The 72,089-nt window shown below is 36.5% G+C and overlaps 1 protein-coding gene and 1 pseudogene across 1 annotated transcript; both read right to left on the bottom strand.

Annotated features, from left to right (window-relative positions):
- Window positions 1–15,690: 15,690 nt before the first annotated feature.
- LOC125777557 (uncharacterized) lies at window positions 15,691–28,365 on the bottom strand. The gene is made up of 3 exons (XM_049452654.1): window positions 27,378–28,365; window positions 27,006–27,300; window positions 15,691–15,728 (listed from the first exon to the last, which is right to left on the bottom strand). The coding sequence occupies exons 1-3, from the start codon at window positions 28,056–28,058 to the stop codon at window positions 15,691–15,693; spliced, it is 1,014 nt and encodes a 337-aa protein (XP_049308611.1). The 5' UTR covers window positions 28,059–28,365.
- A 22,337-nt stretch (window positions 28,366–50,702) lies between these two features.
- On the bottom strand, window positions 50,703–60,865 carry LOC125775305 (uncharacterized; annotated as a pseudogene).
- Window positions 60,866–72,089: the final 11,224 nt, after the last annotated feature.

Raw genomic sequence — 72,089 nt, 5'->3', positions numbered from 1 at the left:
GCGGTTCTCAAAAGTATCGAGCTTTGGACGCAGTTGCTTTTAGTCTCATATATAGTGTGTGTTTACTTAGGCTTGTCGACATCGCATCGAAAATGACACGACTTTCGTGAAGACATCTTGTCCACTAACATTTGCATACAGGAACTTGATTCCGATTGTTAAGCTTGTGTGGCCGCTACATGCTCTAGTGGTGCAATGTCGGCGATTCCGATAAATGAGCAGCTTCTTGATAAGAAATTTATGTGTACAAAATCCTCTCTATATCTCAAAACTACTAGACTAGTTTACGTATATACTCGGATAGGTAGGCGGACTGAGGAGCGGACTGAGGAGTGGCACACAAAATACCTTTCAAAAGGGAAATAAAGGATCAATAATAGACCTAATGTTTGCTAACGACGCGCTTAGCAGGCATACTAAGTGGAAGGTGTCAAACATGTATACAAATAGCGACCATATGGCGATAATTGCTGAAGTTTCGTTCTCCCAGGAAACTGAACGCTGTCCGAGAAATACCTCTCGAAAACGAAGTTGGCGTCAAAAGGAATTTGAAACCGACGTTTTCCAGAGCGTCTGGAGTACGGCAAATGCATCAGGCGAAAACGCAGCCCACTTAGTATCCGCTGTGCGGAAAGAACTAGTTGCAGCTTGCGATGCAACTATGCGCAGGACGAGATACTATAACAATCGAAAGCCGGTATACTGGTGGAACGACGAAATTGCCAAGCTGAGGAAGCTCTGTCACTCAGCTAGACGCCGCCTACAGCGTAACCTGGGAAGTGATAACGAATTCAGCCTTAGAGAAGCATTTAAATGCCAAAAAAAAAGCTCCTGAAGTCAGCCATTATCCGTAGTAAGAGATCCTGTTTCGAAAAGATCTGCGAAGAAGCCAACATAGACCCCTGGGGAACGGCATACAAAATTTGTATGTCAAAGTTCAAAAATAAGTCGAAGCAACCCAAGAATGCATTATTTATGAAAAACGTTGTCGAAGCGTTATTCCCGACACATGCCCCCATTTCTTATATTAGACGAAACGAAGCTACGGAGCCACCCCTACTAGTCACAGAAGACGAACTATTGGCTATTGCGAAAAAGATCAAAAACTCCAAAGCGCCAGGAATAGATGGTATACCAAATAGAGCCCTTAAAGAAGCCATAACCCTAAGGCCCAGTTTATTTGTTAACATGTACAATGCGTGTATATTAGAAGAGGTATTCCCCGATCCGTGGAAGATACAGCGTCTGGTTCTACTGCCAAAGCCAAAAAAGCCACCAGAAGAACCGTCATCTTATCGACCTCTTTGCATGCTCGACACAATTGGAAAAGTGTACGAAAGCATTGTAAGAAACCGCTTGGAGTTAGCAATCCAAAAAGCCGGCGGATTATCAGAGAGACAATACGGCTTTATTAAAAAGAGGTCCACTATTGACGCACTAAGAGAAGTAGTTGATACTGCGAAATGTGCAATAAGTGGAAAAAGATGGAAAGGTGGCACAAAAAAATACTGCGCGCTAATAACCCTGGATGTGAAGAATGCGTTCAACTCCGCAAAATGGGCAAATATAATAACAGCTCTGCACGATATACAAGCTCCTCCTTATCTGATAAATATTATAATGAGTTACTTTCAAAATAGGAGATTGCTATTCGAGACGGACGAGGGCACTCAGAGCTACACTATCTCCAGTGGAGTACCGCAAGGCTCGGTTTTAGGCCCGCTGCTATGGAACCTGATGTACGACGGGGTGTTAAGAATACCGCAACCAAAAAATGTGAAAACAATCGCATATGCGGATGACCTCATAGTGGTAGCTGTAGCCAAACATCTGGATGACCTCCGGGTCAAATGCAATGATAGCATAAATGGCTTGCGCCGATGGTTTACTACTATGAGTCTAGAACTGGCTGAGCAGAAAACAGAAGTATTGCTGATAAGCTCTAGGAAAATTGAAGAGAACATATCGTTAACCATAGGAGAATGTGAGATTACTTCACAGCCGCAGCTGAAGTATCTTGGGGTAATAGTGGACTCAAGGCTCAAGTTCAAAGAACACTTGGAGAATGCGACACGTAAAGTGAATAAAATATATAATGCGTTATCTAGAATGATGGCTAATAAAGGCTGTGTTCGTTCCAGCCGACGATGTTTAATAGCTAAGGCAATAAGTTCAGTGATCCTGTATGCGGCTCCAATATGGATACAGGCGCTAGAAACAAAATCATATAGTAGACCAATTAACACAGTGCATAGGCTTTCAGCAATACGAGTCATAAGTGCTTTCCGAACTATTTCAAATGACGCCGCCGAGGTATTAGCCAGTATGGCGCCGATTGACATCCAGGGAGACGAATTCGCGCGAATATATAATTTATCAGAGACGTCTACCATAGCAAAAAGAGAAGAGAGAAATAAAAGCATTGCAATGTGGCAGCAACGGTGGCAAACTTCATGCAAAGGACGGTGGACCTATCGACTGATTTCGGACATACACTCGTGGATAGGTAGACAACATGGGGATCTGGATTTCCATCTTACCCAAATACTCAGTGGGCATGGTTGCTTCAGAAGCTACCTTTTCAAATATAGTCATGACTTTAGTCCATACTGTCCGACGTGTTCAGAGTGTAGAGAAGACTCTGAACACGTGTTCTTTTATTGCCCTCGGTTTTCAAGCATAAGGGAAAAGCTGAAAACCACCCTTGGAGGTAGTATCACGGTGGAAAATTTGACAGCACTTATGTGCGAGTCCTCTGTAAAGTGGAAAGCAGTCAGTGAAGCGGCAAATCAAATTATGACAAAATTGAGACAATTAGAACAGATTAGGCGTCAGTCAGTCCGAGCAAAAGAGGAGACTTAAACCTCTTCTTCTCTCCCATGAAGTAATACTTTGTCCAGTGGTCCCGTGGGAGAGACATAAGGTGGGAGTAGGTTAGGTTTAGCGGATTAAAGTCCCGCACTCCGGCTTTCGATGCTTCCCCCTACTACAAAAAAAAAAAAAAAAAAAAAAAGGTAGGCGGACATGACTAAATCGACTCAGCTCGTCTTGCTGATTAGCGTCATAAATTTTCCGACCTTACGACTGGGTGCCACAAATTTCTTAATAAGCTACATACTTGTACATATATCCTAGTTAGTGTATACATATTTCTAATACACTTAACGCTTCTCGAAGGAAGCTTCTGAGGTAATCCCAGTTTAAGATTGTCTCCATGAAAAATTTCAATCTCTCCGAAATTAGTTACATGTAATGGCAACTCGGTTCTTATTTCAACATCTCCATTTTTCTGTCTCGCTTTCCCCATTTCTCTCTTTCATTCTCTTAAATCACATCACTACCGCTTTATCTGTCGCCATGTCTCCCTCCTTGCCTCACCGTGCTTCATCACCTTGCGTGCTTATAACTGTTTATATTTTATAGTTTTTTACTATTACTTATATATTTAGTTCGCACTACGAAATATATCAACCTTAACTTACCACACATCTCCGCGTCGATGCCTCCATCTTGCACCGTTTCAATTTGCTTTATCGATTGGAGTGAGTGAGTGCACTTCGTTGCTTTCTCTAACTATGCTAGTTAGACTATACTAGTTTGCACTACTTTTGGGGTGTAGTATTTGATTATTGTTGCAGCTGTATTTGCCTGTACAGCAGCTTGTTTAAAGGTGTTGCCCTCAAATAGCTCTTAACATTGCTTCGTATTGAATTTTTAACGCTTTACAACACATGAACATGACTCAGCAAAACTTGCGGTGGCAGCGACCGAGGCAATCTCTCAGCTCGGCGAGGCAACAGCGTAACCGTGTGTAGTTAGAATCTTGCAAGCAGAAAGGGTAATAACAATTATGTATGTAGTATTAGTCTTTTATGATATACTTTGCCGAAGTAGTTGCTGGGAAAACAATGACTGCTTCAATGTTATCTTCTTTTGTTGGCTTTTTTATATTTTTTCTGTAATGTATTGGCAATTAATTGTATCATCAGTTGACATCAACGTACTTGAAGACACGCTCCGCTTCTCAAAAAATTCAGCTGTAAAATTTGATAAATAAGGATTTATATGGCAGATGGAAGAGTTAGGGTATGTATTTGAATAATTCGACTTTTGCGCCAAATTTACTTTCTTTACCCAACCTGGGGTTAAAGTCGCCAAGCACGATTTTCTCAACGTTGCAGGGGCAGCTCTCATAGGTGCGTTCCAAGCGCTCATAGAAAACATCTTTGGTCACATCGTTTTTCTATTCCTTTGGAGCGTGGGCGCTCCGATGTAGATTGTGGCTAAAGGGTCTCTACCGGGGTGGATGACTCGCATTCAAAGGGGTGTTCTTTGGCTACTCAGAGGATACCTGGTCTAGAACCGGAAGTGGTGAGCATTCTTGGGCGATATGAAAAATAATCAGTTCAGGCTACTCTCAAGTGAATAGCAATCTGAAAACTTTGTTTGTGTCCAAAAAAACGACAACTTTTCTTGAATATTAAAGTTAAAACACAAAAGGTCTTTGCTTTTATAATCACATATCATATATGCAAATAAAATTATATTCAGTTTGTAAAAAAAATTAGTAGAAGATTTCTTACATTTTAAGTTTTCAAAATAGTATCTTAATATTTTTCATAAGAAATTTGAAATTTCGACGACTTTCTTTACTACTAAAAATAGTACTACTTTTCCTAGAGTGCTTCCAAAACAATTCGAAATTAAAATGCGAAATGTTAGAAACAAAGTAATCATAGAGTGATAAAGATGAGTAAAATTGGAGTGATATTTTAAAAAGGTAGTAGATAACAGAATTTTGCTATACGTCTCCAAAATCAATGGTAACCTTATCCTTACTATTGTCCATACTATTTATACTCGTATCTTTCGAAAGTATTACTACTTTCTCGACTACCAAAAATACTAAAACTTTTTTTTCTAGTTTTATAGCTGATTCGATTTGGCCATGTTCATCGGTCTATTTGTCTGTCTGACTATATATATACGCAAACTATTCTCTCTGTTTTTAGGGATAACGATCTGAAAATTTGCACACGTCCTTTTCTACCTAAAATGCTGGACAATTGTCGAAACCTTTGATATCGGACGACTATAGTTTATAACTGCCATACAAACTGATCGATCGAAATCAAGTGCTTGCATGAATAATGTTTTCATTTGATGAGATATCTTTTCGATATTTTTAATGAATTGTTATCTAAGACAATGGTCATCTGAAAAAATTGTTTAGATCGGATTGCTATAGCATATAACTGCCATACAAACTGAAAAATTGAAAACACGTGTATAAATGGAAAATTTTTCAATATCAGGAGTTAACTTCAAGAAATTTGCTCAGATCGAACCACTATAACATGTAAGTGTTACCAACTGAAAGATCGAACTAAAGTGCTTATATGGAAAACTTTCTTCTTTGATGAAATATATAGGCTGAAGCAGTGGCGCAATCTCGGAAGAAGTTGTAGATCGGATGACTATAGCATATAGCTACCATACAAACTGAAAAATCTGATTCAAGTTCTTGTAAGAAATTTTTTATATTGGGACAACGATGCAAACGAAGTTAACATTGTCTCATATTTTACTTCCATAAATAAGGCAATTTTTTTAATTATTATAATCTATTTTAAAATTGAATCCCATTGGCACGTTTTATATTTCCAGTACTTTTTCTAATATCAATATTTTACTACCATTTAATTTAAATTATTAGAAATGAATTTTAGATTAAAATCCCTAATTCTCTTAGGAAAAGGTAGTACACATAAATATAGTGTATGACCAAATCCGTTTTACATTAAATGGCTTCGGACGTCAGACAAAGTAACCAAATTACATATATGGCACCAAATAAATACTGAAATTTTTAATGACTCCACCAATTCAATTCACTTGCAAGTTACTCAAAGAGATGAGTGCGAAATGTGCTCGCCATATACCATATAAATGTATGTACTATATGTGTGGAAGAAGTAAATATGTATATACAATTTTTACAAGTATGTGTGAGACTGTGTGCATTCTCCAATGTTTAATTTTTTTAATGTTTCATATTAAATAATGTTTCAAAAATGCCGAAATTGAGTATGACAATCACACAATAAAAACGGATGGAACCGAACATCTTATATTTTTATTCCTCCGCTCGAACAAACCTAAAACTCGCGCGTTTAAGCATACAAATGAAAATGCACGGGTAATTTTGTGGAAAATTAACTTTAATTATACTCTCGCAACAAAGTTGCTAAAGAGAGTATTATAGTTTTGTTCACATAACGGTTGTTTGTAAGTCCTAAAACTAAAAGAGTCAGATATAGGGTTATATATACCAAAGTGATCAGGGTGACGAGTAGAGTTGAAATCCGGATGTCTGTCTGTCCGTCCGTCCGTCCGTCTGTCCGTCCGTCCGTGCAAGCTGTAACTTGAGTAAAAATTGAGATATCATAATGAAACTTGGTACACGCATTTCTTGGCTCCATAAGAAGGTTAAGTTCGAAGATGGGCAAAATCGGTCCACTGCCACGCCCACAAAATGGCGGAAACCGAAAACCTATAAAATGTCATAACTAAGCCATAAATAAAGATATTAAAGTGAAATTAGGCACAAAGGATCACATTAGGGAGGAGCATATTTGGAAGTAATTTTTTTGGAAAAGTGGGCGTGGCCCCGCCCCCTATTAAGTTTTTTGTACATATCTCGGAAATTACTATAGCTATGTCAACCAAACTCTACATAATCGTTTCTTTCAGACATTTCCATATACAGTTTAAAAATGGAAGAAATCGGATAATAACCACGCCCACCTCCCATGCAAAGGTTATGTTGAAAATCACTAAAAGTGCGTCAACCGACTAACAAAAAACGTCAGAAACACAAAATTTTACGGAAGAAATGACAGAAGGAAGCTGCACCCAGACTTTTTGTAAAAATTGAAAATGGGCGTGGCGTCGCCCACTTATGGACCAAAAAGCATATCTCAGGAACTCCTCGACCGATTTCAATGAAATTCGGTATATAATATTTCCTTAACACCCTGATGACATGTACGAAATATGGGTGAAATCGGTTCACAACCACGCCTTCTTCCAATATAATAAAACTTTACACAAATACGGTATTTGAGCTGAGATATCCCTTGTGGAAAAATTGTCGTGATCGGACTATAACTTTTCAAGGTCCCTGATATCGAACACGAAGAACTCAGTGCCTAACCTAACCTAACCTAATTTTTCACCGAAAATATCGGTAAATCTCCCAGAATTTATTTGTAATTAATTTTACAGCAAAATAAAAAAATATGTAAATGACGGATAATGAAATCTCGATTATCACTTTATCATGCGAGAGTATAAAATGTTCGGTGACACCCGAACTTAGCCCTTCCTTACTTGTTTTCGATATATTTAAAATACAATATAAGTTAAATATTTCTAATTAGAATTGTAACTTTGGTGTTGTTGTTTTTGAATCACGTTGAGTTCTGGCGAATTTGGTACATACAAAACCGAAAGTAATGTTTACGCGGCGCAGTGGTAAATATAATGTAGAGGTGCAAACTGGATGTGACGAATGTTTAGAACGGATTGTTTTTAACGGGGTTGGTGTAAAAATGTGTTTAGTTGCGTTGTAATCATCAGCTGTGGTGAATTACACAGGCGCATTAGGATGCGCCAATTTAACCGGGTAGAGGGGTGAATGCTTAACTCATTTAAACAATATTCTTGTAACTTGCAAGAATCAATGCCAAGGAAACAAATGTAAAACCAATCATATATATAGAATGAAGTGATTTGTATACTAGAAACTGAACGAATCAAGTTGAATTCTAATTCTGCTTTAATGGAAATAGGTGTGGTTGTTGTCCGATTTTGTTCATTTTCACAATGTGATATAAGAATATTAGAAGAATGCCGAGCACTAAATTATGTCGAAATCAGTAGGTCGGGTCCTTAGATATGGGACTTTCGCAAAAAATGGGCGGTATCACGCCCATGGTCAAATTTTCACGCCGGTTCCCATAAACCTCTCTTATACCATCTCAGTGGTAAAATTTAATGCCTCTGGCGTATTTAGTTATTAGTTTATCGAGCTTTTAGTAGTATTTAAAAGTACCGTTATATGGGGAGTGAATGGGGTTTTCAGTCGATTTTATCTATTTTCAAACTATAGGTAAGAGTTATTATAGGAATTGTTTTCAGCTAATTTGGTTGTTGTAGTTGTTTAGGAGAAATGTGCATTAAACTTGTTAGAGGGCGGCGCCATGCCCACTTTTTTATAATTTTTTTGACCACAAGTGCACCTTGCTCTTGCAATCCTCTATATCAAAAAGCAGTTTTATATCTTAATTTAATGCTTAGTTATGGTGACTTATAGGTTTTAAGTTAATGGTGTTTTGTGGGCGTGGCAGTGGTCCGTTTGCACCCATCAATGAATTTGATTTTTTTTTTGTACTCAGGAGTTTGAATACCAAGTTTCGTCGAGATATCTCAATTTTTACTCATGTTACAGCTTGCCCGGACGGACAGACAAACACTAAATTTTCTCATCATCTTGATCATTTATATACTTTATTTAACCATATATCTATCTCGATTAGTTTTATGTGACACGTACAACCGCTAAGTGAACAAAACTATAATACTCTGTAGAAACTGGTTGCAAGAGTATGACAATGAAAATATGAATAACAACAAAAAACCGACACCGGAAATACTGAAAAACCTAATATAATCGCAACAAATGCTTTGCTGCGTGGCTAGGGTGAAGGAAAATGGTGTCACGTGCCTGTAATGCAAAGGCAAAGAGAGTTTGGATGCCACGTCTTCATGCACACGCTTCAATTTCAGTTAGATTCAAAACGCAAAGCCAAATCCCTAACGTATGAAGCAGAAAACGATACGCACACGCTTACATACTCATATTTATATGTAGTTATATATACATATACAAATACACAAACGTGCATACAGGGCGTAACATTTACACAGAATGCATATTATGCACATATTACTATAATGGCATACATATGACGGCGTATGTAGGTATATACAAAAAAAGGTCCTTGTGCGTGCATGTGTATGTGCGCGCTTTGAATATGCGCATGAAAATTGTAAAACTTTTCCACTTTCGGACAATCAAAGTGCACGCCACAACCCAAACATACACTCATACGCAAGGGTATTTTATATATGTATACACGTATCTATGTATGTGTGCCTCTGTGCGTGGATAACTGAAACCCGAAATGAGTGTCGAGTGTTGCAGTTGCCACCGGCCAGTTGTGTATAGCCAGCCAACAAAGTGCAGAAAATTTTGCAAAATAAATGCAAGACAGACAAATTTTTATTTTTTTACTACTTTTTATGTTTTTTTTTCATGATTGTATGCAAATTATAAAATATATTTTGGTAATTTTGGGGTGTGTTCAAATTACAACGTTATAAATAATTATTATCAAATATATTTAAAACAAGAAAAAACGCGAAGTTTGACAGCACCCAAGCTTTAACCCTAGAACACACACCCAGAAAATACCACGTAAACACACACCCGGGATACGTTTGTACACGCGACCTTATTTTGCGGTTTTTTTTAATGCTTATTCAACCGATTTCTATGATTTTTTTTTTTTAATGTATATTTTAATATATAACAAGTATTTTGTCTTTTGTTTCATTCGAATATTCCTACTGGTTCCAGCGATATGGGCAAATAAAATCAGGACATGCAACAGTGGATTTTTGTTTTTGTTGTTGTCCTGATAAATGCAAAACAAAATAATATAATTTATAATAATATACTTCTAAAGTAACAACGAATACATATTTTGGTTTGTATTTCATTGAAATATTCTACCTGGTTCAAAAGATATGTGCAAAAAGGTCGCGCAAGGTATGGGTACGTAGGTAGCAAATACACTGGTATAACTGGTTTTTATATTTTATATGCAGCTGCAAGGGTTGTTTTCACACGTGGTGTTGTTATAAATGCTGCCTGTTGATATCTTCATTATTGTTTTGGTGCTCAAAAGTGTAAGAAGTGAAAATATAACTCAAAATAAATATAACTAAAACTATAAATAACTGGATACGAAATGACTTCAAGAAGAAACGAATATTTATCAAGTGCAGCATATAGAAGGTAAAAAATGTAAAATAAGCAACAATGTAAACATATACTAACTTTTTTTATTATGCAGGGTAACTGAGAAACAGCGAGAATCATATATACAATATTTATTTGATGAAATTTGTGACGATGACGCTCCCTATGACTTTGACTCAGAAGATGAAGAAGAAATTCAAATCAATGACATTGAAATTGCTGATGACGATGCTGAAGTTTCGCAAAGTGCCATAGAAGTATTACCTGATTATGCGGACTATGAGGATGATGAAGAAGACGATGAAGAAAAAGAAGCGGAAGAAAATAATGAATTACCTGCTAGTGCCGAAAAATTTGTTGCACGTGATGGTACTGAGTGGATGAAAGAACCAAATGTAAGTCGTCAGGTACTCAGACAAAATATTATAAGAGAACGTTCTGGACCAGCTAGATGCACTGAAATGTTGTCAATAGAGCAAACATTTAAATGTTTCATGAACGTTGAAATTGCTGATATAATTATGCGCCCCACAAATAAGTTAGCAAAAGAAACTTATAATGCTTACAACAATGCGCATCCAAACACAACTCCTAAGTCATGGACGCCTGTGTCAATAACAGAGCTGTATGCATTTTTTGGCATACTTATTATGACTGGTGCGAATCATAGCAATGGCGAACATGTTCGAGATTTATGGAGCGTCAAAAACTATCCTTTATATCGCGCCACAATGGGAGTCAACCGTTTCTGTTCGATATTGCGGTTCCTAAGATTCGACGATAAAAACACTCGTGCAACACGCTTACTAACTGATAAAGCAGCACCGATCAGTGAGTTGTGGACGATGATGAACAATAATCTTGCTGCACATTACAAGCCCAGCTCATGCTTGACGATTGATGAACAATTATTTCCTTATCGTGGACGCACACGATTTACGCAGTACATACCGCTATGGTGTCAAAGTTTGGTGGATTTGCGATGCCACAAATGCATATCCACTGCATGGACAAATATATACTGGCCAAGCAGAAACTGGTAGGGAAACGAACCAAGGCGAACGAGTAGTCCGATCTGCTTCAAATTTTGAATTTAAACTCAAAAATAATAATAATCTTCCTAGATCCGAAGTTAGCGGTATAGAGGCATAGCGGTTCAAAAGTTACAACACTTCAAAGTTGAGAATGGATACATTTGTACCCGGGTGTGTGTTCTAGGGTTAATATTCTTCATAAGCATTCCTCATAGCATAAAACGGTATACAAATCTATCTTGATTTTAAGCGGTAAATTTAAATGCTATAATGATCCGATCTACAAAATTTCTTCGGAAATAGCCAAAAAAAAGTTTTTCATTCGAGAGTTTGAGTTTGGTCGGCCAGTTTGTATGGCAGTTACATGATATAGTTGTCTGATATCGGCGGTTCCGACAAATGAGCAGCTTCTTGGTGAGGAAATGCAATTTTTTAAGACTATAAATAAAAAATAAAAATGTACTTTTTTCTTAAGTTTTTTAAATTATACGTTAGTATGAGTAAAAATACCCACTAAATTTGGTAAAAGTTTGTGATCTCCGTCAAGCATTGTACACAATAAAAGTCAATATTACTTTATTACTACTTCTAATACTTTCAAATTATTTGGTACTTATTATTAATATTTTTTTGCTATTTCTACTACTTTTCGTATTTTATCTTTCATAATGATTAGAAATTTTCGAAACTATGACACGTAGCAGACAGTGAAATCCGGAAAACCCGTCGGTTTGTCCTTAAAGCACGATTGTAATCGACAAGTGTAATTTTCTGCCAGGAAATGTATTCTTTCATATAAATTTGTGCTCTGTATACGTTTTATAACAACTTTTAGTTTTTTTTAATAGTTTCAAAGTTCATTTCGTGTTCGTGCTTCGTTAATGCTTAAATATGTCTTCTTCTTCTTAATTGGCGTAGACACCGCTTACGCGATTATAGCCGAGTTAACAACCGCGCGCCAGTCGTTTCTTCTTTTCGCTACGTGGCGCCAATTGGATATTCCAAGCGAAGCCAGGTCCTTCTCCACTTGGTCCTTCCAACGGAGTGTGGGTCTTCCTCTTCCTCTGCTTCCCCCGGCGGGTACTGCGTCGAATACTTTCAGAGCTGGAGTGTTTTCATCCATCCGGACAACATGACCTAGCCAGCGTTGCCGCTGTCTTTTAATTCGCTGAACTATGTCAATGTCGTCGTATATCTCGTACAGCTCATCGTTCCATCGAATGCGATATTTGCCGTGGCTAACGCGCAACGGACCATAAATCTTTCGCAGAATTTTTCTTTCGAAAACTCGCAACGTCGACTCATCCGCTGTTGACATCGTCCAAGCCTCTGCACCATATAGCAGGACGGGATTAAGAGTGACTTATAGAGTTTGGTTTTTGTCTGTTGAGAGAGGACTTTGCTTCTCAATTGCCTACTCAGTCCGAAGTAGCACCTGTTGGCAAGAGTTATCCTGCGTTGGATTTCTAGGCTGACATTGTTGGTGGTGTTTACGCTGGTTCCAAGATAGACGAAATTATCTACAACTTCAAAGTTATGACTGTCAACAGTGACGTGAGTGCCAAGTCGCGAGTGCGACGACTGTTTGTTTGATGACAGGAGATATTTCGTCTTGCCCTCGTTCACTGCCAGACCCATTCGTTTTGCTTCCTTGTCCAGCCTGGAGAAAGCAGAACTAACGGCGCAGGTGTTGAGGCCGATGATATCAATATCATCGGCATACGCCAGCAGCTGTACACTTTTATAGAAGATTGTACCTTCTCGATTAAGTTCTGCAGCTCGAACTATTTTCTCCAGCAGCAGATTGAAAAAGTCGCACGATAGGGAGTCGCCTTGTCTGAAACCTCGTTTGGTATCGAACGGCTCGGAGAGGTTCTTCCCGATCCTGACGGAGCTTTTGGTGCCGCTCAACGCCAGCTTACACAGCCGTATCAGTTTTGCGGGGATACCAAATTCAGACATCGCTGCATAAAGGCAGCTCCTTTTCGTGCTGTCGAAAGCAGCTTTGAAATCGACGAAGAGGTGGTGTGTGTCGATTCTCCTTTCACGGGTCTTTTCCAAGATTTGGCGCATGGTGAATATCTGGTGGGTTGTTGATTTGCCAGGTCTAAAGCCACACTGATAAGGTCCAATCAGTTCGTTGACGGTGGGCTTTAATCTTTCACACAATACGCTCGATAGAACCTTATATGCGATGTTGAGGAGACTAATCCCAAGGTAGTTGGCGCAGATTGTGGGGTCTCCTTTTTTATGGATTGGGCACAGCACACTTAAATTGAAGTCGTTGGGCATGCTTTCGTCCGACCATATTTTACAAAGAAGCTGATGCATGCTCCTAATCAGTTCTTCGCCGCCGTGTTTGAATAGCTCGGCCGGCAATCCATCGTCACCTGCCGCTTTGTTGTTCTTCAGGCGGGTAATTGCTATTCGAACTTCTTCATGGTCGGGTAATGGAACGTCTGCTCCATCGTCATCGATTGGGGAATCGGGTTCGCCTTCTCCCGGTGTTGTGCTTTCACTGCCATTCAGCAGGCTGGAGAAGTGTCCCCTCCATAATTTAAGTATGCTCTGGGCATCGGTAACTAGATCACCTTTGGGGGTTCTACAAGAGTATGCTCCGGTCTTGAAACCTTCTGTAAGCTGCCGCATTTTTTCGTAGAATTTTCGAGCATTACCCCTGTCGGCCAGCTTATCAAGCTCTTCGTACTCACGCATTTCGGCCTCTTTCTTTTTCTGTCTGCAAATGCGTCTCGCTTCCCTCTTCAACTCTCGGTATCTATCCCATCCCGCACGTTTTGTGGTCGATCGTAACGTTGCGTGGTAGGCAGCCTGTTTTCTCTCCGCTGCGACACGGCACTCCTCATCGTACCAGCTGTTCTTTTGCACTTTCCGAAAACCAATGGTTTCGGTTGCAGCTGTACGTAAGGAGTTTGAAATGCCGTCCCACAGTTCCCTTATACCGAGTTGTTGATGAGTGCTCTCAGAGAGCAGGAGTGCAAGCCGAGTAGAAAAACGTTCGGCTGTCTGTTGTGATTGCAGCTTTTCGACGTCGAACCTTCCTTGAGTTTGTTGGCGTGCGTTTTTTGCTGCACAAAGGCGGGTACGAATCTTCGCTGCAACAAGATTGTGGTCCGAGTCGATGTTAGGACCTCAGAGCGCACGCACATCTAAAACACTGGAGACGTGTCTTCCGTCTATCACAACATGATCGATCTGGTTGGTGGTTTTTCGATCCGGAGACAGCCAGGTAGCTTGATGTATCTTCTTATGCTGGAATCTAGTACTACAGATAACCATATTTCGGGCCCAGGCGAAGTCGATCAGCCTCAACCCATTTGGGGATGTTTCGTCGTGGAGGCTGAATTTACCGACCGTAGTGCCAAAGATACCTTCTTTGCCCACCCTGGCGTTAAAGTCGCCAAGCACGATTTTGACATCGTGGCGGGGGCATCTCTCATAAGTGCGCTCCAAGCACTCATAAAAGGCATCTTTGGTCACATCGTCCTTCTCTTCCGTCGGGGCGTGGGCGCAAATCAGCGATATGTTGAAGAACCTCGCTTTGATGCGGATTGTGGCTAGACGTTCATTCACCGCAGTGAATGATAGTACTCGGCGACGGAGTCTCTCTTTCACCACGAATCCAACACCAAACTTACGCTCCTTTATATGGCCACTGTAGTAAATATCACAAGGACCTACTTGTCTCTGTCCTTGTCCCGTCCATCGCATTTCTTGGACGGCGGTGATGTCAGCCTTTATTTTCACGAGGACATCAACCAGCTGGGCAGCGGCACCTTCCCAATTAAGGGACCGGACATTCCAGGTGCATGCCTCAATTCGTAGTCCTTATTTCGTTTGCCATGGTCGTCATCAAAAGGGGGGTCACTCATCCGAGGCTGGTTGTTCCGTTTCATTGGGAGTGTTTTTTTACGTGGCGGGTCCCAAACCCAACGCACAACCCTATGCAGGGGATGTTTTGCCTTCTCACTTTAGCTCGCCTTCAAACGGATGTTCTTAGGCTACCCAGAGGATACTTGGTCAAAGACCGGAAGTCGTGAGCTGCTTGAGTCATATGCAAAAGAATCGTTTCTGGCCACTCCCAAGTGAATGGCGATCAGAGAACTTTCCTCACTTGCGTGAACTTCTACACATGACTCCATCCTCCGCTTAAATATGTCACATTTAAAAAAATGTCCGAATTGCAAAAATGTTATATTTTGATTCTGCGAAAAGAAAATCTGACTATTACTAAAAAATTTCAATGCTCTGGAGCAAAGAAGAGGACAAGTTCAAGAGAAGATCTGGTTATAGAACGTATCAGCTCGAGGGATCGCTTTGAAACTGCTAAGGACATTAAAGTGGATTTATTTGAAGATGTCGGTACGGAAGTTAGCGCAAGAACTGTTCGTCGAAGGCAAAAGAACATCAAAATTGAACTCAACTTGATTGGCGAAATGTAATCTTCTCAAATGCCACTAAAGATGTTCCACCATACCACCATGTACTAAAACTATTACTTCCGTGCGGTATCTTTCTTAAAAAATGATACTATTTATTCTTGACTACGACTGGGCTCAATATCAGACCTTGAAAAAACACAAATTTTATAAATATTTAAATATTGTCAAATTAATCGCTCTGTATTACTAAATTAACGAAATAGCACTTATTTTACTAAAAAATTCTACTACGAAAAATATTACTATTTCATATTTAGGGGCAGAAGATGATTTTATTAAATTAACTGTATTACTGTATTATTAAAATATCACTTATTTTAACAAAAAAAATATCTTTTACTAAAACTACTTATTTTTATAAAAATGGTATTTTCTACATTTATTATTTATTTTCCAAGACTGAAATTGATAAATACTACCATTTCTATTACTATTTTTCATGACACTTTCTGAAAGCTAACTTGTTCGTCGAAATTTTTTTTATTTAAATATAAACCTATCCCTAATATAACGCTAGTAAATATATTACTATTTTCAAAACACTTATTCAAGGTTCAAGGTAGCCTTCATTTTTGTAAGGTTTTCTAAATTACTAAATGTTAACATTTATACCAATAATTTTAAAAAATAGTGACTACAGATGTAGTTTTCAATATTTTAAGCTTTTTCCGAAAATTACTAAATGTTAACATCTTTTCTACTATTTTTTTTAATTAATATCTTAATAAAATAGCGTCTTTCTACCATTTTTCATTGGTTTAAATTTTTTCAAAAAACTATTATCATTTCTACTATTTTATTTACTACTATTTTCAAAATAATTTTTAAATGCAAACTTGCCTATCGAAAAGCTTTCGTTAGCGTTTACATTATGACTCGTCATGCACGTACACACATACATACATAAGTATTGTTAAATGTGCAGTTAGTGCTTTTACTCTCGCCTACCGATGCCGGCGATCATCAAACCATTTCCTCTTTACGATATTGATCTTTGATTTTTGATGCGCTCATCAATTTTTAGCTCAGCAACAGCAGTAAGACAACATTATTATTGCTACATGTTGGTGTAGTATTGCTATTGTTGTTGCAGCTTGCATATGTGCTTCAACTGTCTAAAAGTAATTGCATTTGGCTTGACAGCTCCGGTATTTTAGTGCCCTTAACGCAGCGAACAAGAGAGGGGGCTAAAGCCATGTATATGGCTATTGCACATATGTACATAGCCATATTGTACATACATAGCCATATACATGGCTTTAGACAGTGCATATTTAACGGGGTCATTAGCAGCACATTCGTGTAATCACGTTAGCTGCTTGCGCGGGTGTTGCAAAAATCGCTGCATATTCGCGGGAATGCATTTTGCTTTCTTTGCGCTTCTCCGCACTGAATCTACGCTCCATGCACCTGCCACTTCCGATTGCTCTATTGCACCACTGTAGTCCCCGGCGCATACGAATGCATTTATCGCTCAGCCAGCAGCAATTTGTTTGCATTCGGTTAAATAATTTAGATTCCTCGTTAATTTTTACCGGGTCACTGGGTTGATGTAGATTTTTTCTGTGCTCTCAATGACAGTTGTTGTGAATTTCAGTACTGTGGCTGCGCTGTCACTTAATTTTTCGGTTGTCCTTTTTTTATTTTACATTCATGCTTAATTGTTTAGTTGGAGGCTGGTTCTTATGTACTACTAGCTGACCCCACATACGTTGTCCTGCGTGAAATTATGTGCTTTAAATTGAAAAGAAAGTTGAATTTACGTTGCATTAAAAATCTTTTATTTTCGATTTTTCTAAATTTTTTCAATGTAACGCAGTTTTATACACAACATTTTTTGGTTTCTATTCCGGAGCGTAAATGTACAGAGAAGATGGTTTTCCAACTCGGGAACACGCCACATATAACTGGCACGCACTTATGCAATCGTAGTTACGATAATTTGGCAAATTTGGCATTAACATTCGTGATGAGTTCATATTTCGTTGAAGTGAATTGACAAAAGGCAGGTGGAATTGATATCAAACTACTGAAACCGAAATTTGCCTATTTCCAATTCTTATTGAATACGATGTAAAATGTCTTCGGCAATGTAATTTTGTTCGTATTCTAAAATTGACGCGGATTTGAAGGCTCATATGTCGAAGTGATCATCGCGAAAAGTGTGCGAACTTCAGTGGCATGCGAATAGCTATCGAATCATCCATCGTTTGATTACATTTATTATCATGTTCTAGCAATTGTAATTGCTTGAGTAACTATTTCTTCGACGATGCATTCCATGTATAATATCAAGGTATTTCCGAATAGGGCAATGTTCTCGCAAGCGAATCACTGACGCAAGTTGAGAAAGAATTCGTCAATGTCAATGTTGTTGAAAGTGTTTCCGCTGGCTGTACTGTATTCTCTGGGTTGAAAAACACTCTTAAGCCATTCTCCAAATAAACTGCGAAACGCACAATAGTCGGAAAACGTTCACGAATTGTAAAAGTAAATATCCTACAAAGCGCTTTAGTGCAGTTCACGTATCGTTCAAGACCAATAACCGCCATATTGGTTCCTTTGGTGACGTACTTACAAACGTATTTTATAGATTACACCAAACTGCAATACTAAACATTTATATGAGTTTTGAATGTGAATTAGACAACAGTAGAGAATATAGTACGATCCATTTGTTGTCAACTTCGATATTCACTACTCTAAGTTGTATGGTCGTCTGATGAGCTACGACGATAGAGTGGATATCCATCATTTCCAGTGGATACTGTTTCATGCATTTATTGTTAGACATACAAACCGAAGTGGGATTGTGGTGTCCGCAAGGTCCATGAACCATATTGGTTTTCTTCACATCGTCTAATACTGGATCTTTCTATGCATCAGGAATTTCCGCAGAAATGATTTCATCAATTTGATCTGGTGGAACCACTATCCACCATCCAAAGAAGAACATCGTAATTGTTTTTTGAAAAGTCGTGCTGTGACAACATGACGATCGCTTGCTGATTGACCCCGATCCATAATTCCACACGTATGTCATCGCATCCTGGGAGTACTCGTTCATGCGCCTTAGCGTTGATGGCAAAAAGAACACCGATATTAGCGGGACCTCTTCGTGGCTTCGTAACAAATTTCAATCTGTAATTGATAACTTCGTTTGAAACACACATAAAGTTTTCACTGAATAATTTTCAAACATTTCTTTTAAATAGCCGGAATGAAAGAGCAAGCGACCGAAATTGAACGATTCAAATAATTTACAAATCAAAATATTGAAAAACAAAAGAAAAAAGAATTGTATGAAAGAAGTCAATTCTTGGAAATTTCCAATTTTTCGACTTTTTCTTATGAAAAGTTATTTTTTATTTCTGAACCTTTCCAGATCCGCAGCGAACAACTTCTGAATATTTCATGAAGATTGGTTTCACCGTTCTTGAGCCTTTTTAGGCAACTTTCGTAAGTCATTTTCGCAAAAATTAATATTTACTTCACTAATCAAAAAAAAAAAGCATTGAAGGCGTCACGGAAGGCATTCTCCGGAATAGCCTTGAGAGCCGTGTATGCTGCTTAAATCCCCTTTTATCGGCCTTTTCGGCAAGGAAACAAAAATAGAGCCACATCTGGGCTGCAGAGCGGCTGCGGAAGCGATGCCTCGGTTAGGTAGCTGTTCACAAGAAAGGTGGTGTGAGCCGAGGCCGTGGTGCAACTTCCAATCGGCTGCTATGTCTTGTCGGACATGATTGACCCTTCGTTTGAGTCTCTTGAGGACTTCCACGTAAAACTTAGTGAAGACGGTTTGTCTAGGAGGAACAAACTCATGATGGACGACGTCTTTGATGTCGCAGAGTAACCCTGTTTCTCAGAATTTAATCACATAGCTCTGCTTAACGAATGCTTCAATTTCGACTTGCACTACTCACAGGTGCTCGGAGACAACTGACCTCGTTCTTTAGCTAGGAACGCCCTATACCGAATCCAGTCGGTGCGCGCACGCTCTGAAGTACAATCCCTGTATATTCTATTTACTATAACGGTACATTTATCAGTGCGCAAGGTGACTTTCTAGATATTTAATAAATGCTGAAAATTTCTTCGGGATAATGTCAGAGGAATTACTCCCTTCTATACATATATTTGAGCTGAACTTTTGGCTCTAAAGACCTTGGGGATCTCTGGAGTGCCCCGAATAGTAGAGAAGTTTTTTTGAAGAAGTCTGGCTAGTATAGCCGATTCATATTTTCCGTTTTTCTCTCATTCTGTAACATATCCTTCTACTATCTAATACATATACAAATATATTTACTTGTATAGGACGCACTTAATTTCTTCACCTTACGAGATTGCGTATGGCCGTTTTGCAAATCTTACCAACCCAAATTTCATGGCAGCCTCAAATATGTAATGTTCTGGGTTCAGTGCAAAAAACTCACGAAGATTTAATGAAGCATGCGAGGGTGCATTATCGTGGTTGCAAAAACCAAAAGTTGTCGGCCCATAAAATCGCGTTTTACGAATAGCTTCACACCAAGGTCATCGAAAAGCAAACTGCCAACATTACAATGATGGTCATCGAAAAGAAAACTGCCAACATTACAATGATTTTTGACGTCGGCCTGTTTCCAGGTCATAAGCATGGATCGAAAACTGATCGTCAGTAATAATACTTTTTAGAACATCCTGGTAGACGGAAAGCGTTGTTTCGCAGACGTTAGTGCGATACTGTTATTCAAAAAAGTTTAGTGATTTTCGAACCAATGCACAGTGGTCGGTCTTGTATGGAATCAGCGGCCAAAAATACTTCCACGGCCTATATTAAAATGAAACTTTTGCCAAAGCTTTTTAAAATTTCCCTATCCCGTTTCCCACTCCGCCACCCCCCGATGGCAACAAATTTTAATTAATTATATTAAATTAAAAAAGTTGATGAACGAAGAAAGGAATTTTTTGAATATTATTCAGCTAAATCAAAAATTGATTCTAATAAAATTGATTTACTTTTGCATGATAGTTTCTTTGACTGGTAATGAAAGGATCTAAGCTCAAAAGCAATCGGCTTAGCAAGTCCTAATTTGTTCTTTCGGGTATGATGGAGTCGATACATCTCCACGTCCTTATTGCTTGACTCAGCAGATTCTTATGAGAGTTCTCCAACTGAAACTGGTGCATATTGAATAACATCGGGAGCGATGTTATGACTGACGAAGGAAGATAATATCAGGACTATTTTGCAGTTAATCTATCACAAATCAAGTGTATTTAGGGTTTGATTCCTTTTGAAATTGAGTTCGAATAGGATGGCGATAGCGGGTGGACGAACGTCTGCAGTTTTTCTAAATTTGTTTGTAATCTTCATCATTTTGCGATTTTATTATCAATTGTACTGGGACATATGTCGTGACAAATTATTATTTTCAAATTTCTGCTTATATTTGCTCTGACCAGAATTGCCATCAAAGCCACATATTCCTATTGATAATAGGTAATTAGAGGTCTCATTCCGTTCATTAATTACATTTGCGAGGCAATGTGGTGCAATAATTTTTTTTAGCTCAACTTCAACATCAAATTCTGAGACCTTTATTTGCTCAGAAAACTGTTTTTCCTTTAAAATGTTATCATAGCAGGGTAAAAAGTTAATATCAAGTTTTTTGTTATCGAAACTTCTAATAAGTAGATACTGAAGCTTTATTAAATTTGCTTCGGTGATAAGTGATATTTCTTCACTCATTTTCTAAACACCAAATATATGATATGATATGAAGTGTCTAAATAAAAGTACGTATAAAACAAATATTTGATAAAAGTGAGAAAATGATCAAATTAAAACCAAAGCTCAATATGTATATACATACATATATGTATGATGAAAAAAAACATAAAAAACAATAAAATATGCACACGTAAATACAAGAAATTATAAAAAAACATACAAAAAATCGCATGCCTGGTGGAATAACATGAATAACAGAGAAAGTTGCAAAAATTTGCAGCTGAAATCAATAGCATAGACTTAGAAAACATTAACTAATATACTCGTAAATAAACTTGATTCATTTGAGGGTGAGACTGGGATCACAACTTTTTGTATATCTGAAATCGATGTATAAAGAAAAACATAGCACTAAAAAGGGCTCATATAAAACAATTGTTTTAAAATAATAAAACAATATATTATTATATAAAAACTACTTTGTTATATAACATATACCTTTATTCTCAATACACATTTCGATTTATGGGGATTAAGCACGATTTTGTATTGCAAATTTAATTTATTATAGGAGATAATTTTAAAGCTATTTTCACTGCATAGTCCGCGTGTTTCTATTGTCTCACTTCTCGCGCTATTCGTAGCCCATACGAATGGGATAGAGCAAAAATGTATTTACCGTTAATTTTATTCGTATTTTAAGAAATAGCTTTGATAAAAACTGTGGTAAGTTTCAAACTTTAATTTTTTTTATTTTTGGCTTATGAAATCAACCAGTGTGCAATGGTGCTTTCACTTTTCTTAGGACGAAATGATCTTTTAAATTGATTTTCATTGATCCTTCCGATATTCCAACAGTGCCACTTAGATCTGTAACTTTTAAATGTCGAGTGACATGCAAATTCTTTTATTTTATACACATGTTGATCATCAGTTGATGGCCGTGCTAGACGTGGTTCACCGTCAAAGCGTTCGCGACCCTCTTTGAATAATCAAAACAAATATGTAGAAAATCCATCAGTCGTCATCACTCTTTTAGGAGGAATCATCTCAAGTTTGGCTTTATCTTTCGGAAACCTATCTTAGTTTACAGCGATCTCTTAAATCGGACAAGAGACCTGAATTTATTTTTAAGCGGATGACTTTATAGTTTCGATCTAATCATATGGTTATCGAACTATTGCAACAATTCTTCATAAAATCCTAAGGTTCGTTTCACTTGCGAGGACAATGAAATCTAAGATAGCAAATCCAGTCTGAAGTAAGAGGGTTTTTTTCTGTAGAGATATATTCTTTTAAACAGTTTAAAAATACAAACTCTTTACCATTCCAATCTTCAAAGTCATGTTTTGTAAAGAAGCGCGAAGCCCGAGCTTAAGCGGTAGTGACTATCATGACTCCAGCAAATTTGTCTTAGTAGGATGTTTTATTGAATAGGAGAAGAATATATATTGAATTGAGGAGAGACATTATACCAACAATTTCAGAATTATTTACCAAACTAGCTATAAAAACTTCCCTGCATCTTGCTTATCAGTTCTCACTCCAACCGTATCGAGTCGGTATCATCTCTGAGACGATGAGAGGTCCAAGTGCATTCTGTGTTTCTAGCGATTACCGGCTAGACTTAGGCTCCATTCAATCAATGCCAAATAGTATTCAACAATAAATTTCGCATTATTGGCTTGAAACTAGTTAAATGTCATTCCGTGTTTTTATTAAAAATATAACATGGTAAACGATATAAAAAAAGACAAGGCAATAAAACCGACAACTCAAATCAAAAGCTAAACAAAAAGCAATCAAAACATAACCCGGAAATTCGCCATTCTCTGCGAGGAAACGACGTGACAGCGGACTTCGGAGGAGAGAAAAACTCTCTAAGCGGAAGCTCTGCTGGACAGAAATAGGAGGCAATGCGGGGCGGCACAGCGATTATTTAGTTTAAGCAATTCATATCTAAATATATTACGTATACGCCGCGCCCCAGAAAACCGATGTCAAAACATTTACTCAGTAAATTGCAAGGACAGAAACAAAAAACCGCTGCCTGAGAAAACGGGAAAAAGGCGTTTCCGCATAAGCGATGGGCGTCTATATGCTTGTTGCCGGTTATAAAAGCAATGAATCGGAATGAGTTTATTCGCTGGGAATCTGTTTGTCGATGTGGACGTGCAGCGACACTTGCGTCAAGTGAAGCAAAGCAAACGGTGAAGGTCGAACTTGGAGAAGCGCCAAGTCAGCGGCGTGTTGTGATTGCATTAAGAAGAGTGACGCACAGCGATTTATATCATTAGGAGGCAGAAGAAAATCAATGCGCAAGAACGTGTATATTTTAGTAAACCATTGGAAAGTTAGAGAGGAAGAAAGAACATATTATTTTGGGAGAAGTTTTTGTCAATATGGCAACCATGTTTTATTATAGTTACTATAATTATGTAATTTTTCAATATTACAAAGATTGTTAAACCCTAAAAAAAGCGTCGTCTTATAAATATATATACATATAAATTATCAACAAGAAGTGCTAACACGATTAAGTCAACGATTAAATCGAAACGAAACGCACTGAAAAGACAACGGTCATCAGTTATTTGTTGCTCACACATAGACAGGCAAGCATGCACTTGCTCGTATGTTTGTATGTGTGCTCAGTTAGTGCCAAATCAAATGTCAGTCCCTCGCACTGTCACATTTGAGACCTTTTGTGTTTCGAAAAATAATTTTTGTGTGCTTCAATTGACTCACACCCAGACAACGTGCTCTATGTAGATATGTACAAGTATATAGTATATGTACATACAAGTATGTAGAAAATATGCATATAAGCATACTATAAATGTAATGCCTTCAAGCTTCGTCTTCTTAGTTTTTTGTATATTTCCGAATTTCAGTTCATACATTTATCGCAACTGCAACCTGCGGAAAATCAAAAAGACATTTGAGCTACTTACTTCCTCTTTGGTCCTTTCTGATTTGTGTGCACGCGGTTGTTCGTATGTGTTTGATTTCATGCATTTTTCATTTCTCATCTTTCGTTTTTTGTTTTTGCTTTTCCTTCACACATGGAAGTAAATGGTTTATGCATGACTCGCCACCACTCATTCGTTATTCCATCGAGAGATGCGTCTGTGGCTGCTTTGCATTGTGTTGTGGTCCCTTCCGCTACTTTTTCAATTCTTACTACCTCGTTTAACTTCACCAACCTCATCATGTGTGCCTCATCGGCTACACTTTATCCTCCAAATGTTCGCAGGATATGTGAAGCTTGAAATTGATAGTTTTATTGTAATAAAAAGCGATGCAAGCGTATGCAAGCGACGGAAGGATATACAATTTTTTATTACGCTAATAGAGTAATAAGAGTCTCTTGGCAAAAGAAAATCACTTGCTGGGTAGTTGTGCGCCATCAAATTCATGAAAGTAATTGTAATCTTGCTGGGTAGATGTGAGCCATCAATTTTATGAAAGTATTTGTAATCAGTGGTTTAAAAGAGACTTAAATGTAAAGAAAATGGAGTTCAGAAGGATTTTGCCATCAGTTTTACTCATTGAGACAGGCTAGAAGCAAGCGCGTCTGGAAGCAGAATTACACTTTTTAAATGTCTAGAAGACCCACAACAAAACTTCGGAATATATATTTCTAGAGAACGATTACATCGCAGAAATATTTATGCACTTGTTTGTAGCTGTTCCATAAGTTCACAAAACAAACTTCTCTAAGATATGTTAGGTTATACTAAAATATACAGACCTTCGTAAAGCCAAAAAAATAGAACTCCTGTAATTCGATCTTATAACTCAGCAAAACTCCTTGTGACCAATAAAAATTTTCCTCCGCGGTTAATTTCTATTCCCACTTGTTCAGTGTTCTAGAAAATGCAGTATAAGCAAGAAGGAAGTGTTGAGATGTTTCCACCTCATCTTATACCATTTGCAGTCTGGTAAGATTCTCAACCTTGCAGCATGAAGGCCAATGGGGCCATGGAACTGGATAGTCTTACTGCCAAATTATGGATCAACTACCAGTAATGTTATTATTGTTTCATACAATATTATCGTTTGTCATAAAAATTAGCATTTTTAGCAGAGCTCGAAGTATGCACTGTAGGTTGGAACTCGATTTTTGAGACAACACTTCTATCTTATAGCCAAACCATATAAATACATCTTCCATCCAGCTGTGGACAGACTCGTTCGGAAGCCATAACAATTTATTTGAATTGAAATTCTTTTTTCTACAGCAATATTTGTGCAGTAGTTGCCTTAGAAATCTTACTATTATTTTATATCGAAATTACCGGGACGATAGTATAATAAGTATCTTACAAACTACAGTTTTGATTAATTCTCACTGAGAAATTTTCAAGAGACCTAAGACATATCATATGAATGTCGATGAAAGTGTGAAGAGGGCAACCAAATTATCTTAAAAAATAGGTTCTATAATATTCGACTCTTCATAATGCGCTACTTTTTTTTGTGTTTCATGTACTTAAATTTGAAGTTGACCGAATCTGACCTTATAGTCAAGCTTTGTCAATAAAGTATTCATACGGCCGTTAACAGACTGGTCGGGAACAAAATACACGATTGTCATCTTCTACAGATCTTTTTCAGCAACTTTTGAAGAGATTTTAGTATTATTTTATTTTTTGTCAAGAAACCCAGGACTATATCTTGTTTTAGTATAGTCAAGATGAAAAGTATGTCATATGGTTTGATTATATGTATATTAGGGCGGGTCGATTTAAAAATCGCTCATTGCTCTGTGAAACTCGTATTCTAGGGATCAAAATAAGGATCAAAGGAACCATACCTCTAAAACGAATTTAGAGTGCTCCAATCGAGTCCAAATGTATGACCGACATACGGATCGGACGGCCGATCCGCCCATGTCAGTGGCACACACCCAGGAACTCCCATGGGGGGTTCCCCATACAATCATTTCAAAAAATCACCATTTTTGGCCTTTACATGAAAAAATCAGCTAAATGGCTATGTTTTTTCTTTATTTTTATTTACTTATTTATAATTATATCTATTTTTTTTCTTAAGAAATTTATTTAATCAGAACATATGTAAATGAAAAAATTAATTTAAGTGAGTTATAGAAAAGAAACAAAAAAAAATTATTGTTTAAAGTCTTTTTTACTTTCAAGTCTGGGCAATTTCGCACGGCTCTCTAATGTCGTCGCCATAACAGCCTCTACATTTTCCAGTATAACCCGTTTGGAAACGCTAGCTAGCAATTGAACATGTCGTTCCGTTCCTTGTATGTGTGATGGAATTTTTGGATCATTAAACGGTGGATCATCTTGATTTAAATATTCTTTCAATGTATCGTACGGAATGCTTCGCGTGAATGGTGGTTCAAATACGATATTTATATCATTCAAATTGATCATTTCCGTATAACTTGTCCAATTAAAGTTTATATCTGGTTTTTTATAAAGTCTAAGTTCCATTGGCTCGTCAACATTGGTTCGATAGCGTAGAATTTTCTTGATGGCACCGTCGCGCTTTTCTTTCCTATCATCAAACAACATTGATAACAAGATATTTTCCGAATGCGCATAATATGAATTATCTTTAATTACTTGATTGACAATTTTGCGTAAACGAGGTTCTAGAAACCGTGACCAACCAATGAACTTGAAAAATAATGCCGTACACGACAGAGCTGTAATACTTGATATTGAAGTACATTCGCACATAACATTTAATTATAAATTCAACCAGAATTATTAAATTTGCATCTAGATTTTCCGTTGTCACATATAATCGCAATAATCTAGCGGCCTTGGTGAGCCACCGAGAATGTACAATTTTCCCTGGTTTGATGTTAGCCAGATCCACCGGAACCACGCCGCTAGAAATTGCATGGGCCATGTCGTATAAGTACTTCGAATCGGTGGAAAATTCTTTTTTTTCTGGAGCAGGGGACATATTTTGCAACTCAATTTTCTGAAAGCCGTCCACCACCTAAAAATATATATATAATAATAAAATAATTAAAAATGGTTGACAATTATAATAAATGAGTGATAGCAATAACTTACCGGAAGAGTTTCACAAGTTTCGATTTGACGGCTCAGTTTTCCGGTTGCCGATCTTGGTCCAGTGCTGGTTGATTTATCCAAAGCTTCAAACAAATGCCGAAACGGAAGTTCGTTGAAGTGTAGAAGGCAAACAAACCAATGCAATGGTCTTTTTAACAGCAATTCGAATCGTCGTATAATTCCACCGTGTGGGCCAGTGTTTGTTGGCTCACCGTCAGTGCATATTAGTGATATATTTTTATCGTTGAAAAAACCATTTAATTTGGTTGTTTTGTATTCAGCGGTTTCATGTTCCAGTCTTACGTAACCAATCAATTCAGAATTGGGTTCTCTCAAAATAACAAGATGAGGTTCTTTTACCATCCTAGTATGATACTTCTCATCAATTTTATCTATCGTTAAAGTATCATCTTTTCTGCCATCGAATGAAAACGCTAACAAATTGTTATCATCTAACCGTTTGCGAAGCACCTCTTGTCTGCATTTCTCTTTTTCTCTGCGAACTTTCGATTTATCCATGATGAGAGGTTTCTCATGCTTATCTTTAATTTTAAAATCTTGCAAAAGAGCGGTTCCTAATGCTGATGCTACTCTGTCAGGCACACCAAATCTGTCACATACCAAGGCAAAGTTAAAACAATCGTATCTCTCTGTGTATTGTGAACTTGTGCTTCTATCCATATCTTCTTGAACGGTGGCGTTGCGTATGTTGAATCATCGGGATCTTGCTATGTTGGCATTGATGACATAGACGTTGCTCTTTGCTCTTCAGTTTCCATCATAAATGCATTTATTGCTAGTCCTCTCTGATTGTGTTGATCGTGCATGAACTCTTTGAGGCGTTCGGGAACCCAGCCGCATGCACATGGAGCTGCCTTCAAATCGCATTTACATGTTCCAATGTAAAAAATTGTTTCCGGAGATTTTACATACTCAGTAAATTGTTGGGTGTTGTTTCTTCTCTTGATTTTCTCTTGATTTCCTCCATACCAAGTTTTTCCCAAATTCCAATCAACTTATCTTGTACTTGAATAGTGAATGATTTATGGGAAAACTTTTTTTGTTCTGTTCTAGAACGTTCGCTTAAGTAAAAATAATATCTTAAGATATCCAGATGGGTTGGTAAATTAAGATCAGTCAAATTAGTAGACATACCAAAAACAGTAACATCATGCTTGGGTATATGACTCATTTGGGTTTTCGATAGTTGTTGATGTAGTTTCTTCATCTTGCGGTGTAGAGGATGGTGGATTCATTGTAAACTTTTTGATTTGGAATGGTCACTTCACATAGTGGTTATTGCTTTAGTTCTCCTCACTTTCAGAGGTAATAAGAGTGAAATGGTAATTTCAATTCTATTTCAAAATTTGCCCCTACCCAAAAGTTCGACCCAAATTGGGGGACATCAGAATTCGTTTCAGAGGTATGGTTCCTTCGGCAAAGTTTCTTATTTTGATCCCTAGAATATGATTTTCATAGAGCAATGGGCGATTTTTTTGCCTCCTCACAAATCGACCCGGCCTAATGTATATCGATGAGAAGCTTTTATAACTAGAGAGATTTAGTAAAGCCCGTTTACATTATTGAGAATAAATAAAATGAAAAAGTAAATAAACAAATAATATTAAAATAAATAAATCGATGAACTTTCCTTTAACAACAGTGGCCCCTGCGCTAAAAATATTCGAAAGCTTCAACACTTTTGAAGTTCGCTGATCTTGATAGCCATTATTCATTTCTTGATGATATTTCCTGTAAAAGGCTCCAGTAAATCAACATCGCAAATCTTCGGTAACCTTATTTAAGACCATAATGGATCTAAGATGAGTCTCATCAAGCGTTCGGATGTTTTTTGAGTGATCATGTGTTGATAAAGTACCTACCCATCAGTTGAACATATGCATTATTAACAAAAGGATCCGAGTTGTTTATACCGTTTCAATATAAAAATGTCAAACAAAAATCAGATTTTTCTCCACAAGTGATTATTAATAGAGCTCCGGCAACAACCAAACGAATTTAACGCCACACATTGCCACACATTTATAAATTTTATGTTTGGTTTTACCCTTTCAACATAAATGCAAAATTTGCTCTCAATTCGCCACATTCATTTGCTCATTTATTTATTAAAATATTTCGCTTTTTATTACGAGAGAGACTTCAATAAAGTGATATCAACAATTAAATGACATAACCGACAGACGAAATTATTATTTAAGTGGTTGATTTACCAATGGTTGGCAGCACTGTTGCGGTCGTGTGTTGCCTGTTGCTGATGTGGAATGTGGCAAAGTGTGCCTTCGGTAGTGGAATACATGCGCGTGTTAGTGTTTTTATATTTTCATGCACTTTTATATAAGTTATAGTTATATTATGCATATTTCATTATTAGTGATGCTTTGTTGTCAGTGACAGTAATTGCTACGCTGTGACTTTCGAATTGTCAATTGTTTTGGGAAATCAAAACTGGAATACAATATGCGTACAAAAAAAGCTTTGAGATTAAGAAATAGAAGGTTGTGGTAAAAGTTACACAATTTTCAGTAACACTAAATGCTGTTCTTTTCTCCCCAAGAAGCCTATATCGGACTACTATAGCTTTGGTGCAACCGAATTGATAAGGATGAGTCATACTTCTTCTTCTTCTTTTCTGGCGTAGACACCGCTTACGCGATTATAGCCGAGTCAACAACAGCTCGCCAGTCGTTTCTTCTCTTCGCTACGTGGCGCCAATTGGATATTCCAAGCGAAGCCAGGCCCTTCTCCACTTGGTCCTTCCAACGGAGTGGAGGTCTTCCTCTTCCTCTGCTTCCCGCGGCGGGTACTGCGTCGAATACTTTCAGAGCTGGAGTGTTTTCATCCATCCGGACAACATGACCTAGCCAGCGTAGCCGCTGTCTTTTAATTCGCTGAACTATGTCAATGTCGTCGTATATCTCGTACAGCTCATCGCAAAGGACCATAAATCTTTCGCAGAACTTTTCTCTAGGAAACTCGCAACGTCGACTTATCGGCTGTTGTCATTGTCCAAGCCTCTGCACCATATAGCAGGACGGGAATTATGAGCGACTTATAGAGTTTGGCTTTTGTTCGTCGAGAGAGGTCCTTATTTCGTTTGCCATGGTCGTCATCAAAAGGGGGGTCTCTCATCCGAGGCTGATTGTTGGTTTTCATTGGGGGTGTTTTTTACGTGGCGGGCCCCAAAGCCAGCGCACAACACTAAGTAAGGATATTTCGCCTTCTCACTTTAGCTCGCCTTCAAACGAATGTTCTTAGGCTAACCAGAGGATACTTGGTCAAAGACCGGAAGTCGTGAGCTGCTTGAGCCATATGTAAAAGAATCGTTTCTGGCCACTCCCAAGTGAATGGCGATCAGTGAACTTTCCTCACTTGCGTGAACTTCTACACATGACTCCACCCTGTGTCAGAAATAAGACCTTCAATAGTTTCTGTATTCAAGGCAAAAATATTATAGACCGTTCCGTAAAGGACGAAAATGTACTGTGAAAGATCTAGGAGAGTTTGATAATCATTTTACCGATCTTAGTAATGGTTTAACTGATGCAATAATATACGGCTGTGGACTCACGTATATTTATAGTGAAGCTCGAAATAGCAGATATTAAAGGATTTTAAGGTAGACTTATTTGAAGTTTTTAATGTGGTTTCTCTGCGATGAACTCTAAAGCCCCTAAGAATTTTTATTGGTAGAATCCATGACTTCCGAATCATGATATCTTAATGAAAAATATAGTAAAGTTTCTGTGATATTTTCGAAAGTTGATATGAATTCTTAATCTTTTAGAACAGGTTCTAGAATAATCTAGCTGTGATAAAATCTTTTACTATATTTTCGCTTCGCTTCAACTTTCACTTACTCACTTTTGGTTACCAACTGGTTCGCTACTCTTGGGCAAATAAGTTATGTACAATGAAGTTTTTTTCAGCTCCTCAGATTTAGGAGTTTATTTCTATTGTTTATATGATATTTCATTTTCAACTTTTGTTGTTTTATAGCATAGAAATAAATAATCTTTAATAATATAATAGAAATTTCGAATAAATAGAGGAGTGCAGATTAAAAGTTAGGCCTTGACTATTTTTTTAATTGTTTCGTCTTCTATTCAGTCTACATGTTTTTCAGTTTTCAGCTCTTTGGAAATCCTGTTAAATGCTGCCTTATTTTCCTAAAAATTATATTTCAGGGCTATACGACTTTCTGCAATTTCATCCGTTTGGAAGCAAGTCGGTTCTTCGATGTCTGCTTGCGTTCTGTCGTTGGATCTTTGAACCTCCAGTTAGCTCAGCATGGGCTGGGCAAACTATAAGAACTAGTGCGACTGCGCACTTCTTCAAAGTTTTAGGGTGGAAGGTAAGGTGAAATCATGTTGTCACATCCTTTTCTATTGCCCAGCTTTTGACAGACTGAGATTGAAATATCTCGATCGACACACCAAAAATTTTCTACCAACATTCGTGGTCAGCTCAAAACGCTTCGTCAATTAATAAAAATCTGGTGATCCACCTTTAAGGAGTTTATGAGTAACACAAATTTTGAGTGTTTGTCTAAGTGAAATTAATCGATTTTTGAATCAGTCTTACGACCTAACCCAACCTAACTTAACCTATCCGACTTAAGTATCTTATAGTATATGGAAATTTTAATGAAGAAGACAAAGCTGCTTTGCGGTCACTGTTTCAGCTGTAACCTCCCAAACCAGCAGATCACACGTTCCCGAGCCGACTGCATTCCAGTGTGTTTCTCTAAGGATTCGAGGTACCTCCGCGATTTAAAAAACTTTCACAAACACAAACAGAGTGCCTTTAAAGATTTGCTGTAAAGATTTTCTACAATCCTGAAGATTAAACATAACAGTAACGATTAAATCCAATAGATTCTGACTTCACATTAATTCGAGAAATTCACCTCAATTTCAAACTTTAGTGGAGAAAATTAAACGAACTGTTAACAGTTCAGGCACGGCGCAGACAAAAAGTTGACATCTAGCCAGTTATGCTCAGAACTTGTTATTGTTTAAGTAACATATTTTTTTCCTTTTATGATAGTTGAGCAACAACCATTTCATGAAACACGTTTGTGTTAAAGGTTCCCCTTCATGATCTCCTAAAAAGATTTCTATTTCAAAATATAATATTTTTACTGTCATGAACCTTAAATGTAAATGTACAACTATTTTATATACATTCATATATATTTACCTACATTCCTTCTTCCTTTTTGCCGATGCGACAAAAACTCTACAAAACCTGGCATTTAAACCATTTGCCGCATTTGGTCAATGATATGGAAAGTAATTTTGCATGAAACGAATTGGTTATGATTGATGGCGCATTGTAATTGAAATCTAAATGTTAGTGTGTTTTTGTTAATATGCAATGTGTGTGTATATTTTTTGCCGGCCGGAGCCGTTCGCATGGATAACGCTGTAAAGTGACCATTTGCCGCCGGTGCCAGCGGATGCGAAAAATCCGGTAATAAACATATAGGTACATACAAGTATGTATGTGTAAGCTTAATACTTTATTAATTTAAATTGCAATACAATTTTTCATGAATTATTTTTTATCAATTGTGTTCATGAAAAAAGTCAGAGTATTAAGTTTGTAAAAAAATTACCAAAAATATATGAAGAGTAAAACTGGCGTAACAAACACATTTTTAAATGACGTTAAATTGTTTTGCTCCATTTGGAATGCTTATTTAATGAAATTGTTTTTTTTTTTTTTGTAATAACGAAGACCCGATCTGGAAAAATAATTAGTTAAGACTAAGTATTTTAAATAAAAAATTATTAATATTTAAATAGTTTTAACCGTCCAATAAAATACTGAGTCATTAAAAACATTTTATTAAATATTATTTGTTAATATGTGGCAGATCGCTTTAAATACAATTAAGTTTTATTAGAGTAGCGATTATTATTTTTAGGTAGAAGGAATACTGAATTTGAAATTTTGAAGTTTTTAAAGAGAAATTAAGTGATTAGAAAGGGTTTCCAACTATTTAATTAGCTTCTTTTATACCAACTTCGTGATAGCGCTTACTATAAATTACAATAATTTTATTAAATCAAATTTGAAAAAATGCGAATATTGAATTAATTAATAATGAAACTTTCTTAAATTTTATGGTTAAATTTAAGTAACTTAAGGAAACGTCATTTTTCCATTTGGCAATTTTGTTGAATAGAAAGATCTCTAAAGTTGCTTAGTAATTTTTTTTAATACTAAACTATATAATATTACTAGCTGACCCCGCAGCCGTTTTCCTGCGTGAAATTACATATGTGTTTTGAAATGAAAAGAAAGTTAAATTTATCATTTCTTTTTTTTTTCAATGTAACGCAGCTTGATAAACAACATTTTTTGGTTTCTGCGCCGGTGCGTAAATGTACAGAGAAGATAGTTTTCCAACTCGTGAGCATGCCAAGTATTTTTGGCCGTGTAAAAAACATAGCAGTTCTAAATCTATGCCGTGCATTTCTAGCGACTATCCTTGTGTCCTAATGATTTTTACTGGAAACGGAATCCGTTTGAACTGAAATGGCAAATCGATAGAACTTAAAGGAATTCGTAGAATCAAGCATTCTGCCCCCTTGTATTCGATAGGTGTGTCACAATCAGTCGAGTTCCATTACACAGTTTCGGTGCATGAAGATTTCGAAACATAAAAACGACAGATCCAACTTTGAGACGCAAATGATGCGGTGGCATACCAAACAATTTTCCCGAAATTTGACTTTGAATCTTCCGGTTTAAGTCATCACCATCGGTATTTTGGGCAGCTATCATTGCACGTGCACTCAAGGAATCGTAGTTAAGATAATTTGGCCAATGTTCGGATAAACATTCTTGATGAGTTCATCTTTCGTGAATCGATAAACGGCAGATGGAATTGATATCAACCCACCGGAAGTATCAACCGGAATTTATCCATATTCAATTTTTAGATGTAAAATGTCTTCGACAATGTCATTTTTGTTGGTATCCCATAATAGACGCGGATTTGAAGGCTGATATGTCGAAATGATTATCACGAAAAGTGTACGAACTTCATTTGCATTCCAGTGATTATCATTTTCCAGCAATTTTAATTCCTGGCTTGCTTCTCAAAAAGTTGCACACACCATATCATTCACAGTACGCAATGACTCTAATGATGTTGAACCGCGTACATTTATCAATAGAAACCGAAGGTAAAAATAATCGTTGTTTTTCGGGTGGATTGTGTAAATTCATCTTAATGCATTAGTTGATAACACACCTAGATGTCTACTGGTTGACCTTGCTGTCTGCGTAATTATTTCTTCGACGATGCATTCCATGTATAATACCAAGGTATTTCCAAATGTCCTCCCAAACGGATCACTGACGAAAGTTGAGCAAACATTCGTAAATGTTAATTTTGTTGCTGGCGGTATTTCCATTGGCTGTACTGTATTCCCTGGGTTGAAATACACTCTTTGGCCATTCTCCAAATTAACTGCGAGACGCACAACAGTCGGAAAGTGCTACAAAGCGCTTTAGTGCAGTTCACGTATCAACCGTATCGTTCAAGACTAATAACCGCCATGTTGCTTCCTTTAGTGATGTACTTACAAACGTTTTTTATTGATTACAGCAAACTGCAATACGCAACATTAATACGCGCTTTGAATATGAATTAGACAATAAAATATTCCGATATTAACTCTTCTAAATTGAAAGCTGAATGTTCTGCCATTGTCGTCTAGTCAGCAACGCCGATAAGGTGGATATCCATCATTTATAATTTGTGTTTCCGAAAGAAAAGCACGTGGATAGTGTTTGGTGCATTTATTGTCAGACATACAAATAGAAGTGGGAGTGTGGTATCCGCACGGCCCATGAACCATAATGGTTTTCATCACTTCGTATAATACTGGATCTTTCTCTGCATCAGGAATTTCAGCAGAAATGATTTCATCAATTTGATAAGGTGTAACCACCATCCAAAAAGGAATGTGTGCGTGGGGCAAACCTCTCTTTTGCCACTCAACAGAGTACATCTAGCATCTAATAGCACCATATATACGTTGCTTCTAGATAAAGTCCATCGAAGCTGTTGCTTGAAAAGTCTTGATGTGACATCGTGACGATCGCTTGCTGATTGACCGCGATTCATAATACCGCACGTATGCCATCGCAGCTTGGGAGTACTCGGTCAAGTGCCTTGCGCTGCTAATGTATGTTGATGCCAAAAACAACACCGACCGATATTTCAAATTTCAATCTGTAATTGATCACTTTGTGTGCAACACACATAATATTTTCACTGCATAATTTTCAAAAGTTTTTGAAGCAAACGACAAATTTGAACGATTCAAATAATTGAAAAACAAAACAAAAAAATTGAAAAAAAAAATGTATGGAAAAATTAACTTTTTGGAATTGTTCAATTTTTCGACTTTTCTTCACAAAGAATACAGGTTTTTGTTTTTTACTTCTAAACCTTCCTCGATCCATACAGAACATTCTCTGAGAATGTCATCGAGATTGGTTCATTCGTTCCCTTAGCGTTGCTAATAAACAAACATTCATTCGCTTGTATTGGAGAAAGAAAAGGGCTGTTTTTAGGGGTTTTCCGGCAATAATTCGAATTTTTCATGCCGTAAAAACCATACTTGAACCTCAGCAAACATTTTAAAAAGAATTGGCAAAACTGGTCTAGGCGTTTTTGAGTTATGCGCTTACGACACCTAGCGTTTTTATCTTAAGTGCCTTGCGCACAATTTCATGTCGTGCAAGCGACAATAATACTCTGAATACCACTCGCGCAGGCAGGAAAAATCTTCGTCCTCATAATAAATCTGTGCTGGGCAAAATCGAAACCATGCGATGATATCAATGTTAATTGATTTCTTGAAAACCGCAATAAAAATTACACAAGTAAATATAACTTATCTTTTACCTGGGCACACCATGATGCCTGTGGACTCTATTCACAGCACTGTTGAAAGTTTTGTTCGTAATAAAACAGTATGGGCTCCTTCTGAGTGGCCAACTATTATTACTAATGCTAGATATAATCCTAAAAGCTACATTGTAAATGTTTTAAAGTATGAAGACTTCATGGATTGGAAGTCCTTTTCACATGCTTTATTACCAGCTAAATTAAAAATTAATTTTAAATTATTAAGGGTTGTTCAATTTAATAAAAACAATCCTAATGTTAGATTTAAATACGGGTTTCTTGAAGATAGTGACAATTACGAAATTAATATGGATTCCATCATCAGATCGAGAGCAAACAGAGCTACTGTCCAAAAAGGACCCACATCTTTATACGTTGAAGAGCTCAAAATTTCAGCTGCTAAATACAAAGATTTACAAGAGCTATGCAATAAAAATATAATACCAAGCAGATACCATCAAGAATATTTAAATATGAGGCATGATGGAACCATACGCGATGCTTTAGCTGAAACGGATGATGATGATTCTGATAAGGAGCATTAAAAACAAATTACTTCATTTTATATAAGTACCTAGTACATCTGATTACGAGTTTTTAATATAAATATGTTTCATTTACACATAATATTTTGTTTAACAACTATGATGGAATAATACGTGGTGTTAAGTTAAAGAAAAACTTTATTTTGTATATACACAGCATAAGTTTAACAAATATTTCAAATATTTTATATAAATAAATATATTTTTCAGTTATAATTATGACTATTTCATTAAAAACCTTCAAAAATACGTATTTATTTACCAAATACAGTTCCTTAGACATAGTTACTTTAATAGATATTTTTATCGTAAACGCCAAAATAACCTTAGATTGGAACAGCAAAAATAATGTAAGCGCCATAAATAGCATAAATACTTATTAATTTTATTTTTTTTTCAATTATATATGTAAATGTCTGAAAAGCATTAATGTATGAGAAATTTTAAATTACTACCACATTAATGGTTAAAAGTATTTAAAAAAAACCTTCTCCTGTAAAGTTTGGTTTTTGTCGCTTACGCTAAAATGGCGGTAAAGGCTCGACATATTGTTTAAATAATTATAAATATAAACAGATGACAACCATATTATTTTCCAAACCTTCCGAAAAGAAATTTTCTTTAAAAAAATTAGATATATGTATAAAAGCCAAATTAAAATTTATAAAAAAAAGGATGCAAATTTTTTTATTATTTTATTATTTGCAGACTTAAACAAATATAATTAGTAATTTTTCTAACTTATAGATATCTCTTTATAAAATTTAAAATAAATGTTTAAACAAACATTTCCAAAATAAATTTAAACTTGTTAAATTTTTTCCTTTAGTGTGCAACGTTGTTCAGTTTTTCCTTTCATTTAATTTATTCTCCGATTAAATTTTGAATTAATGCTGCAGATTTTTTAATTTACATATTTAAAATAAGTTTTCTGATAGTTAACAACACTGCTCAGTTGATTAAAAAATTTAGATATTTCAATTGACATTTTTCAAATAAGTGAAATCAATTTTTTGTGTTCTGATATTTGTTTATTTCTAATAGGTGGCAACACTATTCTCTTTATTTATAATTTTAGGGTTTTTTGATCTACTCTACACATATTTAATTCAAAATTATGGACATTTCAATTTGCACTTTTTGAAATAAATGTAAGCTATAATATTGCTTGCATATAGTTGGCAATAATATTAAATTTTTGTTTCACTTATTTTTTTTTTCTTGATCTGATCTTAATTTAATTCTAAATTATAAATTTTGCAGTACATTTCTTAAATAAGTTTGAAAATACACATATTGTTTAAATAATTATAAATATAAACAGATGACAACCATATTATTTTCCAATATTTTTTACTTTTACTTTGAGATAATTGGTAACACTTTTACATAACTAAGGCAAATCAGAATCTGGTGCAAATGGTCTTGCATATTTGCAATTGCAAATTAGCGAGCATGTTTTTGCTTTTACACTACAGCTGCTGTCAAAAATAAAAACATTGTAAACAAAGAGATGAAATGGAGAAATTTTTGTAAATTTTGTAAATTAAAAATTAAGAAATTTGAAATTTGTGCCATGTGCCGCATAAAATCATTTCTTACTTTCAATGTCCATAATTTCTTCAGCAGCTTCATGAAATAAAGCGTCAGTTAATTTTTCCCTAAAACTTTTTTTCTGCATATTACAAACAATGTTTTTCTTCACCGATCAGCTGTGAATTAATGGTCTTTGCAAGGGTTGCACAGAAACTACAAAAAAGACGTTCATTGTTGATGGTACATATTTGCAATTGCATAATTTTGCAAACTCAGATGCACAAGGTTCTGAATTGCCCTACTGTTTAATTTAATGCTTTTGAAATTATAGATATCTCAAGATAAATTTGTAAAATTTATTCAGGTGCATAATTTTTTGTTTAATATAATTCCGTTAGTCAGTTCCGTTAAAATTTATTAATTGAACTTAAAATTGAACTTTTTTCTTCAGCTAATTAAATACAACTTCTTCGAGGCGAGTAATAAATATTACAGTTCCACTGCGTATACGTAACCTGTGTTGTTTCAAACGGTATATCTAAATATCGCAACACATATTCAAACGTGACTCTTAGAAAACTTCCATCCTACACAACGCTAAGTGAAAGAGCGCAGAAAAGTGAAATTCGGCAAATTGTGGAGTAAAAAAGAAATAAAAAAGCCTGGTTGAAAAAGTTAAGAAGTTATTATAAGTAAATGTGACAGAAAAATATTTGAAATTTTCACACTTGATATGCGAACAAATGTTCCCATAACACCTGTGTTATTGTTTCTCTACGCTTGTTTCTCTACTTTGTCCGATTGTTTTTGCAATTTGCTTGATTTTCTTGTTGTAGAGCATACAGTCGCTTACCGTGATTTATGCCCGACAAATGCAAAGAAGCATAAAAATTCAATAGCACACTGGCGCACTTTTACTCCCAAAACCGAGAGCTCTATGTCGCGCAGTCGGAGAGTAACCTTTGTTGATGTCATAAAATGTAAAAATGTAGTTTTAAGAATATTTCTTATTTCATAACTATGTATATACATACATATGTCAGTGTGTGTGCATGCATGCAAATATATCATATAGTTTTAAGAATATTTCTTATTTCATAACTATGTATATACATACATATGTCAGTGTGTGTGCATGCATGCAAATATATCACTTGATCTAAGTATCCATATCAGTTTCGGCAATCCGCTGGCTGGTCAAATCATGTTATTTTATTTTGTTAAAAATAAAACAAAATCCCGTTGACTTAGTTAGACAAATGTTGACATTGATGCTGACCAATCAGCTGGCATACCAAAGCAAATAGCTTGGAGTTAAATTTAACCGTTACTAATACACCAAACGATGTGTTGAAAGGTATAATAAATTTGTGGCTATTGGTAAGGATTTTGGTAGGCTCCTTTCATTGAAGTACCTTAATGGTAAAGACAAATCTTACTTTATTACAGTCCACAAAATGAATACAAAAATAAATTGGAGCCACTTTTTAATGTGTGCATAAAGTTCTCCTAAATGAAGAAGCAATGTTTTCAAGGTCGCTAGGTCTGAAAGTTGAGCTCTTGGTTTATATTCTAATCGTCAGTTTAACCTAATAATATGGGTTGATTAGCATGGAATATATTTAACAACTTTCTGAATCTAATGCAGACTCTTTAGGCTTCGAGAAGTCATTTTGATTTTGATTTGTCTCCAGGATTCTTGCACCTTTACTTCAACTTGACGCCTCCACGTATTGATCGGTGTCTTTCGTCTGCGGCTCCCTTGAGGCTTGCAGTCTAATACTGCTCTCATGATGTAATCTTCGAGTTTACGCAAAGGGTACCCAAAGCATTTCCATTCTAGCCGATGGATTTCAATGTGGTAAGGTGTCACAGTGCAACCAGAAAAAAGGAGAAAGAAAAAGTTACTGGTCAGTTCTTGTTGTGATTTCAACCGAGTCTGCACGAGAAGTTAGTTGCGCTAGAACTTTTTGCTTAGTCAATTTGTGTAGTTCTATATTTCTACTCATGATCCGATTTTCTTGCTGAAGGTCGTTTTTAAGTTATTGGAACTATTAATTTCGTTGTTTATATTGGTCTCTGCAATTTGATTAATTTAAGATGAGAAGAGGATTAGCCTTATGCATCCCAGCCTGGAGCCTGGACAGCCGGTCTACCTTTTGGCTGTCAAGCCGAAGGACTTTCCTCCGCGCTGTTGATAAGGTTATACCATTTGTTCTTGGTCGTCAGAGTCTTGTTCCTTTTGAACAGAGGCACGACGTGAAGGTGAGTTTGACATTGAGGAGGGATAGGTTGTTTGTTTGCATCACCAACTCCATTTGTCCATTTTGAGTGTTAGCTAATGTGACAAAAATAGTAACCTAGAATTCAAGTACCAATTCATTGAAGTCCCAACCAAAATCTCACCTTAAATAGCTTACTCACCACATTTTTAGAAATCAATATTGAAATTTATAACACTATATTTTCAACTACAGCCTTTAGCTTCCTTATTTACTGTTTTTAAACTTTTCCGCTTTCTACTTTGAACCCTCACCCGTCCTTTGGGCCGACGTTGTTTGCATTCTAACCAGCTTACTCAAATAACCGCTGTGACATTTCAACAATTTTTCGCAGCTGTCAGAGCAAGCTGCCAAGTTTATTACTAGCATTTTATAAGCAAATACATGCACACATCTTCACAATCATAAATTGTGGATAAGCGCTTTTTTGAAGTATTGATTATCCTTTTTCCTTATCCGCCTTCATTTGTTGTATATGTGTGCTTTTTGCTCTGTTGCTTCGCCCCTCATTTGCCATATCATTTTCTCTAACGACTAGCTGAGGAGCTGGAGAGATGCCAAGCTAGGAACCTGATGGGAAGCTTATGAGTTTCAAGGGAGCGTTGTCTTTAGCGCTGCTCCATTGGCATTAAGTTGTCAACTATTTGTAGAAATATAAATTTCAAATATTTTTTTTGGTTTCAAGTGGCTCGTCGTCGGTGCGGAAAGTTAGGACGGGTGGCAAGAGCAAATATCAATCAATTTGGGTTTGATTGGTTAGTATGGTAGTGTGATGAAATCGGTTACGAACCAAATTTTAGATTACAGTTGGATTGTTATGAAGGCATTTATTTATGTAGTTATATATACAATAATTGTCTTTTTGTACGTATAGTATGAACATTTGAATAAGTTTTTGCTGTGCCTATTTTGACTATATTTACACTTGACCCGTTAGGGTCTTTTGATACTAATTACTTCAGTTATTCGTCACCTATCAGGCGTTTATTTTGGCTCTACACTTATCCCTTTAATGAAGTTGTACTTTTAATGAGATTTCTAAATACCGTAAACATGTTCTCTCTTTTCTATAATTCCATGTGGTAATATCATTTCAGAACTATGTAAGTTTCTCAATGGTAGGCTCTGTTCAGAGTTCTGTGTGGCGCTGTATCTCATGCTTTTCATCTAAGAACATATCTAAAGGGAAAGCTTATCATCGGGTTCTAAAGAAATATTTTGAAGGAAGTGCTTGTTTATGAACTGATTCGAAGAATCTTTTACCATTTACAATATTATTTAAAACAAAGGCAAATTTTCTCATTTCTTGTTAACCCTCTCATGCCCGATGATGCGTATATGCAACATTGGGTTTATGAGCGTTTAAGTACCGCTATCTTAGATATTAGTTTTAGAACCTTTCGAAAAAATATAGCCTCATGTGTTGTTAAAGCTTACAGCTAATTGGTTCGTAATCATCTGCGCACATGTTAAGTTGGTAGCTATTCTCCCGAGAGCAAAGTTGACAAATTTATTTTTCAAAAAAACGTTGTTTTAAAAAAGTGTTAAAAAACGTTAATATAATTAATTCATCCAAACACCAAGTTCAACAACTAAATAAAGAAAGGTAAGAGAGTAATTTAAAAAAAAAAAACCGGCATGAAAATGTTATTTAGTTTGCTTGTAATAATTTTCTAAATGCAGTGTTGCGTATACGCAACATTGGTCTATTGTGGTAATTTTCGAAAAATAAAAACTTATTGAAGTTATACTTCTTATACGACGCCGGAAAAGGTTGCGATAGATTCTGGTTGCGCAACCTTCCATATAAAAGTAACGCAAAGTTGCGCAACCTCGCTCCATCCATATGAATGTAACGCAACCTTGTCTGCATAACCAAATCATACTTAAGTCAACGAAACCTAAGTGTCAATGGTGGTGTTGGTGGTAAGCGCCTAGACTGCGACGATGTGAACATTGGTTTGAATCTCAAGAGAATTTACTTTTAATTTTTTTTTTTAATTTTTTGCTTTTTAACATCGTATACTATACTAATAAATATTTTTCTTACTAATAGAAATTAAATTTATCACAGCAATATTATGTATATGTATATACATATTATGTATATGTTATTGCTGTGATAAATTTATTGCGAAAGCAAATGTTCTACAAATGTATATGTATATTCTATACTTAAACAAAATTTTTAGAACCATCGTATGTTTCTTGCATGCATAACCAAATCATACTTAAGTCAACGCAACCTAAGAGTCAATGGTGGTGTTGGTGGTAAGCGCCTAGACTGTGACGATGTGAACACTGGTTCGAATCTTAACAGAATTTTTAATTTTTTGCTTTTTAACATCGTATACTATACTTATAAATATTTTTCTTACTAATAGAAATTAAATTTATCACAGCAATATTATGTATATGTATATACATATTATGTATATGTTATTGCTGTGATAAATTTATTGCGAAAGCAAATGTTCTACAAATGTATATGTATATTCTATACTTAAACAAAATTTTTAGAACCATCGTATGTTTCTTGCATGCATAACCAAATCATACTTAAGTCAACGCAACCTAAGAGTCAATGGTGGTGTTAGTGGTAAGCGCCTAGACTGTCACGATGTCAACACTGGTTCGAATCTCAACAGAATTCATTTTTAAATTTTTGCTTTTTAACATCGTATACTATACTAATAAATATTTTTTTTTCTTACTAATAGAAAATAAATTTATCACAGCAATATACATATACATAATATGTATATACTTACATATACATAATATTGCTGTGATAAATTTAATTTCTATTAGTAAGAAAAATATTTATTTGTATAGTATACGATGTTAAAAGGCATACATCTTCTATCCTATCTTGTGTATCTGCACATGCTCATATGAGTGTATGTATATGCATGTGCGCGTTCAGAAATTGAAATCATATTTTCATCACTTATCAATATACTTATTACATGTGCGCGCATTGACTTGCATGTTCATACATTCATATATACTTATATGTACATATATTTGCATACATTGCCGAAAAAATAATGCACAAGCATACAAACACATAATAAATTTATAAAATGCGAATTTAAGTTTTCTAGTTTTATTTTATACTAAATGATATGCATTTCTGAATATCACTAAGAAGTATAACTTCATCCGCGCGTAGGGACTCCACGCACCTTTTTTTTTTTTGTATACACGTTCTAAGATGCGTCCAAAAGGTCTGACTCAGGCTGAAATTGAAAAATTTGCCAACTTTGATTGGGATGATTCGGCTGACGAGGAAAATGAAGAAGAAGATGCAAATATGGACAGAACTATAGAAGAAACTTTGAAAAATTTGGATAACACTGCTGAAAATATGCATATTGGTTTAATTGACCAATTTATTAGAACCGGAAATTATGAAGATTCTAATGAAAATGAGAACGTTGTACAGAAGGTGATGAAAAAAATTTATTTGCAGAGTTTAAGGAGGAGGAGTGCAGGGTTTATGGCAAGCGAGACCAGCTGGAAAAGTAAATTATGCAGCAATGCGGTGAAAAAACCCATCGTATATTTTAGTATTTTCTTTGCGGATGAACTGTTGCAGAAAATATGTGATGAAACAAACTTATATGATATGCAAATAAAGGGCATAGAATTGAAATGTACTGTACCTGAAATAAAAGATTTGTTGGCATTCTACTATTTCTTGCAGTTGTGAAAATATCAACATATAGAATGGCGCGGGCGGCCGTTGCAAATGCACTACCAAGGAAGAGATTCGAGAAAATCAAACAGTTTTTCCACTTGGACAATAATATTAAGCAGCCTCAGAAGGGAACACCTGAGTACGACAAGTTACACAAAGTTCGACCATTGTTGGACGGCGAATTGAAGCATATGCCGCTCATAAATTTCCAATTGGATGTTGCTACCGAGCTTTTGAACGCAAGTGAAACTACGGTTGTCGCAAAAAAGAGAGGTCGTCCATCATCACTCCTTTTGACAAAGAATTCAGAAACTTCATCACCTTCTTCATCGACTCCGTCATCACCAGCTCCTTCTACAGGTTCTGAATCTGAATCAAACCTCAATAAAAGAGCACATGTAGCAGAGCCTGCAAAATCCCTACGATTTGATGGTTATAATCATTGGCCGGAATGGGGAACAAGAGCAGATGTAGGCTGTGCAGCACTGGGTTTCCAAGCTCTAAATGCAGCAAATGCAATGTGCACTTGGGCTCCAATCCTCAAAAGAATTTTTTTGTATCCTACCATACATAAATGGAAATAAACGGCATTTGAAAAAAAATCAACTTGTGTTTAGATTTAATATGTATGTACATACCACCATTGCCCAATGTTGCATATACGCAACATCCTGTAGCTCTGGAAACAGGACACCTAGGACGTTGAAATTTTTGTCAGCTGATATTGAAGTCAACTCTATCTTTTATGCATACTCAAAAAAATTTTTGCCACGCCCATTTTAATTCGGGGATGAAAGGGTTAACGAGTTTGGTCAAAGAGAGAATTTACGTTTTTGTGAAGCCATAAACTAGAATTTACGATCCTTGTTTATTAACACTGTGAGGTATTTTTGAAGTGTTTCAAAAACTCTGATTTTCGACTCTGAGTTATAATAACTCTATTCGTGTCCAAATAGTATACTTTTATCTCCAAAACACCAGAAAATGGTAAAGCTTTTCTTCATAACCAAAATCCGTAGTGTATTTTCTCCACGTGTTTTATGCACAAAAAGAGTTATCATACATTTTTTATCCCACATTTCCTGTGTAATTTTTGATATTTTTGTCTTTGTTTTAAGTACATATAAGTTAAATATAAATAAGTTTAACACTTGCACTATATCCAAACCAAACCGTAACAAAATTCTGGGAAATATGAGCTAGCATTATAAAAAACTGCTGCCGTTGCGATCCCAAGGAATTCCTATGAATATAACACATTCCAGGAATGTCCACAGTTCTGCCGCCATCTCTGCCGCCTTAGCCAGCAAAACCAATGCCGCTGCCGAAAACCCACAGCTAGATCAGGGTATTGTTAAGAAAAGAAAGATCAGTTCTGACAGAACATTCAATAAGGAAACATCTTTAATTTAAAACTTTCATTTTAATTTTAAAAATATTAACTGGCGCCTGAGCAAGGACCAACAGAGTGTAAAACAATACTGTTGGCCAACCAAATGAATTATTAGGAATGTTCTTATTATTGAAACGGAGACATCTTAAAGGTCGGTAACCAATAACTGCTGACCTATCGGTGGACTGCACGTTTTGTCAGGTCAGCCCGCAGAACATCGCCAACTGAAGTGTGTGACATCCGGACCACCAGGAGGAGAAGCCACATCAATAAGTGAATGTAAGTTAGTGAATAAGTGAATAAGAGGCCAAAATGAACAAAATTAACGTAAATAATTTCAGTGAAAGAGTTTGTTGGAACACAACCCTGTTAACTCACACAATCATGCAACCCTGCATTTTTCATTTTTTACTTTGAATGTATTTTTTCTAACTCACTTGACTTTGAATCAATAAACTTCATTTTGTACTTTAATATCAAAAGCAATATTATAGAACCGTTTTATTTGAACCGAGAATATTCCACAAGGTACGATCTTCCAACAGGTTATGGGCCCAGGAGCAAATTCCTGGGAGCCGAGTAAAATGAATTCGTCGTTTTTTAATATTGAGAAATTAGATGAATCTAATTACGATTCGTGGAGTCTACAGCTGCAAAGTGTTCTAGTGCATCAAGAATTATGGTGCGTTTCGTGCGGAGAGACTGTTTGTCCAGTCGAGGGTGCAGATGAGAAAAGCGTGTTACTTTGGAAAGCAAAGGATGAAAAAGCAAAGGCCGCAATTATCCTTAGCATAACACCTATGCAAATAAGCCATATTAAAACCTGTAACACAGCGAATGATGCATAGAAGCGATTAAAAGAGGTGCACATACCAGACAGTCCGGTAAGAAAAGTAACATTGTTTAAGCAGCTAATTGCTACTCGAATGGCTGATGAAGTGTATTCAGCAATATGTTTGCAAGTTTACAACACTCGCAGAAACGCTAAAAGAAATTGAAGTTGACCTGAAAGAGGAATTGTTTGTTATTATGCCACTGGCAAGTAGTGATGAGCGATATTTCACTACCGGTGATTTTTTCACTGTGATTGAAAAATCGCAACTGCGATCACTTTTTATAAATAGCAGTTCGCTTCTATGTGACTGTAACTGTGATCGCAGTTCGAACCTGTGAATTGTGATCGCAGTTCGAAACTGTGATCGCAGTTCGAACCAGTGAATTACGATCGCAGTTCGAAACTGTGATCGCATTTCGAACCTGTGATTTACGATAGCAGTTCGAACCTGTGAATTACGATCACAATAGCAAATAGCAGAAAAGTAACAACTTTCTTCAGGGTATTGTATATTAGGGTGGGTCGATTCCGAATATTTTTCGATTCGGTATTTCTAATAGTGCGGAAAAGTTGCCTTAGTACTTCCTGATTCCAATGCAACTTTTTGTTTTGAGATCGGATTGCATCTTCAACCCGAACCTCGGCCTTGAAATTTCGGAAATTCGCCTAAAATCGTGAAATTGTCTACCTAGCACCTGAAATACGCATCTCATGGCAAAATGTATAAAACAAAAGTTATTTGTCACGTCATTTGCTACCGAAATGGTATATGTGATCATGGCCGTAGGACGAACCGTTCCCGAGATACGAGCGAAAAGGCGGCGCGCCACAGCGCAAGGTCAAAATTGTTGCAGCTCTCAGCTAACCTGTATTGGTCACCCAGAACCCACCGCGTGGAGGTAGCTGCTCTTCGGGTTCCTCCCAAGCCCAACCCAACCAACCAACCATATGTCTGGCTTGTTTTAGTCTGAATCTGTGTCAAATTTATTGATAAAATCAGATTTTGTACTAAACTTTGGCACTTGTTGCCTAGATTTCAGTGTAGAGCGTATAAAACGATCACGAGATTGGGGGCCAATAACTTTAGAAGATGCCTCTGTCACCAGTTTGACGGTTCTCTCGACTGCCACGGTGTGAGAGGGGAATTCACTAAATTTCCATACCTCTGCAATGTCTCCCGACAGCCCTTTTATGAGTTCTTCGTTAGAAACTGAACAAAGAACTGGTGGAACAGTCAAGGTAATAGTCTTCCAGTTAATCATATCGTAATAAGTATTAGCTTTGAAATTCAGCTTTGGCACTTTATTACATCTAACTCTTCCATTTATGGTGTCAGACTCTCCTTCTCTGGCTGCCAGAAGACGGTCAAGGGCCAACTTTCTGACTTCTATCCGTTCTTCAGTCATCATACTAAGGAGAATGTTTTCTGGAAGAGCAAAGAAAGCATTCTGTTGAATGGATGAATCGACAACCTTGCGCAGTTTAGCGGGTAAGTATCTCGACCTTTGAATTGCAGCATAGAGATGGCGCGAGCCATCTTTGATTGAACTGTTGAATCTTATTGAGAACCACAAAGGTGAGTAAACTGTAAGTATGTACTTGACCAAAATCTTTATTTCCTTTGTTGGTTTGTCAGTAGAAATGTATAATCTCAGAATTCTATTTGCACAGGTGAGTCAGCGAGATTTGCACATGTTACCTGGATGCATCGACGCTAAATCTGAGGAACATTGACCGGAAATAACAGCTTCTGTTATTTTATAGAGATAAGCTTGGCCTGTGCTAAGTTGGGTCGGATTAATAACCTCAGAAGGTAATTGGCAGGATGGAAAACTTTCAAATTTGACAACAGGCAACTTCTCACAATAAGGGAGCAGTTTACCTATGTCGCCAGAGAATGTATTTGGACTCTTTGAGACACCATCTATGTGAAAAGAGCACGGAATGGAAGTTCGTTGAAATGTAGAAGACAAACAACCCACTATAATGGCCTACCTATTCTTTCTTCTAGTTTCCGAATGATTCCACCTTTCCAACCTGTGTTCGTGTTGGTGCCATCAGCACCGACAACTTCTAGATGTTCCACATCAACTGAATTGTCTTGTAAATGTTGCCATATAGCTTGCGTCTCATCCTCAGCTGACCCGGAAGGAGAAGTGACGTGGCCAACGTAATGACAACCAGGTTCCGCTATAAGAGAAATATGTTCCTCTTTGACAGTGTCGCGGTAGTACTTTTCACCTTCGCTGACTTGTGTAAGTGTATTGTCTTTGCGGCCGTCAAAATACAGCCCATATACGGAGTCAATACTTTCGGTGTTCTGGAGCTTAACACCAACACTTTTTTTTGCCCGACTAATCTTGCATTTGTCAGTGACAAAGCTAGCCTGATCCTCTGTTATCAAACCTGCTTTTTGGCATCCAGAAAAGCCGATGAAACAATCAAGGCCGCTGCTCTATCACTTACTCCAAATCTTTGGGCAGCTAAAGCAGTGTGTTGTAATACTAGTGTGTTTTGTTTGGTTTTAGAGGATGGAAGAGAAAACTCATCATCACCATCGTTTTTCGAAGAATCAATGTGCGACGCGCCTACATTTTTGTCGTCTGTCAGGTAGCCGAACCGCTCCAACATTTGCGAAAATGTAGTGAAAAGAAAGGAGGAAAAACTTGGCTCGAGTTACAGGAGCCAAAAGAGAATTTGCCGCCAATAACGACAAAATGTTTCCGTCGTTCCCACGACAGTCGGGTCCACGTAAGTGGAACAGACCCGGACTTTTATTCGGCCAAACAGTGTCAAATTGGCAGAATCTGCCGCTACAACAACAACAACGACTTTTGAACGTCGACTTAGTTGCGATCGCAATAGCAATATAAAATCACAGTGATTTAAAAATAGCAATCACTGAAATCACAGATATCGAAAAATCACAATATCGCTCATCTCTACTGGCAAGCCTTCCAAAAAGCTTTGAAAATCTGGTGGTTGCTTTAGAATCGCGTGATACGCTACCATCCCTTAATGCAGTTAAAATCAAGCTGATAGAAGAAGGCGAACGAAGAAAAATAAGCAATTCTATATACATATACCGAAAGTAGAGCGCAGGCGTTTATTGCACAAGAAAGCACATGCGCTGAAAAAAGGTGTTTGGTTAACGCAAAGCCAAATGACACAGCAAGTTCAAATAGCAAAAGCAATGACAAAAGCACACGATCGAACCTCAAATGCTATTTCTGTGGAAAAAAAGGCCATTTCGCCGCACAATGCAAAGAGAAACAACGAGAACATTCTATGCAAAAAAATATAATGAAAAATGGTCTGTTCGTCGCAATCAATGACCGATTTTTACATAGCAATGCCTGGTGCGTCGACAGTGGCGCTTCTTCACACCAGGGTTGCCGCGAATCACATTTTTATTTTACCAAATCCCTTGAAAAAATTTACCAAATTAAAAAAAATTATCAAACTTTTTTTTTACAAATTTTATTTATAAAAAATAAAAGAAACACATTTTCTTCTTTTTTTTAAGCGTTTTTTATTTACAAAAGAAATAATAAAAAAAATTAAAAGTATTTCAAATAAACTTCAGTTCTTGTTTCTCTTAAAATTAATATAAAAAAAAGATATAACAAATATCACTTCGTGTTTCTCTTAACATTAATGACAAAAAATTGGTCATAAAATAACTTCTTGTTTCTTTGAATGAAATAAATTTAGTTATTGTTAACAATCGTTAAATGAGCTTGAAGGCCATACGAATTTTAGGAAAGTTAAAAAATTCATCAATAATCAAAGAGATCACCACATCTCCTCAATAGCTATAACTTCGACCTCTTTGATTGTTGATGATTTTTCGATTTTTCCAAAAATTCTAATGGCCTTCAAGCGCATTTAACTTTTGTTAACAATAACAAGTTATTTGACTAGCCAGAAAAAATCAAAAACATTGAAACAAACTTAGTTTTAGGATCAAAGTTGGTTGATCAAAATAAATACATATTCATATGTATTTTTACATTTGACAAAATTAATCAGTCAAATATCAAATTTCTTTAAAGTAATGTTTAGCTGCCCACACATAATTCGCTTCATTTCGAGAATTAGCAAGTTCTTTTGCTAGCATTATGTTATTTATGGTTTCATATGACAATTTATTTCTTGTTTTCGATTTAATTAAAGACAAATCGGAAAACTTCCCTTCGGCAGCTGCTGAGCTGTGGGGTAAAGTCATCAAATTATATACAAAATTTGTGAGATCTTGGCAGCATGCTTCTTCCATTCCATTTTTAAAAAGTGAAATTTTTTCCCAAAAATCTAGAATATTCATTTCCAAGTTGGTAATCCTTAATAATTTCCACTGGCTAACTATAATTTCAGGATCGCTGGTTGCCAAACCTGGGAAGTTTTTTAATAATGGTTCAATCAATAGTTCAGAGTTGGATAAAACTTTACCGGGTGTTATTATTACTAAATTTTTAACATCTTCTCTTGAAAAGTCGAATCGTTGCTTAATTTGTTTTAAGAGCTCTAAGTAAAATTTGAGAACATTTCTTTTTATTCTTACTTTCTGAAAATCAGTCAATTTACTTTTTTTCAAATAGTCTTCTGCTTTGGAACCAATAAAAGCATTTTTATTTGAACATAATTTCCTTCGTCTAATAAATCAATATTATTCAAAGATTTCAAATTTCGAACATATGCGTTTGACATAAAATTGACCAATATTAATTTAAAATTGGATTCCAAATGCAAATGTAAGTATGGCAATCTAACCTTTTCTGATTGAAATTCTTTATTCATATCATTGATAATTTCCAGAATGTAGGATAAAAAAAGAAAGTATACCTTTACGGGCTCATTCATTTGCAATGCCAGGTTACCGTTCACTTCTAACACACGATCAAGAAAATATAAATATAGTGGAAGCCATTGTTCAACAATTCTATTAATAACCTGCTCCAAGGCAAGCCATTTTGTTAAAGAAACGCCTAATATTTTGTGGGGCTCCACCTGACAATATTCTTGAAATTCCTTCAATTCTTCGATTTTTTTCGGGCTATGAGAAAAAAACTGTATATAGAGCGACAAAGTTGTTGTTTGTTGTTGTTTACACAACAAGTACACTTGATAAAAAAGAGATCTACGTCCGACTTCAACTTTTCTTTTAGGCTATTCAAATTTCCGGCCATTACATTTGCCCCATCGGTTGCTAGTCCGATAACATTTTTAAGAGGAATATTTCATTGCATAAAGAATTTTTTAATATCTAAGTAGATGGAATTCGCATCGCAATACTTAAATACTATTAAACCTAAAAATTTGTCAAAAAATGGAACAATTAAAATTAAGCATTTTTTTGTCGAAACATCCGTGGTTTCATCCACAATCAGAGAAAATTTGTTCGTTCTTAATTTTTCGGTAATTTCTTCACATGAACTCTTACCCAACTGATCCACCAATTCTGTGGCTTTTGTTCGGCCGCAATGAAGCTGCTGTGCAATTCGAGAGTCCGGACAGCACTCTTTTAACAGTTTCGGTAAGAAATCCATAAGTAAAAATGGCAAATTGTGGCAAATAAAAAACATAACCATAGTTAACTCCCCATGATGTACTTGCTTAGACATTTGTTGATGTTCTTCATCCAAAAACTTGTCCATTTAGACTTGATGTTTTTTTTCTGTTCGTTTTGTTTATGGATTGGGCAAACATTATGTTTTTTTTTAAATGATAAATGGTTTGACAGCTTCTTATCACAAACTATGCAATAGCTACACCCATCTTTATTCCGCAACCAAGAAAATCTCGATAGCCAGTCATCTCGGAATTTTCTCCAAGTTTGTTTTAGGGGATGTGTTTCACTGCACACAATAATAAAGACATGATACATTTGGCCATATATGTATGTAGTCTTTGGATTATAAACGTCTTGGTGTTTGGAAAACAGGAATATCATCTGTTACTAGAATCTTCATGTGCACAGAGGATTGTGCCTGCTTTACTGGTTTAAAACCATGAACCATATTTAAGACTTTATCCGCATATTCGTTTTTTAAATGACCCAAATCAAGATCTGGATTGGTATGTTTTTCTTCAAGGGCTACGCAAAGTGCAGCAAATTCAGTTAGAGCCAAATTACTACCATTTGCGTGGTCCTCTACTTCCGTTACTTCAAACTCCTTGTCGTTTACGATATTGCTTTCGTTTTTACTCTGACATAAGTACATGTCTTGTTTCTAAACTATCTTCATTATTTAAACCTTTCAGCTCTTTCCTGCTGAATTTAGCAGGAAATATCGAGTGATGTTGGTCTTGCACCAAACTCACTCCTTAACGCTGATTTAAGAGAATTGAAACTTCTGATTCCTGTCTGGCTACGCACAAACACTTTGGCTCCCCTCTAAGAAGCTGCTTTGCAAACACAAATTCTTGTAAGCTACTCCAATTTAAAATTACCGCGTTATCCTCAAACTCTTCTAACCATTTATCAATACTGAGCTCATCTGTACCATTAAATAAGGAAATACTTCCTTCCACATCCCTCAGTGTGAACTGCGGGTTGGACACTATATTGACTTGGCGAGAGGTTGGTGCCTCTATCATGGTCACTGAACGTAATTCACTTTCGCTTTCATCATCATCTTCATCTTCATCCTCTAACACATGTCCGAAATGTAAGAGCAACCTATCTGTTAATTCACATTTCCTACCTTGAACACTCAGTCCAATTTCTCGTAACTTATGCTTCAAGGCTACCACTGTCAAACTCAAAATATCCTGTACGTCCATTGTCTTTTCCTGTTATGTTGATTACAATTTCTAAAAAAAAATATATATATATGTGGGGTTGAGCAACGCTGAAACCCTTTTTCGCGTAAAGCTCTTCTTCGCTTCTTCTTAGTTTCGAACAACAAACAACACTTGTCGAGAAAACGACAAAGCCGTCGGTGTAATTCTTTTTTAAAAACTTAACTATCAACTTCTTTTCCATTTTTAAAACATTGTAAAGTAATCGTTTTTGTAAAATTTATCAGTAATACCAAATAAAACTTGTATACTCCAACGTGCGGAACGGTGGCAAATGGTAAACGTGGACTTTATTTAAATAAAGGAAAAACTCCAGTGTAAGTGCGTGGGTATAATCCCCACATATTTTGGGGGCTCGGACGGAAAAAAGAAAATTTTTTTTTTACATGAACCGATAGTGCGAAAAGTATTTGTTTAAATTGCCGCATTTATATACGCCGCCGCGAATAAGTTGATCGGTATAATTTTCATTGGAAATCGGGAATTGAAGCGTAAAATAGCAACTATGACGAGTTTGCAGAAATTTGAATTTGTACGAGCGAAGTTGCGTACAGTCCGAAAAGAGAGCATAAAAGCTCTGCACAAATTTGTATTCGAAGAAGATGGCGAGAGATCGAGCAGGCAACGTTTGCGAGAATTTATAGGATTCCAATTCGACGAAAACGACGACCGCTGCAAACAGAAGTTTGCATACATCGAAAATAATTTGACGGCCAATGATCTAAATTCAATTTGTAACGTATTGGGTTTAAGTGGCAATGTAGCCGATGTGAAGCTGCATATTTTTCGAAATTTGCAGAATGCGACATTGTTATGTGCTGCAGCAGAAGGCGACGAGAACAGCGACGACGAAGACGAAGGTGGAGTTGACGACAACAGCGAAAATGATGACGTAGATATTATGCGTAGCTTTGACGAAACAGCAGCGAGTAATATCATTTTCGAATCACCACAACGAACGAATGCGGTAAGCAGCGAGAATAACCAAACGCAGAAGAGAAATGCAGAGAAGAACGTCGAGCTTGGCGAGAGAGCAGTTACAAAAACAACTACATTGGTAGCGCCGACACAAATGTCACGATTTGCAATCAACTTTAGAGACGTCGAAGATTCTGTTCGACATTTTGACGGCAGCGAAAATATTTCTGTTGAAGTATGGTTAAGCGATTTTGAAGAGACAGCAATTTTAATGGGTTGGGATGAACTACAAATGTTTATATTTGCAAAAAAATCATTACGCGGTTTGGCTAAGTTATTTATTCAAAGCGAACGGGGAATAACATCTTGGCAAAAACTAAAATCGGCATTAGCAGAAGAATTTAAAACTATTGTGAACAGTGCGAATATACACAAACAATTAAGCGCAAGAAATATGAAAGCAGAAGAGAGTGTACAAGAATATTTTTTATGCATGAAAGAGCTCGCGATGCGTGGAAATATTGAAGAAAATGCACTAATGCAATATGTTATTGAGGGTATTCGCGATATTAATATAAACAAAACTGTTTTATATGGTGCACATAATTTGAAAGAATTTAAAGAAAAAATCAAAATATACGAAACAATGCAAAAGTGTAATAGGAAGAACAGTGAACTAAAAGCAGATGAAAAGAAAGTAGTCAAATATGAAAAAGATAAGTTTACTTGCTATAATTGCGGTGCAAAGGGACACAAAAGTTCCGATTGCAAAGATAAAGAGAAAGGTACAAAATGTTTTCAATGTAAACAATTTGGTCATATTTCGAAGAATTGCCCAAAAGCTAAATCAACAATTGACAAAAGTAATACGCGATATTTATGTGAAAAAAATAATATCATGAACAAGTCGGTGGTTATCCAAAATCAAAAATATATTGCTCTGTTTGATACAGGCAGCAAGTTCAATTTAATGACCGATAGTGTATACAATGTATACAAGGTTTACCCAAACCTGTGCTAGAACAAACAAACATTCGTTTAGTAGGTTTTGGTGAACGAAAATCTGAAAATAATATAAAACCAATTGGAAAACTAAACATTGAAATCAAAGTAGATAAAGAACTGTTTCGCATAAATTTTTTGGTGGTATCTGCCAAGTGTATGGACATTGACTTAGTAATTGGTGAAGAATTTTGTTCTCAAGCCGAAATACACATTAATCGTGATGGACTTTGCATAAAGAAAAATAGCTTAGGAAGTGAAGTGGTATTTCCTATGATGAATGTAGAGCTAACAACAACTGATATTAACCCTCCATTACTAACCTTAGGGTCGAATCGACCCAGACACGCAAACTTTTTAAATTAACAAAAAATAAAGAATATTTTTTAACGCAAGATATATGTGTAATCTAAATTTGTACATATTTAAACCTTTATAAACAATAAGAACAAGAAACATGTAAAATATTATGCATAAAAAATTGTTTTAAAAAATAGCCTGGGCCGATAAGATTACATAATTGAAAAATTTTTGCATTAGTCATTCCAATTTTTCTTTTTAACATTTTACTTTTATATTTCAGGTTTCAAATGCACTTTATTTGAAGTCAATATCTTTAAAACTTATCATTTTTTGCGAAATCTGACAGGATAACTTTTTTCACTTTATTAGCTATGTTGTAATGAATACAAACTTAATTTCAATTTAAGTATATAAATTAATTTTTTAACACATCATTTTATAAATTTAACAACAAAATACTACAATATACTAAAAGACGTATACGTTTTAGTAATTTATAAGTTTAAACGATTTTAATAGATAATACAAATGAGGGTCGATAAGACCCATGGTTAGTAATCATGCGACATGATTTTAGGTTAGTAATGCAGGGTTAACATTGACGAGAGTGCTAGTACGTTAGCAAAAGAAGAAGTGCGCGATTTAGTATATAATTATAAGCCGGAGAAATGCAAATCAACAAACATTGAAATGAATATTGTGCTACGGGATGAAACAAACGATCAAATAGAACAGTGGCTAAAAGACGGTATAATCGAAAGTTCGGAATCAGAGTTTAGTAGCCCTATAGTGCTAGTAAAGAAACGAGACAATGATCACCGATTGTGCATAGATTATAGGCAAATTAATAAAGTTATAATTAAAGATCGTTTTCCGTTGCCATTAATAGAAGACCAATTAGATCGTTTACAAAAAGTTGCATCCCATCTATTATAGTAGCAAGAAGACTTCCGACGCAGAAAGAAAGTACTCAAGTTATGAACTTGAAATCTTAGCCGTTATTGAAGCGCTGAAAAAGTTTCGAGTGTACCTGCTAGGCTTGCACTTTAAACTTGTCACTGACTGTAACGCCTTCACAAAAACGTTAGACAAAAAAGATTTGAGTACTAGGGTAGCTCGATGGATATTATTCCTTCAAGAATACGATTACGAAGTAGAACATCGAAGTGGTCAACAAATGAGGCACGTAGACGCCCTCAGTCGTTACCCAGTTATGATTGTAGCAGATGCAGATTTTCTAAGTTCCATACGACGTGCTCAGCAACAAGACGAAGACTTAAGAGCAATTTCTGAAATCATTAAAGAAAAGCAGACATACAATGATTATTTCGAAAAAGGAGGCATTCTTCATAAGTTAGTTGATGATGTCGAATTAGTTGTGGTACCGAAGCATATGCAGCGAGACGTAATCAAACGTGCACACGAAAAAGGCCATTTCGCCGTAAAGAAGACAAAGGAGCTAATACGTAAAGAGTTTTTTATTCCAAAAATTGAAGAAAAGATACGCATGCACATCGCCAATTGTGTTGCATGTATTGTCGCAAATCGAAAGTTAGGTAAACAAGAAGGGAAATTACACCCAATTCCTAAAGAAGGAATGCCGCTTCATACATACCATATTGATTTTCTTGGTCCTTTGGAGACTACAAATAAGTTATATAAGCACATTTTCGCCGTAATCGACTCGTTTACGAAATTCGCATGGTTATATCCAACCAAAACTACGTCAGCACAAGAAACAATTAGCCGTTTGAAATTACAAAATACAACGTTTGGTAGTCCTGTTCAGATTATATCCGCATTTACCTGGCGATTTTCGACGATATTGTGAAGAAGAAAAAATTCAGCACACAACAATAACTACCGGCCTACCTCGAGCTAATGGCCAGGTGGAGCGATTAATTGGTGTCATTACAAACGTTTTAGCGAAACTGAGTAAAAGCGATCCGACAAAGTGGTATAAGTTTGTAGATAGAGTACAACAGGTCATTAATTCTACTTATAACCGAAGTATCGACATGACTCCATTTGAGTTGCTAATAGGCGTAAAGATGCGAACAACCGACGATTTTAACATTAAAAACCTTATAAAAGAAGAAATACGTCTACAATATCAAGAACAACGAGATGAACTCAGACAACAAGCAAAAAAGCAGATTTTGAAAATACAAGACGAAAACAAAAAAAACGTATAACCTACGACGCAAAGAAGCTAAAAAATACGAGATTGACGATTTAGTTGCAGTAAAACGCACGCAGTTTGGTGGTGGGCTCAAGCTAAAGCCAAAATATTTCGGTCCTTACCGTGTTGTTAAGGTAAAGGCCAACAATTCGTATGACGTTATTAAGGCTGGCGTGTGTGAAGGCCCAAAACAAACTTCGACTTGTGCAGAATTCATGAAGCCGTGGGTAAATTATTCTGATGATGACGACGCATTCGAGGGCGAATGCGCAGCAGGATGGCCGAATTGTGGGGTTGAGCAACGCTGAAACCCTTTTTCGCGTAAAGCTCTTCTTCGCTTCTTCTTAGTTTCGAACAACAAACAACACTTGTCGAGAAAACGACAAAGCCGTCGGTGTAATTCTTTTTTAAAAAACTTAACTATCAACTTCTTTTCCATTTTTAAAATTTTGTAAAGTAATCGTTTTTGTAAAATTTATCAGTAATACCAAATAAAACTTGTATACTCCAACGAGTGGAACAGTGGCAAATGGTAAACGTGGACTTTATTTAAATAAAGGAAAAACTCCGGTGTAAGTGCGTGGGTATAATCCCACATATATATATATATCGTAAAATATAACTTATTTCACAAACTTAAAATATTCTCTAAATTATTTGCCTCATTGTAGTTAAATTTTTGCAGCCTCGCACTTCGCAGAAAGCTTCTCTCCCTTTCTCAAAATTTGGATTACTGTATTTTGTGATACATACATACTTAGCTCAACGGTCGCTTCACTTTAAAATTCTCCGAAGATCGTCTAATTGATGTGTTGCATGATTCTCGGAATGTTGAACTTCTTGAAAACTTACTTAGCTCGACGGTCGCTTCACTTTAAAATTCTCTGAAGATCGTCCAATTGAATTGTTGCATGATTCTCGGAATGTTGAACTTCTTGAAAACATACTTAGCTTGACGGTGGCTTCACTTTAAAATTCTCCAAAGATCGTCCAATTGATGTGTTGCATGATTCTCGGAATGTTGAACTTCTTGAAAACTTACTTAGCTCGACGGTCGCTTCACTTTAAAATTCTCTGAAGATCGTCCAATTGATGTATTGCATGATTCTCGGAATGTTGAACTTCTTGAAAACATTTAGCTCGACGGTCGCTTCACTTTAAAATTCTCCGAAGATCGTCCAATTGATGTGTTGCATGATTCTCGGAATGTTGAACTTCTTGAAAACTTACTTATACCGTTTGCACATCTTATATACTTATTTCCACATGCTCGGATTGTTGCATATATGTATATGTATGTACTACTCATCACTGAATTTAAATCGTTTCAGCACTTTTCTGTTTTGTTTTTTACTTTTTATCATCTTTTTATATCTGTTTTTTTTTTTATTATTATCATTCAGAAGTGACGTTGTGTGACAAGGGGCAGGGGCGGTCAAAAGCTTTCTGACATCACATTTCAAAATTTGTGATGTACAAACATGAAATTTATAGGTAAAAACATATTAAAAATATTAAACATTTATAAACACACTCTTTGTTTTTAATACTTAAGTTGTAACGAAGCTTTTTACTGCCCCTGCTTCTTACAAGTATAACTTGCTGAGGTATACTCGACGTGTCCAGGGTTCGTTACAATAAATTTGTAAACATTGGGGCTCTTCTGCGAATCGTACTTTATTTTATTTTATATTATAATCTTAATCAATGTTACAAAATTGTCTCCCGCGTTATATTTTCATCTTTACAACATTATAAATATTTTCATTTAGATGTAATTTATATAGCTACAAATGCCCCAGGAAGGAGTGCATTTAACAGAGTTGAGCGACGCATGGCACCTCTCAGTCGCGAACTTACTGGTGTACTATTAAATCATGATGATTTTGGGTCACATCTTGATTCAAGTAATCGAATCATGTACGTGAGTCACAATATTTTTTACAAATAGCTAAATGTGAAACTATTGCATGTTGCGGTGTAAGACGTTGTAGTCTTTGGAATTTATTTAAAGAAGGATATTTACCACCACCTGTGTTAATTAAACAGACATTAGAAGGTTATGGAGTCACAGGGAGTGATGACACCGACGCTAAGTTTGCTCCATTATCACTACAGATATTATTAAATCTCCAAGCATCAGCCCATCTGAAACAAGTTCCATATGATAGTTATTGCTCTAGTGTCTAGTTATACTTGTTTAAAAGATCATGTAGCATATGTGACCTATATTTTTCTTCATATTAAGCCACCAATCAACACAAACAATCACCTAAGAAAAACAAGAGCTGTTACCTATCGCGAAAATTCGTCCTCAAAGAATTGCGGCTGGACGTGACCGAGAGATTCGCAGTTTAATGAATGATGACGATGCTTTATGGATGGAAGAAGGCGATTTTGATACGAAAGATGTTCATGACATCCAAATTCAGAACGAAAATGAAGTGCCTGATTTACCAGTAGTAAATGATATAAAGGAGTGGGTCAAAAGACCGTGGACACAAGATGATTAAGTTTTGTATTTTTAATTAGCATATTTAAGTATCTATTATTTCTGGACTATTCATTCCTTGTGTCTGTACTTTAATATTTAACTAAATGTTGATTTTATTAAAGTTTATTCAATAAACATTAGAATAAATAGAATAAACTTTTTTTTTGATAAATCCATAACATTGGAAAATGTGTGACGTCACGAAAGGGGGGAGGCTAGTTCAAAATGTGACAACTTGTGACAAGGAGGGGGGGAGGGGTTAAAAAGTCCTTAAATTCGTGAAACGTAATTTATGGATGGCCCCTTTCGAATATTGCTCGAGTGTAGTTCGAATTGATCATATGTTCGTATAGTTTTGGTCAGAGGTGCATTTAAAAGGCACGTCCGCTACGTGTGGACCTTTGACCCACAGGTTCCACTCCCACATATATGTATTTAGCAAACTATCTTACCTGCGGCCACTGTCACCGCTGGTTTCATGCTCCTCTTCAGGAAGTGCAGGTCTTTTGCGTATAACAAATCTAAATGAATAAAGCATATGATGATTTTCTTATTGGAATCAAAATTAAACAACTATGAGCACATTTTCACTTACCTATCCATGATTTGTTATTATTTATTAAGTTTATTTAAAAAAAAACTTAAACGCGCAATATCCAACACCACTTTACACGCAGAAGAACAGTGCAGCGTTGCCATAAACAAAAAATTAACCAAATAACCGCAACCACATTGGTGTTTTTACTGTGGCTGTTGTTATTTGATAAATTTTTTGTTATTTATGGCAACGCTGGAACAGTGCTGGTTTCATTTATGTCAAATGTGCTTAAGACTAGACTAGACTAGACAGGGAAGAATTTTATAGTACGTTTTTAAAATGTTTCTACAAAACTTTGAAAAAATTAAAGATAATGCAATTCAATCGAAATGGACTTAAATTTTGAAAATTTACCGAAATGAATAAAAATTACACATTTTACCAAGAGGAAAATAATTTACCACATTTGGTAAAATTTTACCAAATCGGCAACCCTGCTTCACACTTATGTTGCAACCGCAACATGTCCGATAAGTTTGAGACATGTAAAGAATCAATCATGCTGGCGGGCGACAATAAGATGATAGCAACAGGCAAAGGGGTTGTTAGATTAAAAACAAAGAAGTTTGACGTCACACTTGTTGATGTTCTATTCGTACCCGGTTTGCAGTGCAACTTCATATCAGTTTCAAAAGCAGTAAGCAGCGGCTACATTGTGGAGTTCAGGCAAAATACAGCGAAAATTATGGACAAGTGATTTGTATTTACTTGAAACAAATAAAATCAAATTGTATTTTTCGAGGAAAACTATTGATGATGCGATGAAGTGGCATAAGCGTTTAGGTCACTTAAATTTGGAAAATCTATGGGAGCTGAATAACAAAAACATGGTGCTTGGTTTAAAGCTAAAATTATCAGCAGATGTGAAATGTACTTTGTGTATGTCTAGCAAATGCAGTCAACGGTCGTATCGAAGTGCACAAAATTCAGCAGCAAGTGAAGGGATGTGTGCGGCCATATCAACAAAAAGTCTATCGGCGGTGCGCGATATTTTTTGACATTCACCGACGATAAAACTCGCTACATTTTTGTTTATTTTTTGCGACACAAAGGTGAGGTGTTTGAGAAATTCAAAGAGTTTAAGGCAATGGTAGAGTGCCAAACAGGCAAAAAATTGAAAGTCTTAAGAAGCGACAACGAAAAAGAGTTTGTGAACAATGCTTTTGATGAGTTTTTGAAATCAAAAGGGGTATTACGTCAGCTGATGGTCCCCTATACGCCACAACAAAATGGGTTAGCGGAGAGGCTAAACCGTACGCTTATTGAAATGGCACGATGTATGATGCTCGACGCTGGCGTTGAAGAATCATTGTACAATTAGGCATTTTGATTTCCGATCATACAATCTGTATGCCTTCGCTGAATCTGCGTAGCCAACCGATGTATATTCCTTCCCCTTTGGTTTGAATTTATCATGTTGACGTTTATCAAGAGCCACCGCATATGACCCAAATGCCCGTAAATGCGCCAATACGATGATGACGAGATATATACATACTTTATAGAAAGGGCAGAACATACGCAACATTCAGACACAGCATTGATTGATGGTATTGTTACAAATGCTGATGCAAGAGCGAATGATATCAGTGTTGACATTTATGATACGCAGTCAAATAAAAATGTTTACCCTGTCGAAGTAGTTTCCGATGATTCACAGTCAGAGAGAAGTAGTGATGATTTTGAATCAGCAAAAGAAGTGTTAGTTGCAGCGAAAAGGTTGCCAGGCAGGCCAAAGCTTATTCGTACTGGAAGTTGTGGTAGGCCAAGAAAGGTATACAATTATTTAAGTTTAATGAATACAGAAGGAGTTAAGATACCAAACACAGTCGATGAAGCGTTATCTAGTGAACATTCAGAACAGTGGTTTAACGCGATGAAAGACGAATGTGATGCGCTGCTCAAGAATAAAACAAAGCTTAAAGGACAAAAGGTTGTGAAATAAATGGGTATTTTCTATTAAAATGGATAAAGAATATTCAGCGTTTTAAAGCTAGGGTGGTAGAGAAAGGGTGTTCGCAAATTTATGGCGTTAATTATACAGAAACATTCTCTCCTGTTGTTTGCTATAGTAGGTTGATATTTGCTATTGCAGCAGAATACAAATTACATTTACACCAAATGGATGTCTCTACTTCTTATCTAAACAGCGAATTGAATGATGAAATTTTCATGTATCAACCAGAGATGTTTGTAGACCAGCGCTATCCAAACCATTGTTTAAAGTTAAAGAAAGCTCTTTACGGGCTTAAACAGTCAGGTCGGCAGTGGAATATGAAATTAAATTCCATATTAAAAGAAATTGGCTTCAAGCAATGTGAAAGTGAGCCATGTGTATACATTAACCATCATAAAGACCAGATTAACATAATCGCAGTATATGTGGATGATCTGTTAATTGCCTGTTCCGATATCAGTTACATGCAGCATATTAAGCGTTTGATTGCGGAAAAGGTGAAAAAAGTAGACAAGGGCCAAGTTCAGCATTTTTTAAGCATGGAGATCGAAGAGATGGCGAAACTGGGGCAATCACTATATGCCAAAAAGGGCACATTAAAAGATTACTACGCGAACAAGGCATGGAAGATTGTAGACCCATCTCCATCCCATTAGACCCTGGACATAAGGTTAGTTGCGAGGACAAAGTTTGCAAAGTGGCTGATCAGTCACAATACCAATCAATTATAGGTTCGCTTATGTATATAGCTGTGTGTATGAGACCGGATATCTTGCATTCAGTGTGTACGCTTGCACAGCGTAATTCAAAGTCACATGCGGAGCATTTAGCAGCGGCGAAGCGTATATTAAGGTATTTATGTTCAACGCAAGACAAAATATGAAATACTCTAGGACCCGTAAACCAATCGAATGTTTTGTGGACGCAGATTGGGGCGGCGACGTAGGTGATCGCAAGTTGTATACAGGTTATGCCATCATCATGGCAGGTGGAGTTTTTTCGTATGAATCTAAAAAGCAATCAACAGTAGCCCTCAGTAGCAGAGAGGCCGAGTATATGGCTTTGACATGTGTTGTTAAAGAAGACGTTAATTTAAAGCAGTTACTTCGAGAATTATATATACCGTATCCTGAAGCGATGATCGTGAATTGTGATAACTGGAGTGCGATGAATTTGGTAAAGAATCCCGTCTATCGTTCACGCAGCAAGCACATCGGTATCAGATATCACAATATCAGAGACATCTATCGAGCAGGCGAAATTGAACTAAAATATTGTAGCAGCAGTAATATGATTGCTGATATTTTTACTAAGAATTTAGCAAGATTAACTCATGTGAAACTTACTGAATTATTGGGGTTGAAATAAATATCAAAGATTAATGTTGGACGAATATGCTCATTGAGGAGGCGTGTTGAAAGACAACCCTGTCAACTCACATATTCATGCAGCCCTGCATTTTTCATTTTTTACTTTGAATATATTTTTTCTAACTCACTTGCGTTTTGACTTTGAATCAATAAACTTCATTTTGTACTTTAATATCAAAAGCAATATTATAGAACCGTTTTATTTGAACCGGGAATATTCCACAAGGTACGACCTTCCAAAAGTGTTAAAGCAAATAATAGAATAATAGAAAGAAATTTGGTAGTGAAGTGACCAAAGGAATTTATTCAAGTTTAAGGAAAGATATTCTAATAAATAAATAAACAAAATATTTTGGAATAAAATACGCTGGGAAAATTTGCAAAATCTAAGTAGTAAATAAATTCTTTTATTGATCAAACTTAACATTAATAATTTTAAAATTTAAAACAGAAAAAGATAAACAATTAAATTTTTACATTACAAATTACATAATAATTTTTACATTACAAATAATATATAATATTCTCAATTATTACTAAGTGTAATCCGGAGAATTTACGATATAACCCTTTTAGTGCGCGGACTAAAAATAAAATTTCGACCTTCAAAATTTTTAAAATCAATGCCTAACATAGTTAACTCAATCATACCGGCTTTTTTAAACTCACAAGAAGCTCAACAACAATATAGAGTAATACAAAGGCAGGAAGTTCCACAACGAAAAAGAAACATTACAAATGCTGAAATGCAAGAATCTGTTATACAAATTGTGGCCAAACAGCTGCCAAATTTGTTACGTCAGACTAAAACCGACACTTTTGATTTTACTAATATAGAGAGTCAGAGAATTAATGTCGGACATTTAAGAAATTTCGATGACTTAGATAAAGTACCGGACATTGTTAAAAGCCTACGCCAATTTTCAGGCAACCCAGCTGAATTCGGGTCGTGGAAAAAGGGAGTAGATAGGATTTCGCAAACATATGAGCACACTAGAGGCTCGCCTGAATATTTCGGTATATTGCACACAATAAAATTACAGGCAATGCCGATATTGCCTTAGAATCTTACAATGTTCCCTTAAACTGGACTGCCATATCCAAATACCTCACACTACACTTTGCAGATAAAAGAGATTTGAGCACTCTATAATACCAATAACTACAATAGTTCAGGGCCCTAATCAGTCTGTTGAAGATTTCCTCCAAGCCGTTGATAAAAATCTGTCGTTAATATTAAATATAATTGGTTGCATGGACTTAAATTTAGATGTTCAACAACTCATGACCAAGCTGTATAGAGATAAAGCCCTAGACACCTTTGTCAGAGGACTACGTGGAGACTTGTCACGACTTTTGGGTATGAAAGAACCCACAGACTTGCCAACTGCATTACATCTTTGCTTGAAATTAGAAAATCAAGCTTTCAGGTCCAATCATGCTATGGATAAAGGGCAATAATTAAATTTCCGTCAAATCCCATTCTTATTGCCCAGACAAAATAATACTAATTTTGGACAGTTTCAACAAAGACCATGGCCAGAGCCCAAGGACATTGACAAATCAATTATATCTTATATCAATTATACCTCCCGCTAAAAGACCCTATATATCACTCATGTCACATAACGAGCTGAATAAAAGGCAGAGAATCTTCAATATCGAAACATCCTAGACAGACACGACTTCAGACATAGAAGAACCACAAATGTCTATGTATGAACAGAATATAGCTGCTCAAGAAGACCAAATTGACTTTGACCAGACGTTAATTGAATACACCGAACTAGAAACAATGACAATGAATACCAAGATATCAATTTTTTAGAATAACGGACTCCTCACTTCGATATTTTGATGTTAGTCGAGGAGTGAGCAAATTTAAAAAATTTTAATAGACACCGGGTCAACCAGAAATTATATTCAATCAAAATTAGTTTCCAATCCGATTCTTAATAAAAATTCTTTCGATGCTGTCTCTGTAGGAGGCAACACTCAGCTTGGTACTGTAATTAATATACGTAATAAAACAATGTCTTTGAAAAGTGGTAAAATGATTCCAAAAAAAAAAAAAAATTGTAAGAAGTAAATGTTATAATTCCCAGAATAGATCATCTTTCAAGCAATCTAAAAACATAACTAAATCGTTTACTAAAGAAATACCCAAGCCTATTTTCCGAACCTAATGAAAAACTGACCTACACCACAAACGTTAAACGTATTTCTATACGTACAAATACTTCTATTTATTCAAAATTTTTCAATACCCAATGTCCTTAAAAGACGAAGTAAATAGACAAATAAAAGAACTATTAGACAATAATATTATACGAGTACGACCATCCCGATCACCGCACAATTCTCCTGTGTGGATCGTACCAATGAAAGTGGATGCCTCAAATATAAAAAAATACAAAATCATAATCAACTACAAAATCATAATCAATACCCCATATCGCATATAAATGGAGTACTTTCACAACTAGGCGATAACAAGTTATTTTCCGTTTTGGATCTCAAGAGTGGGTTCCATCAAATTCTTTTAAAAGAAAGTGATATTGAGAAAACAGCATTCTCGATAATTAACGGAAAGTATGAATTTACAAGACTCCCCTTTGGACTGAAAAATACTCCTTTTATATTTCAACGCACTCTTGATGATATCCTCAGAGAACTTATAGGGAAAATTTTCTGCATCTACATAAGCGACATAATTGTTTTTAGTAGCGACGAATAAACGCATTGTAAAGATCTTGATATAATATTGCAAACATTAAATGTCAATAAGATAAGAATGAATTCTTTAAAACAAAAGTTAAATTTCTTGGATTCGTTATATCAAACAAGGGCATAGAGACAAATCCCAACAAGGTAAAAACCATAGCTAATTACCCACGCCCCAAGACACTTAAGGAATTAAGATCTTTCTTGGGGTTATCAGGATAGGAGTTTCATTAAGGGGTATGCGACAATTGCCAATTTTGCTGAGGGGAGAAGACGAACGAATATCAAAAGAAACCCCATTAAAGAAACTAATAAAAGTTAATGACGAAGCCTTAAAAGCGTTTGAACAGCTGAAAAATACTCTAATTTCTGGCAATGTAATCTTACATTATCTTGATTTTCCTAAAGAATTTGCACTAACCACTGATGCTTCTGATTAATCAAAAGGAACAGTCCTTTCTCAAGCCGATAGACCAATAGCATTTATATCGAGAACCTTATCAAAGACGGAAGAAGGTTATGAAACTGTGCGTAAAGAAATGTTAGCCATAACATGGGCTGTAAAGTCGTTTAATTGTTACCTTTATGGTGGATCTAAAGTAAAGATTTATATAGACCACGAACCCCTTTCGCATGATTGCAACTGGAAAGGCAGTATAGCGGTTAGAAGATGGAAATATTACCTGGACGAATATGATAGAGAATTACTTTACAAACCCAGCACAGAAAACATAGTAGCTGACGCGCTATCTCGAATGCCTAAACAAAATGAAATCAACTCATTGACAGCGACTCAATATAGTACTCAGAGTTCAAGCCGTAATCTTATTCCTAGTATTGATACCCCGATTCTTCTTCTTTCTTTACTGGTGTAGACACCGACTACGCGATTATAGCCGAGATAACAACAGCGCGCCAGTCGTTTCTTTTTTTCGCTACGTGGCGCCAATTGGATATTCAAAGCAAAGCCAGGTCCTTCGGGTACTGCGTCGAATACTTTCAGAGCTGGAGTGTTTTTGGCCATCGATAGAAGAGATAGAATAAGCTCTGCAGATCGAACTATTTTCTCTTGCAGCAGGTTTATGAAGTCGCACGATAGGGAGTCGCCTTGTCTGAAACCTCGTTTGGTATCGAACGGTTCGGAGAGGTCCTTCGCGATCCTGACGGATATTTTGATGTTGCTCGATTTCAGTTTACACCGCCGTATTAGTTCCCAAGCCAAGACTTGGCGCATGTTGAATATCTGGTCGATTGTTGATTTGTCAAGTCTAAAGCCACACTGATAAGGTTCAATCAGTTTGTAGACGGTGGGCTTTGATCTTCCACACAATACGCTCGATAGAAACTTATATGCGATATTGATGAGGCTTATCCCACGGTAGTTGGCGCAGTTTGTGGGGTCTCCTTTTTTATGGATTGGGCAGAGCGCACTTAAATTCCAATCGTTAGGCTTGCTTTCGTCCGACCATATTTTACAAAGAAGCTCATGCATGCTTCCTATCAGTTCTTCACCTTCGTGTTTGAGGAGCTCGACCGGCAATCCATCGGCCCCCGCAGCTTTGTTGTTTCATCGTCATCGATTGGGGAATCGGGTTCGAATTCTCCTGGCATTGTACGTTCACTGCCATTTAGCAGGCTGGAGAAGTGTTCCCTCCATAATTTAAGTATGCTCTGGGCATCGGTGATTAGATCACCTTTGGGGGTTCTACAAGAGTATGCTCCGGTCTTGAAACCTTCTGTAAGCTGCCGCATTTTTTCATAGAATTTTCCAACATTACCCTTGTCGGCCAGCTTATCAAGCTCTTCGTACTCACGCATTTCGGCTTCTTTCTTTTTCTGTCTGCAAATGCCTCTTGCTTCCCTCTTCAACTCTCGGTATCTGTTCCATCCCGCACGTGTTGTGGTCGATCGTAACGTTGCGAGGTAGGCAGCCTGTTTTCTCTCCGCTGCGACACGGCACTCCTCATCGTACCAGCTGTTCTTTTGCACTTTTGCAATGGTTTCGGTTGCAGCTGTACATCAGGAGTTGTACATAAGGAAATGCCGTCTCACAGTTCCCTTATACCGAGTTGTTGACGAATGCTCTCAAAGAGCAGGAGTGCAAGCCGAGTAGAAAATCGTTCGGCTGTCTGTTGTGATTGCAGCTTCTCGACGTCGAACCTTCTTTGTGTTTGTTCACGCGCGTTTTTTGCTGCACAAAGGCGGGTACGAATCTTCGCTGCAACAAGATTGTGGTCCGAGTCGATGTTAGGACCTCAGAGCGCACACACATCTAAAACACTGGAGACGTGTGTTCCGTCTATCACAATATGATCGATCTGGTTGGTAACTTTTCGATCCGGAGACATCCAGGTAGCTTGATTTATTTTCTTGTGCTGGAATCTAGTACCACAGATAAACATATATCGGGCCCCGGCGAAGTCGATCAGCCTCAACCCATTTGGGGATGTTTCCTCATGGAGGCTGAATTACCGTAGTGCCAAAGATACCTTCTTTGCCCACCCTGTTGTTAAAGTCGCCAAGCATGATTTTGATATCGCGGCGGGGTCAGATCTCATAAGTGCGCTCGAAGCACTCATAAAAGGCATCTTTGGTCACATCATCCTTTTCTTCTGTCGGGGTGTGGGCGCAAATCAGCGATATGTTGAAGAACCTCGCTTTGATACGGATTGTGGCTAGACGTTCATTCACCGGAGTGAATGATAGTACTCAGCGACGGAGTCTCTCTTTCACCACGAATCCCACACCAAACTTGCGCTCCTTTATATGGCTACTGTAGTAAATGCCACAGGGACCTACTTGTCTCTGTCCTTGTCCCGTCCATCGCATTTCTTGGACGGCGGTGATGTCAGCCTTTATTTTCACGAGGACATCAACCAGTTGGGCAGCGGCACCTTCCCAAATAAAGACCGGACATTCCAGGTGCATGCCCTCAATTCGTAGTCCTTATTTCGTTAGCCATGGTCGTCACCAAAGGGGTCTCTCATCCGAGGCTGATTGCTACATTTCATTGGGGGGTGTTTTTTTAAGTGGCATGTCCCAAACCCAGCGCACAACCCTATGCAGTGTATGTTTCGCCTTCTCACTTTATCTCACCTTCAAACGGATGTTCTTAGGCTACCCAAAGTTTACTTGGTCAAAGACCGGAAGTCATGAGCTGCTTGAGTCATATGTAAAAGAATCGTTTCTGGCCACTCCCAAGTGAATGGAAATCAGAGAACTTTCCTCACTTGCGTGAACTTCTACACATGACTTCATTCTCCTTGATACCCCGATTAATGCATTTAAAAATCAGATATTTATTTATAAAGAAAATGCACCCGACTACAAGTTTACGCTACTCTTCCCAACATTTCACAGACACATAATTTCCAAACCAAACTTTCTGGCACTGAATTGATTGAACAGAAACTATATCCACACCATTTTCCATCCATTAGAATAAGATTCATCCAATCCAAGTTCCAATATTTAGTAACAGAAACAGAACAAGACGAAATCATTATAAAAACCGTCTGTAGATCCCATAGATATGTTGAAGAAAACAAGATGCAAATCTCAGAGAAATATTACTTTCCTAAAATGAAACAGAAAATAGCAACTTCATTGAAACAATGTCAGGTTTGTAAAGAAGAAAAATATATATCCCGGGACACATAATTCATATTCACATATTCTCTACTGAAAAAAATTAATACTCACAGCAATAAATAAATTTTCATAATTAGCGCAAGCAAAGATTATAAAATCAAAAGCAATAGAACATATTAAGAAACCCCTAAATGACATTATTATGGTGTTCCAAAATTCATTGTAATGGATAACGAAAAATCTTTTAACTCTGCAAGTATCACCTTTATGATGAAAGATCAGTTAGGCATAGAGATCTTACAGCTCCGCCTTATAAAAGCGCGGTCAATGGTCGAATCGAGAAATTCCATTCTACCCTGCCCGAGATACTGAGGTGGTTAAAAACTAGGCAAGAGCATCGTACGTTTGAGGACTTACTAGAGAGGGCTGTCTACGAGTATAACTATACAGTGCACTCAGCAACAAAAAAAGACCATTGGAAGTATTTTTTGGCAGAAATATTACCACCGATCCCGAACAATACGAGAAAAGTAGACAGAACAATATCGACAGACTTAAACAGAAACAACAGCAAAGCCTAAAGACCCATAACAAGGAACGTAAAGAAATCAAGACATATGTGCCAGGGCAAGATTAGGAACTAGGAACCAGTTATCCCCACGTTATAAAAAGAAGAAAATACAACCAAATCAGAAGCAGATCGAATTGTTCACAAAAGCAGTATAAAAAATATCTCTTAATTTGCAAACAGAATCCGCCATGATTATTTAAGCTTTAATTGTTCTTTTTTTATATTAATTTTAGTAAAAATCACACCCGATATGTACTGCTTAGTAAGTCAATTATGCTTAATTTTATCACACCCGATTTGTAAGTCACAGCTGACAAGACGCGAGAACTCAGTGTTTGGCCCGGCCGAACTTGACGACGTTTTCACCTACTTTGTATATGTTGGCGAGTAATTTTTTTATCAATCGTAAAGAGCTTCAATTACAACAATGGTGTCTTTGGTGACCCGCACTGAAATTTTCCGCCAAACATTTTCGTAGAATATTTTTATCCTTAAATGTCCTTTTTTAAAGGATATTTTTTTATTTTCTCGAAAAAAGGGTCAAATTGACCCATAAAGAAACCAGTTAGAGGGTTAAGATCTTCCACAAAAATAATCCTCATACAATTCCACAAGAACCATAAGAATTCTCTCAGACGTTAACTTACAACATTTTTTTTATATAGTATAATGCTCCCTTCGACCAAAAAATGAAAACTTTGACCCACTGTAAAAAAACTCAGACGTACTGGACCATAAGTTTATTCTACAAAAATGATCTGCTCAACATATCCTTTCAGATTTATAGGGTCACTTTTCTGTTCCATTCAAAAAGTCTTCATTTGTTGGACAGTGTTATTAAACTGAAAATGTATAATATAGGGGAAACTAAATGTATGGTAAAACCAGTTCAGGGAAAGGAATCGCTGTGTGACTTCAGAAAGGTAGGACATGTTACAACAATAGAAGAAA

Source organism: Bactrocera dorsalis, chromosome 3 (assembly GCF_023373825.1).
Source record: "Bactrocera dorsalis isolate Fly_Bdor chromosome 3, ASM2337382v1, whole genome shotgun sequence".
Taxonomy (NCBI): Eukaryota; Metazoa; Arthropoda; class Insecta; order Diptera; family Tephritidae; genus Bactrocera; species Bactrocera dorsalis.
This window is presented reverse-complemented; position numbering and strand designations above follow the sequence as displayed.

Excerpts from the sequence above, each read along its gene's own strand:
- LOC125777557 (XM_049452654.1), bottom strand. The coding sequence starts at position 28,058 with ATGGATAGAAGCACAAGTTCACAATACACAGAGAGATACGATTGTTTT. Across the intron at positions 27,301-27,377 it reads AAACTTGTGAAACTCTTCCG|GTGGTGGACGGCTTTCAGAA; the intron begins GTAAGTTATTGC and ends ATATATTTTTAG. Across the intron at positions 15,729-27,005 it reads AATGTACTTCAATATCAAGT|GTCTGATATTGAGCCCAGTC; the intron begins ATTACAGCTCTG and ends TGTTTTTTCAAG.